This window comes from Neolamprologus brichardi, chromosome 13 (assembly GCF_056152115.1).
Source record: "Neolamprologus brichardi isolate AB-2024 chromosome 13, ASM5615211v1, whole genome shotgun sequence".
NCBI classification, from domain to species: domain Eukaryota; kingdom Metazoa; phylum Chordata; class Actinopteri; order Cichliformes; family Cichlidae; genus Neolamprologus; species Neolamprologus brichardi.
In genome coordinates this window covers 10,326,060-10,393,673 of record NC_142116.1, presented here as the reverse complement: position 1 = coordinate 10,393,673, position 67,614 = coordinate 10,326,060, and the positions used below count along the sequence as shown (strand labels likewise).

Below are 67,614 nucleotides of genomic sequence, written 5' to 3'. Positions count from 1 at the left end.
ACTGTTCATTTGTAATGCTGTCTACTTCCCCCAGTTCATAAAAATGTTTACATTGAGAATGTCTCCTGCTGGTGGTGCTTGAAGTTTCCTTTATTGCTTCCCGAATGTAAATCCATACTTCAGACTGGAGCCACAATCAGACTGCAGTCAAACCCCCCCTTTTTTCTTGAACATGTAATCTTTTCTTGACCATGTGAAAATAAATTGTAATTTGCTGCAGTTTAGCAAATATCATGCTATAAATCTGATATACAGTAATGTATAAACTGTCAGAGTAATGGATTTACTTTGTGCTCAGAGCAGCAAAGGCTGAGGAGACAATGTTTCACATGAGCTCCAACCACCTTTACTCTATGTTTGACATTAATAATTCATCTTTGAAGTTGTACTACAATGTTATATATCTCAAAACAGCTACTGTTGTGTCCAAACTGTGTATAGTGTTTTTGTATATAAAGAGTTAAACAAAAAGGTTTTTTTGTCATTGTCTTTTTTTGTCGTGAATAATTTTATCACTGAAGTAAGATCACAACTGTTTTTTGTCTGAGAACAGGGACACCCAGGTACATCTATTATTTATTTGGCACTGCCTTAATTCTTTGTGCCATGGATGTAACAAGGTGCTGGAAACATTCTTCAACTGTTGCCTCAGTTTTCTGTTCTGGTCTGACAGGAAGGGCCCTCAGTGAGGTCTGCTGCTGCTGTAGCCATTCTGCTTCAACACTGGCTTCTCCCTTCAGAGATACTCTTCTGCACATCTTGGTTGTAACCAGTGGTTATTTCAGTAACTGCTTGAAGCAGTCTGGCTGTTCTCCTCTGACCTCTGGCATCAGTAAGTAATTTCAACCCAGAGAACTGACGCTCACTGGATATTTTCTCTTTTTTCGACCATTCGCTACATCCTAGAAATACTTGTGTGGGAAAATCCCAGTAGATCAACGGCTTATGCAGTACTCATCAGGTTGGAGCTGTCATTTTGACCATGTGTACCTGCCTAAATGCACTGAGCTGCTGCCATGTGCTGTTTAAATATTTGTAGTAACAAGCAGATGGACAGCAGTTGTGTCTAATAAAATGGCAGGTGAATTTTTGTGACTCAGCAGTAGATGACAGAGAATGAGGGTAAAAAAAAAAAAGCTAATCTGAGAGAAATATGAAATTTCTTTGCCGGAAAGAAAATAAATGTCACAGGTTTGGAATTTAAGCACGTATGTGTTCATACATGCAAAAGTTTCAGAGTTTTTAATGAAGGTATAATTCATCCACCGGATATGAGTCTAAATGAGAGACAGCAAAGTGGTGCCAGTTGAAAGAATTACACCCTGTTGGTCAGTAACCGCCTCCTGCTCTCTGACCATGAGCTTTCTCGCCAGCATTAAGTGATGTCTGGACCCAGACAGCCTGCCCTACAGGGAAGGCTTTTAGATGTTGTATATTACAGGGAAATGTATGAATAAAGAAGCGTTGTGCAAACTGTGCATACAAAGTGGAACAGAGGAGCTCGGAGATGCATCAGCAATAGGCATCCTAAAGCAATGCATTTGCACATACCTCACAAATATATTAGGATAATATGTAATTTCATTGAAGCCCCTTTATTTTGCATTGTTGTCCTCTTGCCAGCTGTAGTCCCTGCAGGTGCTTTTTGGCAGCATGTTTTCAGAGCCCTCGAAGGTTGCGTCTCCTAATTAACTATTCAGAGATGCAAAACGCAAAGAGCACAACACTCAGTGGGGTTTTATTTTTGAATATGTTACCTAATTTGTGGCAGATTTCCTAAAGTAATTGAAATGCTGACGCCTCCCCCCCCCTCCGTTTCCATTAAGGCTACAAAGAGCAGCACTGAGAGAAATCTACCATCTATGATGCACCTAAAAGTGTGGCAATTAGTGCCAATTAAGCTTTTTTTGGATATAAGAAAAAAAAATATAGAAAGCTCAGCTCACCTCATTTCATCATCTTTTATATGGCTTTGTTTGGGTAAACTGTCAAAGATGTCAGCATAATTACACTGACTTAAACTACTGGGTTACAAAAAGGTCCCATCCATCTCAACGACAGTATGTGCTTTCAGGAGTTTAAATATGAAGTGGGTGTAATGAAGTTGGATGTGCAGAAGAGGACAAGAAAATGAGAACTGGTGATGGAAGGAAACTGGGGTCAAAGAGACCTGGATGACAGAAGTGATAATCATTTTCTATAGAGCACAGGAGGGCAGCAGGAAAACTGTAGCACCTGGTGCCTGTGTTTGAAAGATACTCCTGGTACACAGTGATCATAAACCTCCTCTCGTTTTATCTTAGACACACACACACACTTGTCTTACTCATGAGAACTGATGCTTGTTTCTAAAATCCCTGCTTTTATCTTAGACTTAGACTAACCATAAATCTAAACTCAGCCCTGCTTTCTGAGAGTAAAAGGTTTCCACTTTTACACACCTTTGCACCGGTGTGTAATCAAGTTTCCACTTTTTACTAGCTGTAAAACACACACACACACACACACACACACACACACACACACACACACACACACACACAACAAACAGCCCACTTTAATGAAGTTTCCCAGCCAGGACAGGAAGGCACTTTTATCCCTGGCATGCTGCCTGGAGGTCCTGACTGTAATGCAGTCTGCTCAATTGGAAGTTGGTGGATTAGTGATCGGTCTAACACTCGCTGACGTTTCAAAACATATGATTTTTTTTTTGTTTTTGCTCTGTTATACTGTTCATATTACAGTCATTCTATTTGTCAAAGTATTTCCATTCCTTTCAAAAATGAGGGAAAGGTTATAAAAGAAACATCACTACAGACTTGAAAGTAATATGAGCAATCCTTTTTGAAAGGGTAATTGACTGGTAAGAAGTGTGGGTGACAGGTGAATTGTAATTTGCTTCAAATTGCATTTAACTAAAGGATGCTTTAAGGAGAACTTTCACTCCAGAACTGTGCAGACCAGAGATCTTTAATTATTTTCTACATACAGAAACCCCTTTTTTCTTAGTAGTGCCATTTTTCTGGGTGAATTCTGTTCTGCATTTATTTTTTGAATATGATTTTGCACCACATTCGTGCCTTCTTCACACAAAATATTCATGTGTTTTTCCACTGCTCGAGAGTCATTAGTTGCTGTGTTTCCACTCCACTGGTAAGCCTATCTGAGAGGGCAAAGACGAAGAAAGAAAAAAATGGAGTGTAGTAGAGGAGAAAGGGAGGATGCGATGTGGTTTGCAGGGAGGGGTTCGAGCAGTAAAGAAGAATGGGTGAAGAGTTTAGTGAAGGAGAACAGGAGAGCACAAGGGTTAGGTGGTGGGTGGCCATGTGGACAAAGATAATTGAATTTGTGGAGAATTTCTATTTGACGAGGGTAATTGTGCTTCCTGAACCTTTGCACCGGTGTGTAATCAGAGGAGAGAGCAGATATGGACGAGTGGCCAAACGAAGAGCTCACATCAGCATGAACACAGAAAGGCCAAGTGGTTTATTAACAAATGCTATTCAATGTGTCAAGCTCCATTTGTAAATGCAAACACACGGTGCTGCCAGTTTCCAGTTTCCACTCTGACTGTGATTTGCAAAGAGTCATAGGGAGTAGAATTAATTGCCTCAACTAGACCCTGCAGGATCTCGAAAGGTTACGTAGCTGAGGCGAAAACGAGCGGCCGCACGAGATTCGATTAATTGATTAGCTGTTTAGCTGCAAAATGTTCAATTGGGCCTGCATTTATTGATCAGCTCACCATAAAGAAGAGAGTTATTGCAGCGCAACTGCCTTAAATGAAGCAATTATTTGATAATCTACACCAATCAGTAGCCCATTGTAGTAAAATCAACATAACAATGGGTTTAGACACCGGTGGTGGTGACGCTGTATGATGGAAGTCTGCATGCATATGATGTGGAACAGGACTTCTGATGAGCTGGCTCTGAGAAAAACTGGGGGTGAATGAGGTGGAGGAGGACTGCATCCATTGACACTGAAGTGACAGCTGACAGCTCGACAGAAAGAAGCCGTTTTAAGATTTGACAGCAGTGCAGTGACTTGCTCGTTGACAAAATCGAATGTGACGAGTTAGGTGTGGGAAGAGAGAAAAGGACAATAAATAGCTTTCTTTGTGTATTTTCACCAGTTACTTGATAAACAGAAATAGTTTTGCATTTCCAGGATGATTAGCTTAAATAAAATAAATCAGTCCAGTTGAAATATTATTTTAGAAATACTTTCAAAGGATTTGAATTTCAAAACTACACCCTTGAATCTTTTAACTGAAGCTTGAATAAAGTGAATATAAAGCAACACAAGGGTTCTGGTTCTTCATTAAGAACTGTTTCCAACAGTATGACTGCCCCATCTGCCCAATATACATGCAGATTAGTCTGGAGAAAAACCAGTGCTTCTAGTCTGGTAACACATATAATAGCATGAAATAAAAGAACCCTTAACTATTTAGGCAGAATGGGTTTAGCTATCACAGCCAGTTATGTGTTTGGGTGATTACACTAAAAGCATTGGTGTCTCAGTTTATGGTGTGTTCTGCCAGTTTCTTTTTCTCTTTCACTTTTAGACTTTTGGGATCAACAGAGTAATTTTCTGACAGCTGTAAAATATACTGCTAAAAATCTCTCTTCTTCCGAGTTGTGGACCAGGGCATGGCTGAGCTTCTGTGGGTGGAACCTGGTGGAGTCGGATGGACTGAAACAAAATGTACTATTGGATGCAGGTCAGACGAGGAAGGGGGCCAGTCAATGGTATCAATTCTTTCATGCTCCAGGAACCGCCTGCATACTCTAGCGGCGTGAGGCAGGCTGTTGTCATGCACCAGGAGGAACCCACAACCCACTGCACTAGCACAGGGTCTGACAATGGGTCCAAGGATTTCAAGAATACCTAACCAAAGTCATAGTGCTGTTACCTAAACTAAGGTTAGTGCAACCCTCCATAGATATTCCTCCACAGACCAATACTGACACACCACCAAACAATCATGCTGAATGATTTTAAAGACAACATAATGTTCTCCACAGCTTCTGCAGACTCTTTCACCTCTGTCACATGTGCTCAGGGCAAACAGGTATTCTGTGGAAAATACCAATCTGGCAGTGAACAAAGGCCCCACTAGAGGAGGTCAGGCTCTCAGGCCACCCACGGGAAGTGTGCTTGTGATTGTTTGGTGAGACCCATTCACAATAGCCTGCTGGAGATCATTTTGTAGGGAAGTGCTCATCTTGTTTCTCCCTGCACAAAGCAGCAGATATTAATTCTGCTGATGGGTTAAGGACTTTCTACCACTCTTTTTAGCTCTCCCAAAGTAACTACCCATCTCCTGGAATCTCCCATGTGCTTTTGAGATTGTGCTGGGGGACACAGCAAACCCTCTGGAAATTGCACGTATTGATGTGTTGGATGCTGGAAGAGTTGGACTACCAGTAGAGACAGTGACCCTAGTGCACCTGTTGTTAATTTAATGAACACAAAGGCAGTTGAAACTGATTAACAACACTCTCTGCTACTCAACTGACACTCTGATTAAAAAGTGTTCCTTTTATTTTTTTTCGAGCAGTGTATGAAATATTTCTGACTTAGGTCAGCTGGGGCATTTTTGTGTGGAGTCTGCATGTCCTGTCTGTGCCTGTGGCGATGCTGCCTGGGCACTCCAGCTTCCTCACAAAGTCCAAAAACAAGCATGTTAGCTTAACTGGTGATTCCAAATTGGCCATAGGTCTGAATTTGTGAATAAATGTTCATCTGTCTCTATGCTTTAGCTCTGTGATGGGCTCAGTGTCTAGGATGTACCCTGCCTCTCTCACTCCCTGTGATGCTAGTTGGATAAGAAGTGCTGGATGAAAGTCTGAATATTTTATTTGTCCAATAAATCATCCAAGTATTTTATTTTTTAATATTATGCTCCATTCATTAACTAGAGGATTTATATGAGATCATGCTTCTTGTTCATAATGAGTAGAAGATGAGTGTTCATTATGACCTTGTAGCTGTCATGGTGAGGATTTAAGATTGCTGGCAGGCAGGCTTGAGTATTTATGGTCACTGTGACAGACTTGGAAAAGAAAAACAGTACACAACAGCTGTATGCTGCTTTCACATTTTCTTACTGTGTGAACAGTTTTCATCTGTTTCATCAAAGCAAAAAAAAAAAAAAACTGTAGTGACGTAATGGTACAAGAAAGGCTTTCTGTTAAATAGCATGTTTTTCTCAGCACTGACAAAAAACCTTGTGATGGTGCTCAGTGCTTTAAAAGATGCTCTGATAATTTCTCATAGCTTATAATTGAAAACAGGGCCTTCTTTCAGGGTGCCTCAAATACATATTCGATATTGGCTGTTTTTGAGATCACACAATCATATGATACAATTAAACAGAAAATTGAGAAGCAGACAATTATTTATGGGCTCACGTCTTGCATAGTCAAGCATTTTATGTTTCGCATGAATGTGTGTGTGTGCGAGACAGCACACCAACAAAACCTCACGCAGCTTTCTCGCCTGACTTGGCAGCGCTGTCTCCCCGAGTCTGACAGTGAGGACAGATGGCAAGGACTTACCCCACCAAGAAAGCCTCCAACACACAATCTCAGCCATAACACACAACACAAAAACTTCCCTGGCACCTCCTGACTAGTATCACAGTCCAACAATGAGTCATGTTTAGCGTCCTCTCCCACCAACTGACTGTGTGCGCAAATTTGGATGACAGCATACTTTCACGAACAACCTAAAGTCAGCAAGTGAAGCCTCAGCCCCTGCAGTGGCTTTCTGATTGCTCCCCAAGCAAAGTACTTGTATCGACCGCAGCATCACACATAGACTCGACTTTAACAAGCCTGAGGCAATTAGTTAAATAAAAAAAACCCTGATCCCATGGGTCGTGGCATAATAAACCCACACTCCTGACCAAAGATCCAAATTCATTGACTGGAATAATTTTTCTTAATGTCTACCCTGACCACCGCTGTTGAGCTGTGCTATAGAGGTTTTTGCTGCACCTGCTGTTCTGTTTTTGTAGGCTATTTATCACCAAGAATATTCAATCAAGTCATTTTGAGCTCTCTCTGATTAGGCTTTGGTTGTGTAATACTTTGGAAAACAACTACATTGAGTGATTAAACATCAGAAAAAGGTGTTTGGAGAAACCTGGCTGAATCTGAGCACGCACAATGCTCTTGTACACTTCTCCATACAATACAATTGTTCCAATTCTACTGGCAACCATGCATGCTCGTCCCATAACGCGGTTTACAGATAAGGAGGGTGCTTTGCATAGTGAGCTGCTTGTTTTTCGCTTTACTTTGATTCTACAATTTTATTCCATTTTAATCAAAGCTGACTTTTCCTTCTTCACAGTGCAAATGCTCCCCCACAAGATCTGCTAGCTTGTTCTCTATCCCATAGTTCTCTTTGTAAACCAGCTTACCTTTTCATATCTAAAAGTTTTTTCCATGACTAGGTTTAGTCAAATATCTTCTGTGCACACATTTTTCTTTCTAATGTGAGTGCCAAAGTAAAATAAAACATAATAATCTGATTCAGTGGAAACATAAATCCTTCCACCAAGACTTTGAATGACTTGGACATGAGCTGGCTTTCACAGCAACTACTTTCTATCCAACAGAACAGCTACAGGTGGTGTGGGAGTGTAACAGAAAGCACTTTCCACCTGATGAGCAGATATTTTTTTTTGCACAAATTGTTCTCACTCCCCCTGTGGTGTCACAGGGGGAGTGAGGGGTAACCATGCCAAGAAACATTGGAACTGCTGTCCCTTTGTTGCTGCCCAACACTCTCAACAATAAATCAGTTTTTATTGGGTACAAACTTTTTTTCCTGATTTTTTTTAAACTTACTGTATAAATTACTACATTGTAAATCACAACAGGTCAATGAATCTGAACCATTGGCCAGTAAATCTAAATTAATGTAAATGCAATCAACAAGTGCTAAAATAGAAAAAGACAAATTTTAATGAAATCAAGAATACATCTCCATCCTTTAATACAAACACATGCAGATGAAAGTACACCACCTTATACCTGCTTTCTATGTCCTCTGGTACATGTTCAGCTGTTAAAGCACCTTTAAACAACTGTTTAGAAAACTGTGTTGGGCAAGAAAATATTTTGTTCTGGTCCATATAAAACCAAAAAATGAAAAAGTCTTCTCTTCTATAAGTAGACAACAAATCCAGTAATGGTGGAGTCAAACAAGGACACAGCAGCAGTTTTAGCTGGAAAACTTTTGTTTCTAACAAAAAGCATCCACTGCTCACTCCAGTGTGATCTAGGCATCATCAGGTTTATCTGCTGGTGGTCCACATGGCTGAAGCATCTTCTCCATCAGGTTGAAACGAACACGCGCTTTGCTCTCGTTCTCAGCCACAGCAAAGTAATTCAGCAGGTCAAAATGTCCCATGTAGGAACAGTAGGAATCACGATGCTGATTGACCAGCCATTCCCACTTGCTGGTGTCGGCGTGTCCTGTGCCGATATACTTTGACTGCAGATGCTCCAGCTGACTGTGGATGTTGTAACGGTCTGTCATTCTTGCTGAGATGAGTCCTGGAGGCTCTAGACAGGGGAAGAGATGAGAAAGAAGTTAGAATATAAATACAAAATAAATTAATTTAAAAAATATATGCAAAGATGGATCACACAAAGAGATAACAGGCTAAAGACTTTAAAAAGGACTATTAATCAAAGTCTGTATTCAATTAGAACTATAGCTTTTAAAGACTGGAATTAAAATAAATGACTGCGACTGCGCTTTTTGTCTTTAAACAAAGGGTGAGGGTTCATATTTTGCCCTATTCTATAAATCCAGTGGATCCCCTTCCTTTGCACTGGCACAATTTTGCCTCTCATTAAACACCCAGTGTTCCCTTCAGGTTTTGGCAGGTCAGCTCAACAAAAAATGATATAAAGAGAGACTTTTTGGTCATCAAAACGAAAACCAATTCAGCTGTTTGGAATAACTTTGATTTAAAAAAGTGACAAAGAACAAGAAATACATTTTCATCATTGTTTAAAAAGCTCAAAAGTCTTACCAAGTTAAAGAATCGCAAGCTTAATACTGAGCAAAAATAACCATAATTATTGTGTTACAGTATTTTTTATCCCTTATCCCACATATTGAGACTGTGTCCCACATTTTCACTGGCTCTGGTTTTCCAAATACAACACAGACATTTTTCTAAGGTCTGATTTTCATCCAGTGGTTGTTAAGAAATAGGAAGAGGCTGTCACCATCGATGAAGTGCAGATAAAGGTCCGGTTTAGACTTCTGTGGGCATTCTTTTTAACGTCTACGACACAACCTACGTAAGTCGCCGACCTTGTTGCCGTCATCGTGAATTTTGTTTTAGTAACAGTGTGGTCGTGTCTTGATGTTTTATATTTATTGCCAGCCATGGTAGAAACAAAGACTCGTTTTCTTTACCATCCGTTGTGCTTCTGAGTAAAGTCACAAACCAAAAGCCGATTGATTCGGAGCCAAAATAAACACAATTTTAACCCGTTTACGGGCTTGAAAGTATGGGGACCCATGAATGAAACGTTATCTAACAGCAACAGCACATGTGGACATCAGAAGAAACGTGCAGCTAAAAAGGAGACGTTCAGACGGAGAAGTTCAGTCATGTAACCTGAATATTTTTCTTGTATTTTGCATTTACGAGTGTAGCAATGCCACAACAAATGTTAACCCGATGAGTGATTATACTACTCTGAAGCGATTCAAACTTTATTTAAATTTGAAGTACAAACATTTCTATGTAAACAGAGAAATTAACCGCTTTTTGTTTTCCTGCTAATGCTAATGTGAGGCTAATTAGCCAGTGTTAGCCTATTCACCGTATCTGTCAACTGCTCTCTAAATGTTCCTTTTAAAGTTAATATAATAACAAGTAAGACATATTTTAAGTTGAAAATAGAAAGGAAACTTACATAAAATGTCAGGAATTCAAACACGAAGGTAGGAGATGTAAATAAATTACACGACCGTCTCCAACTCAACACAGCACCACGGAGCGATCACTTCCGGCTGGTTCGCCCAGTAAAATGAACCGGAAAGGAACACAGACTGTAAACTCTGCGTTTCTCGTGTACATCTTAAATCTTAATTAACAACTATATATATATATATATATATATATATATATATATATATATATATATATATATATATAGAGAGAGAGAGAGAGAGAGAGAGAGAGATACAGCTATATAGATATATAGATATTAGTAGTAAACACAAGTACGAAGGTGCAATGCATTCACTTAACAGAAAAAAACTGTTGTTCTCTTAACCCGCAGGTAATTATATAATTTAGAAAATACAGAGAATAACAATAAATTCATACATAAATAAGGAAACAAAACATCAAAATGAGCTGCTCGTTCGTGACCTGTGTGCTTCTATTGGGATTTTTGAAATTTTATACAGTATGTGAGGCAACGTTTATTTTACAACAAATAAACAGAGGGGCACTGGCTCAGGATCACATGTTGTGCAGCTACAAACAAATGAAAACATCTCCTTATCATAGGTTTAAGCCTAACATTTAGTATGTAGGGAATAGTAAATAATGCGCACATTTGCAATGTAATGCGCGCACACACACACATAATTAATATTATATAATAATAATAACAATAATCAGTTATATAATAGGGCTCAAGAGTTGGGAGTTCGCCTTGTAATCGGAAGGTTACAAGGTTGCCAGTTCGAGCCCCAGCTTGAACAGTTTCGGTCATTGTGTCCTTGGGCAAGACACTTCACCCGTTGCCTACTGGTGGTGGTCAGAGTTCGGCAGCCTCGCCTCTGTCAGTGCGCCCCAGGGTGGCTGTGGCTACAATGTAGCTTACCATCACCAGTGTGTGAATGGGTGGATGACTGGATGTGTAAAGCGCTTTGGGATCCTTAGGGACTAGTAAAGCACTATACAAATGCAGGCCATTTACCATATAAATAGCATCATTCCAGCTTTTGATCAACATCATATTCAGCCACAGCCTGATATGGAAAAAAACAGAAGCCTATTAACCACACATACTCACAGACTGACTGGATGTGTCAGTAAAGCGCTATACAAATACAGGCCATTTACCATTTCACTTTTTGGTCAGTCTGTGGAAGTCATTAATAGCTTTAAGTGTCCACAGTATCTATTGATGACAAGATTAATATTATGGTTAATGTTGACCCCATTTACAAGAAACCTAATCATTGTTTCTTATTAGGAGGTTAAGAAACTTTGGTTTTAACCACAACGTTTACGTCACCTTGATTGAAAGCATCATTATGTTCAATATTTCAATAACCTGACTGTGGCAATTTAAGAACAAACTACACATAATTTTCAGAACCAAATTATTGATTGACAACAAATTAAACTGGATTAACTGTGTCATCAGTCTGTTTAAAGCCCGGTCTATTATTGCTGACCGTGACCCCCCCTCTCTATTCTGATTTCAAATTAACGCCTTTTAAAACGACATTATGGGACACCTCCAGGTAGCAAATAGGTGTATAAGGGATGATTTGCACCAAGAGCAATCGATACTCTGAATAATGAGATGCTGTGATGTGTTTTTATCGTTGTATTGAAGTGTTGTATATGTATATGTATGAATGTGGGTTCATTTGAAGCAACTTGATTGGTTGATTTATGACTTGGTGAAACAAAGGCAATTTTCCATTGATTTGGTTAATAAAGCTATTCTATTCTATTTAATCATATAGACTGGGCTCTCGGGCACAGACACCTTTGCTAGAATGTCAGCGATGTAGTAGCTCATCCACCTCATGATCCATCATAATACAGAGGTTATTGTATTGTGTGAGGTGCAGAAAGAAAGTTTTGTTGCCACTGGCTGGCTTTATTGCAGAAACTCATAAGAATTGAAATTCAATTCAATTCAATTTCAATTCAATTTTATTTATATAGCGCCAAATCACAACAAATGTCGCCTCAAGGCGCTTCATAGATACAGAGAAAAGCCCAACAATCATATGACCCCCTATGAGCAAGCACTTTGGCGACAGTGGGAAGGAAAAACTCCCTTTTAACAGGAAGAAACCTCCGGCAGAACCAGGCTCAGGGAGGGGCGGCCATCTGCTGCGACCGGTTGGGGTGAGAGAAGGAAAATCCACTGAGAAGTCAAGCAGGCTTATAAACATGTGGATCCAGGACAAATTAATGTCATTTCACTAAAACTGGACCTCCAGGAGAAGCAGTAATTCTTGTGAAAATGGAAAAATGTCCATAAAACAACAACTGTAACCTTGACATTGACAATGAGAACAGTTTCAGTGAAGAACCATCAGGTGATCACTGTTTCACTAAAATCTGACCAATAGTTCAATTCAGTTTAATTCAATTCAATCCAATTCAGTTTATTTATGTCATGCCAAATCACAATAGTTGCCTCAAGGTGCCTTTTATTGTAAGGTAAAGACCCCCCCCCCAAATACAAAGAAAACAGCTTTATCACAAAGGAAAGTTTTAAGCCTAACCTTAAAGAGTAGAGAGGGCATCTGTCTCTCGAATAGTCGAATGGGAGGAGTGATTCTTGTGAATTGTCGGAGCGAAAGATAACAGGCGCCTTGCCATTAGCTGTTTGACCCAATTAACTCAAAATGTGTCTGTCTCTGTTTGTGTTGCCTGTTTTCTGTTAAATTGCCAAATTTGTCTGTATGATGTTCTGTGGCTAGGTGCAAAGCAGTAGCTTAACCACAGACATTAGCATTATGGCACTCATGGGTAGGATGATGGGCAATATTCTCGGCTCACCATTTAATTTTGAGCCAAAATCACCACATTTCTGAAATGTTTACTTATATTTTTGTGAATAGTTAGGCTCTATTCTCGTTATATAACATTAGATAGCACTAGTGTGCCAATACATGTGGCACAATAGTGCATGGTTTGCCTCACGGCAAGAAGGATTTCAGTTTGAATCCAGTCTGGGGCTGTTTTTGTGTAGAGTTTGCAGGTTCTCCCCACGTGGGTTCCTCCCACAGTCCCAAAATAAACATGGAGTTACTGGTGCATAGCTGCAGTGCTAATTTTTTTAACACAGTTTTGAAAATAAATCTGGGAGCTGCTGTTTATGCTGATATTTGGACAACTAAAAACTCAAGGTATGGTTTAGGGTCATATCTACAAGTTGCTGACTCTAACTGACATTCCTTGGACTTTGGTGCCAGTGTTACCGCTATTTTATTCCTGGGGAATGTTAGTGTTTAGTCACAATGGTATTGGACACTTTAACTTTTTGACCTGACAATAAATGGATACATTTTATGAATACATAACAGGCTGTAATTTATCCCAAGGGCAGTGTGAATGCCATTAGGGTCCCAACTAAAGAAACACAAAGGAAATAAGCGTCGAGACTTCTGGTATCTGTCGCATTCAAATCATTTTCTGGGAGCCATGGAGGTCTAGTAAAAACTATTACTACATCTACTATAACATTTTACTGTCTGGCTGAACATTGTAAAATGCTTCTTTGGGGAAAACAATTTCAATCCAACATTTCTACAGAAACTATGAGCACACGACTCCTCGGCTTCATTAATTTTAATAGTTTTTGTGCATCTCATAGACTGTTGTTCATCTCTAAGGCGCGATAACAGAAAGATGTGCGTTGAGGTTACCCGAAGGTAATTTTAATTTTTTGCAAACGCATTCTCCCGAGAGTTATTTTTATTTTTATTACCAAACTTATTTTCAGTCCCAACCCTTTTAAGATAACATACTGCACTTTGGATGATTACCTGAATTTTGCATGTTCTTTATATATTTTCAGTTTGGTTGGTTGTTTATAGAGCTGAATCATCTCTTTATTACTCTTCTGAGACTGCCGTGGTCATCTGGGTAGCTGCAAAAATTGGTGTTTGCTGGTTTTACCCAAGAATGTTTCTGCTTTTGATCCCAGGAGCCGTATATGCAGCAATGAGTTGGAATTCGGCAACATTTAGAAATAACTAGAAATCTGGAAGAAATCGCTGGAAAAACAGAATAGTGCCATCAAAGTTACATTCCTATGATGTGTCAGATCAGATCAGTATTTGGATACACAAAAGTGTTTTCCATGTTTTAGGACCATTTCATTAAGGTTTATTTTTACATTTGATTAAACTACAGAAGACAACATACCACATTGAATTATGTCCCATGAGGACTGCTCTTCACTATCAACAGTCTAGCTCACTCGTTCTGTAGAAAAATATATGATGAAAATAACGTGGCATGATGGATTATAGCAATAAAACAGGAAGGTGGATTTATCAAACTGAACCCCAGGGATGATATTCTCTCTCTTTTTTTCCTTTTTTTTCTGTCCCATTTGGCTCCTTTGCCATCAGAATTATTGTCTAAAGGTGAAGAAAGACGCCCAACGGATTTACTTTACCAAATGGACCATCCCAGCCGTGCCGTAATGGTCTATTTGATTCACCTTTTATTGTTTATTTTATTTTATTTTTACTTGTTAAATACGGGACAGACTGGGGAAAAGAAAGGGGAGAAAGAAAGAGGGAAAGAAAAACAGCGGGGAAGAGGGACGGGGATAAAGGGAAAAAAACAAAAAAACAACAAAATAAGCAGACAAAAAATACATATATCAATCACCTGGATCACCTGTTGAGAAAGAAAAAGGAGAAAGCAAGCAGAAGAAAAAAAAAGAGCAACATAATAAACAACATCACGATGATCTATGGGAATATAACAGTAAATACTTAATATTAGACATTATTGTGCAGCGCGTAAGATCAACAGCTTTGAGGTAGGAGCTTTGAGGTAGGAGCCAAAACGGTGTAGTTTGTGTGTGTGAGCACCCGTGTGTACACCTGTGAACATGAGCGCGCTTGTATTAAAAGGTTCCTTCATGTAATGATCTGCTAGAGGGTGTGGGGAGCCATAGCCCCGTCCCCCAGGGCATGAAGCAGGTATGGAGGAGATCAAGACTCCAGACATCCAGAGGCCCCCAGAACACAAGAGACCAAGGAAGACAAACAGAGGAGTAGCTGCACCACTATCCCAGAAAGAGCTGAGGAGAGTCCCAGATGAGGGGTCACTCAGCAGCTGCGGAGCAGAGGCCAGGGGGGGTTGCAGTGACATGCCCATGAGCTCCGCCGGCAGCCAGCTGTGCCAGAGTGACCGAGCCCCAGGCCGAGACGCCGAGGACACCCCACCCCCGAAGTGGCCCGAGCGAGCCCCAGGCTCCAGGCCCCGACAAGCAGCCACCAAGGAGTGAGCCGGTGGGTACCCGGACGCCCATCCCCGGACACAAAGAACCACCAACGCACCGATGTCTGAGGGCGTCTGCCACTGGCAGGGGAAGTGGGGGGAGATAGGCCTCCATACCTTGGAGGACCTGAGATGTCCCCAGAGAGGTGGCGTCTGATACCCAACCTGACATATAGACACAGACATACAGGCACACACGGATACAAACATCCATTCCCACCCTCATGCTCTCATATGCAATTACTCAACACTCACCCAACGTGGAGACAGACATAAAGAGACACTGTACACACAATCACACTCCCCAAGTGTACTCTAAGCCCCGGGTCTAGGCCCCTGGAGGGGGAAACTGCACCCAGACCCAGGTGGTGTTACCCTTTTCGCTGGGGTGGAAAGAAGCAGACTGCCCCGGCTCGGCAGCAGCAGGGAGGCCCCACATTCCAGACCCCAATCGGACGGCCAACTTCTCCCTCCCTCCACCCGCTGATGCATGTGTGTTCTATGGTGCATTTAAAACCCAGGAGGGCGTGGAGCTACCTGCCAGAGACCAGCAGGTAAGGGCATAGCCCCTCCTGATAGCCCTCAGGGAGGCAGCTGGAGATGGGGAGGGAAGGAAGGCAGGGGCAAGTGACCCCGCTGAACCCCAGGGATGATATTCTCAACAGCACATCCTGGCAGAAACCACTGGTATGGAAAACAAAGCCGAGTGACACCTTAGCTGTGGTGGAGATGGGATGTTGTTTACATTGCTTGTGGCTTTGCATATAACAGAGAAGCATGCAGAGTTTAGCGAAGCTGAAGGATAAAAACTCTCCAGCCTCTTGAGACTCTAATCCCTCGGTATGAGCTGAATGTAAAATAAGTGCAGCGGACTGTTAAAAGGGTTCGGCAACAATGTGAATAAAGGCATGATTATTATGCTCAGTCTTCTGGTGTCCGCTTGAAGGTGCAACAGTGAGATAGAAGGTGCAGAAAAATAGGTGCCGCCAATAAAGCCTGTTAAATTATGCTTCTGCTCTACATTTCCCAGTTAAATTTCAGTCTGTAGCACTCTGTTGTTCAGTATTCAACAATTTTCATAACGTGCACTGCATTTTAAGTGGACAACATACAACTGAATATAATATAATATTTATATAAAAAACTTTGTCTGCAAAAAAGAGCAGAATTTAATAGAAATAGTAAAGAGGTTTAAGAATTAGGTTGTTTTTTTTTTCAGTTTTTATTTCAAAGAAATTCCTTGGCAATCTTTGTTGATTGGCTGGCAGAGTGGTTTAGTGGTTAGCACTGTCACCTCACAATAACAAGGTCCTGGGTTTAAATCCATTCTGTGGTCTTTCAGTGCGGAGTTTGCATGTTGGAGAAGTGGAAGAAGATAGGTGGATAACAGGCCTGTGTTACCAGAGGATAAACTTAGACTGCAATTAGTATGAGAAATAAACAAGCTAAATCTACTAATAATAAACAAGCCTCAAAGCCCAGTGCCATAATTATAATAAACTGGGATCTGAAAAAATGAATTGACAAGCAGAGCAATCACTCATTTGACTTGTCTGATCTTGATGTGTAAGAAAATGCAACGAAGCTTTTTCTAGCCTCAGTCCAAGTCCTTCAATGTTTTTATCTCTTCGTGTGTGAATTTCAGAAGTGCTGGAATGATTTTTTGTTGGAGGGTCTGGTTAGAGAGCAAACCTGCTCAATTTATTCAGAATCTTTATGTATGCACCAGGAAGACCTTGATGTTAGAAATTGTGTCAAGTAGTGTTGAAAGTGTCTTTGTAGCTGGTATTACAACATCTGCTGAAAAGCCCTTAATAAAAGTCCCAAAGTGTGTAACTGTCTTGCAATGTGTGGAAGAAAATGTCATGCAAGTTTTAAATAATGGGTGCTGTAAATATATGAAAATTATATGAGTACAGACAGATTATATATGTGTTTCCAGTAGTTTTATGGGGATTTTTGGCTTTCCAATCAGAAACAAAAAATATGTAAATTTTTATCTCACTCTGAGAGAGTTACACCTATGTCAAAATAATAGCTGCTGGGACGTGATAATCAAACTTTGATAGCCAATCTTTTAGTGAGCTGGGACCTGGGAAGTGCAAAGCAAAGCACTAGCGGAGAACAGGGTAATGAAATCAGGTGGATTGATGGGAATATTACCTGACTGGATGGTTCCCGTGCCCCACAGTCTCGTTGAGTAACAGCATAGTAAGAAATGGAGTCAGCGATATTTCCATTGATTTAAAACTGGGCTCATTCCCAACCACCGTGCACTGGAGATAAACGGGGAAGCACAAGAAAACTACACCCTGTTGGGTACTCAGAGTCGTGGTTGGTTGGAGGACTGACAAACGGAGGCAACTTATTGGTCAGATGACAAACTGCCCACTTTTAGCTGGATGGCTGGTTTATTGGCAACTAGAGCCATAAGGTGGTGGCAGTTTTGTGGGACTCAGTGGTCTGTCACGCTGATTTGCTTAGATAAGCTCTACCAGCTGGCTTTTTTTTGCTTGCTTGCTCTGTGTCTTTCCTCCATGACTTTCATTTCCTCGCCACACCTGAGATTCTGACTGTGGCATCTGGCTCTCACCCTCCCTATGTGCTGTGAGCCATTGCAGTAAAATGCTATATTCCTCTCCATCAAATGAGGAGAGCCAGCTAGCCATTTATCTAAGTGTGAAATAGCCTGAGGAAAGCACTGCTCTATGAAAGCGCAGAGGAGCGCTGGGGTATCAAGGCCTGAAGGACTTAAATTGGATTCGACACAGCCCCGAACACACAAACTCACTCCTTTTTGACCCTCCTTGTTTGAGATTTCATAACGGATTTATGTTTTTTGCTGCTATAAAACAAATGAAAAATAAACTAATTAGTCTTTCTATTTCTTACATGCTTCAATCATGCAGGAGTTTGTTATTAGAAAGCAGCACATGGTTTTCCCACCAGGTAAGCAGGTAAGATTGCATGACTCTGAAACAAATAGAAGCTGTATTTAAGTAAGTAAAAAATAGTTTATTTCACTAATGAAGCCAAGACTATTGGAGATGATGTGATGCAAGTCTTTAGTCTAAACAAAGAGTCGTTAGTCTAAACTCATTTATTAATGAGACCATAAATCTCAGTGAAGTTATTAAAGAGTAAATGTTTGTTTTGCATTTATTTTGTCTTTCATAAATCTTCTATTTCTCATAATAACAACTCATAAAAATGTCCCCTTGTTTATGTTTTTTGCTCACTATTAATACAAAAGCAACCATTTTCATGGGTGGATCACACATGAGACATATTTCTTTTGGATAATCTACAAACATAAACATTTAGTATTCAAGAGAAAGAGAAAGCTTTCTGTTTGTTTTACTAAATTGAAATGTTCGCGTGCATCACGAATATCTCATCAAATTTGTCCATTTTTGAAAAAAGATTATCAGAAAGAGCGCATTTGCATACATAACTTATCAGCTCTCCCCTGCATGCACAAGCGCATATTAAGTTTCCAGACTGGAGCATGAAATAGGTCACAGTATTGTGTTTCTGTATTGTTTTATACAACAAATCTCCTCACACAGACCCTGGATTTTGTCCCCAAGACAAAGGTTTAACCTTTTAAATATCAAGTTATTAAACTTGGATTTTGGGGGATTAGGTTTGTTTTGGTTGATTGGCTTTCCATATGGAAAAGGGCAGATTCACAACATCGGGTCTGGGTGAGGTCTCGGTCTCTGCAGGAAGACGGGACAATCACTGTCACTTCGTAATAATTGCTATGACAGGATAAATCATGCTGCCAAGTCCAATAAGGCAATGTCTGGCTCCCGAGCAGCCGCTTACATGACAAGATGGGGTTTGAAGCATCTATGCAGCAAATACATGCTGTGAACACTTCCATGCACTTCTGAAACCACGATGATGTGTACAACCCTCGTGCACATTACACAGACATGCTCAGACTGAATGGAGTCTATATTCATAAACATTATAAGTTTTGAGCGTAGCTGTATTTTAGACAAAAAAAAGTGAAGTGGCAATCTGGGACATCTTTCCAATATGTTTGGAAATAGCCTCTCTAAATCATTTCTTTTTTTCGTTTTTTTATGCAGCTATCCAGACAATCAATCCCCGAGTGAGCAAAATGAAATGCTGCTGAAACAGTTTTCGGTCCTTTTAAAATGCCCTGTTTTACTTTCCCTTGACACTTGGTAACACATATTACGCCATACTGCACCATATGTCAAGCGAGTGCCCCCTTGCTGAGTGAGAGCGCTGCAAACGAAATGCACCTGGCCGTAATCAGGCCCAACCGCTGAGAAAACTATCATTTCAAATATACAAGGGAGACACAATAGATTTTAGATGGTTTTCATTTGCATGTGAATCCTTGAACATTGAATAACATTTAAGAGAATTACAAGCAGAATTGCTAAAAAGAAAAAAAAGATTAAAAAAAACACGTGCTCGCTGAGTGTTATTAACATGTCAAGCTTACAGGGCACTTGTGGTGTTATTACACCAGACTGAAGGAACATACCAAAGAAAAAGAAATGCACTACATAGTTTTTAGCCACTGCTGCAGTGCACAGGTGCTTATAGGGGACTCATTACCCATTCCTCACATACAGGTACACATTTGGCAGCGGTTCCAGACTTTTGAAAAATGATGACGCATGATGACGCCCACGTTTGCTTCCTGACTACATGTGCTTTCATCTGACTCATCCCCATTTTCTACAACCAGCCAATCCTCTGCCTTCTGCTTCCACTGGCACGTGCATGCCCAGCATCCGCGAGTGGTCCTGGCATAAGTGTTTTCAGGCATGTCAGTGAATGTAAATTTCTTCTGAATGTGTGGATGTATAGCCTTATGTTGAAATCTTGTCATTTTTAAAAGTCAACATCACTCTGAGGTGATGCAGCACCCAAAGGCTGACATGTGAAATTTCCAAATGTCGCAGCAATATGTTTATAGATTATCTGGTGATAAATTATAGTAGTAGGAGGTAATGCGTGATTAATGGGAGAAATCAGCTGCTGAATGTGAGTAAAGTCTGCCTGAAGGCAACAAAATGTATTTTGTATAGTTCATTTTTCCTCATGATCTGTTTCTGTTGTCAGTATTTGTATTTGTCTCTGGGTTCACAGACAAGCTGCACTGTGTTTAATTTGAGCGTGGAAAACATTCTTGTTTTTGAATACAAGGAAGACTGGAATGTAGATAATGTGTTATTTAAATGCAAGAATAAAGGTAGTTCGGTTAGATTTATAATGACACTTTATTCCATAGACAACAACCAGATAACTGCAATATTACATGTACAGTGTTACAGAGAGCCATCCATAACTCATAAATTCTTGTTTTTAACATTAAATTACAAGAAATGTCACTTTAAGACCAGAATACATTTTTTTATAATTCTCATAAGTAACAAAATAAAGAAGAGAGAGTTTCATGGCAGCACATGTACAGCTCAAGGACGGTAACGACTCAGTTCTAGGTGCACTCGGAGCCAGATGTTGCATCTTGCACATGTTAAATGTACCTTGCTGAGCTTCAGGATGGATAGAGTATTGTTTTTCTTTATTTGAATGGAATTAGAGTATCATCCCCTTATTGTATCTGCACACATGCAGTTACAAAACGTAAAGGTGAAAGATGTTTCACCTCGCTATTTTTTGTTTTTCGAGTTGTTCAGGCAAGAGTCAATTTAAAATTGCAGGATAGGTTATTGGTCTTGGCGAATGGTGTGCTCTCCAGAGAGGCTCTGTAGTTAATACTGAATCAATGGATCCTTGATTTTTAGCAGAAGTAGATCAAAGCAGGCTTCTTGTTTGTAGCAGCAACCTTTAGTTTTATGGACTGAAACCATTTCACCTACAGTTAGCTGGTTAAAGTAAGCTAAAGAATATTGAAAACAGGGTCTTAAATATGAACTTTACTGCTACATATATGATCAAATATCTACTGAGCTTCTAGTGCTTGAATTCTGAGACCAGCCTGAGTCTTTTTTATCTCTATAAGTGGGTTGAGGCTTTTAAGTTGGTAGCAGATTACAAATGTTGTGCTATTTTAGGTAATATTAGTTTGATTTGCTTCCTCTTTCTTTTTTCCAAGCCTGTTTGTCTTCCTCTGATTGCTCCTGTAAAATCATTGCAACAATTACTTCATACAAACACAAACAAATGCATGAAAGACAACTTTCAAATACAACAATGCCATGCATATAGCTTCAGCATTGGAGACATTTAAACAGATTGCCTGGCTCGCTGATATTTAATTATTTGCAACACTAGAGCAAACCTAAACTTTTCTAGCATGTATGCTTTTTCGGCATAACAAATTTTCTTGTTATACAATGTGCAGAAGGACATCATTCACCCCAAGGAGATTATTAATCTACGACACAGTTAACAAATGTGGCAAACTCTCAGCTCTCACACTCAGCTATAGCCACTCTAAAGTTCAAGTTATTTAAACAGAAATTTCTCTAGACTTCAGGTGGAAACATAGTCCGATTAAAACCCTTCCTCCCTTTGTTTACTGCTGCAACTGTTCATTCCTTCTCTTCATTCCTGGCCTGAAACGCTGCACAAAAGGTGACATTTGACTCCTTTGTTTACATGATGTGTTTTGTGAAATGAAACATAATGTTCTCGTTGCCGATGAAGAACACATTGCGCATGAGATACAACATTTGACAGCTCATGCACCACAGAGCAAATTTTGCTGCTAATTTGAAGCTTGATGGGCTGCGAAGAATCATCTACAGTTTAGTCTTTCACACTGAAGCAGTATGCACAGTGTGCCATCCTCGCATAGCACTTTTCATCAAAAACAATTTGCAAAGTTAAACTCTCTGTGTACAACAATTTACATACACAGTATTCTGATTTACACACGTCCCGATTAAAGGCAGATTTAATAAGACTATATATATATATATATATATATATATATATATATATTGTGTAGGACCACACTGATTTTAATGATTTCACATTCATTAAAAAAAGCGACAGAATACTTACAGTATTTTACATGGCAGATTAATACAATCATTTACTTTTACAGATCCTTAGAAAAAAATACCAGTACATTGAATATCGCGTAGAGCTACTATGAAAAAAGGCGCTCAAGTTTGGCATATGGCACAACACGTAGGCACAAGCCATTCTAGTGATTACAACAGGTGTTACAGTCCCGCTTGGCTAAACTTTTTCAGAGAAGTGACTCCACTTCAACCCATACCTGTTGTAATGGCTGCTTAACTATACACTGGTAAAAGCATACGTCTGCACTATTTGCGGCAACAACACACACTGAAGGTTGTGCAGGACAGGCTGATGAAAGTTTTTTGCTGGTTTAGAGCATCCACAAGGATGCACTGTGGTAAACAAATAGACATTCGTACATATGTCAGAGTTTGCAGAGAAAGTACAACACTGTACTACATCTGTGCTTCATGGTGAAATCGTTACTGAGTGCAGTGCAACTCACAACTCATCTTCTTGAAGTGGCCAAAGTTTGAACGGCACTACGTAGATGACTCAACGGAAAATTCTGCTGATCAGGTGTAAAAGTGAAAAGCTGCTGATCTGATATAGAAGCAGTGTGAGGCGCTGTAATTAGCTATGAAAGACATTTTCTCTGCGATCATGTCTTCATGCAGTGACAGAGGAAAAGAACCAACGATAAGCAGATCCTGTGCCGCGCAGCAACACGGTGATCTGTTCTTTTTAGACATCTGGAAAAAAAGTGGCAGACTGGTGTGAAGCAATATGAGCTTGACAAATACAATTACCTGATTTATTTTTTTACACTATAATGAATTAGTTAAGAGAGACTTTGATGAATGGGGCAGCTCTGTACAAAGCAGAAAGAACAAAACAAGACACATATACGTATCGGTGGCTTGTGAAAGTGGCTTTTATAGTTCTGTCAGTATATTTTTATGTTTACCACACATATTGAATCTGCGTAGTCCATACAATACTAATGTAACACAAATAGTTTTACCTCTCAACTTAGTGCAGAAACTTCAATTCAGACACCCTGATGTGGTAATGACTGGTTTTCTTTGAGTATAACTTGTATGACTTGAGTATGACTACACGGTGGAGGTCCCCCCCTGCAAATGTTAAAAACAGGACCGTTCTTCTATATACATTTGTATGTGAGGTATGTGCATTCCTTTTAATCAGATGTGGTGGTGGGGGGGTTGTTTTGTTTTGTCTTAAAATAACACAGTGAAGACTCCTGTACTGTCAACAGTTCACATTAAAACAAAACCTGTTGCCATTTTAGGTTTCCAGCTACCTCGAGGCCACCTGGGCTGTAAAAAGGGGATTCAGCATTATAGCATTGTTATCTCCTTTGACAAATTTTGTTGCATCTTAGTTGAATATTTTACAAATCTCCTTTTGGCACAGTGATAGGCTAAAGACGGCTTATTCTCCCATGTGTCTCCTAATCATAGATCCTGAGGCCTATTATTTTTTGGCCCTGCAGGTGTGGAGCTGTTAACAGATTGAATTTAGGGATTGTTTTGGCTTAGACTCACACAGAGCTACATTTGAAGCATGTGCATCCAGCGAAAAAAACATGCCACAAATCCACTTCACAAACAGTCCGGTTGTGCTGCCCAATCAATGTAACCAATGTGTAAAAAAGCTTGCACAGCCATGTAGTTAGGTACACTAGCTGGCAGAGTAGTGGCCTGATGCAGTTACGCATTCTGGCTAAAATGTTCTGTGCTGTTGTGTCTTAGCCGTGTCCTGAATGGTTGTGCGAATGTGGCTTATGTGTACGTGGATAATCAGAGCCCCGTGGTGACCTGGGTGACTTCTGAGTTGAGATCGTCATTGGGAACACTGCCACAACAGCGAGAGTCCACTGACGACCCCTCCAAGGCTAGTCATACCTGCAGAGAAAGAAAGGATGTTTATCTTATTACACACTTTGTGAACAAATGGCCATGAGTTCACTAGAAATTCTTGGATAACTTTGAGGTTTGGCGATAAATTCATTATTGCTTTGTTGCTGAGAGTTTGATGCTGCTTTCATCTTTGTAAAGCAAACATGACTGTTTCATTTAATGGTAGGTCCGGACATAGACACAAATTAAATGTAAACAAGAAGCACTGCAGTGAAGTGCAAGAAGTGCAGTCAGAGCTCAGGTAGCTAAATATTATGGAAACAAATTTACTTTTGTGGAAATGTTGTACATGCTTTCAAAAAGTGCATTTTACTTTGTTGTTATTAATGTGTTTAATAAAGAACCAAAAAAAAGAATTATAAGAATTATAACAAATACATTTGAACTGAAACTGGCATATTTTTGAGTAAGGACTTGATCCTAATAGGTCCATCTGATAGGAGGATAAACTGAGATAGATGAAGAATCTTAACAAAGTGTACCCTACCATTGTAATTTCGAGACCCTTCAGTAGTCATATTAGTAGCAGTTATACACGTCAGAGTGGGAGCATAGAGGGCTGGGCTGGAACTGGGTTTAAAAGCCCACCAGTGAGAGGAGCATAATAAGAAACAGGTGAACTCAATCAGACGTTAATGAAGATAGCGAGAGAACAATGGGGGGAAATAAAAGCACCGAACGCCACATGAGAACGTATTCTTCAAAATGTCTCACACAAAATGAACAGAAAACACTGAGAGAACGCAAAAGGCACAGGAATAAAGGAAGGGAAGGGAAGACATAAAACAAGGAGCTGCAACAGAAATCAGGTATTTTCAAATGTCATTTCCTCTAACTACATAATGCTGTGTTCAATTTGAGACAACACTGTGCTGTTGAAATTCACCCTGTTATGCAGTCGACATAGTTCACGGTATGAAATGATGCTACAGCCTTAGCTTAAGTTAGCCTATTGCTACAAGCAGGAATAGACATTTTTAACTTGGTTCTGTTCAAAATTAAGACTTGAGCCTCCCCTCATTTTTTTTAGAACTGGGTGATGCAAATTTATTGAAAAAAAGTTTAACATACGCGGAAACACAGTATTTAAGGCAAAACAGTGTGTTTAGGAAAAGAAAATGAAGCTATCACCAGATGCTAACTTTAGATGCTTTGTGGTATTACAAAATCTGACAGTACTTTTCTACATTCATAAAACCATCAGTTTGATAATATCCCCCACTGGGTGAAATAAGCCTCAAACCATAGCAGAGCCTTCACCATGTTTATGCTTTGATTTTCACACTGCAGCCAGTGAGAAATGACTCTTTCCCTCCCTTAAGAAAGGCTTCTCTATTGCCACCCTTCTATAGAGACCTTTACTGATGATGCTACAGTGAAGGGGCAGATGCATCTCTCAGGTCCTGTGTCACGTCTTTGCTAGATTTTTTTTTTGTTTCTGAAGAACATGACTTTCACATGTTGTTCATCTCCTTTTGTCCAGTTTCCTCAATTTTTTAAGGACACACCATACATGCAATAGCATTTTGAGAATCACCTTCTTGGTGAAAAACCAGAGCTATTTTCTGACTATCAAACTGTGTCATCTTCCTTTTGAAACTCGCTGCTAATGACAAAGTGCCTAATGATACTATTTAAAAGGTTGTCTATGACTTGTATTCATGGCACTAGTTTGTCCTTTGAGTTAGGTGTCTTTCTAATGCTCAAGTGATTCATAGGTCAGTGTTAACAAGCTTACCAAAAAAAAACCCCACCAACACTAACAAATAAACCGCCTTGAAAATTGTCAGGCATAAGAACTGGACTGAGAAGCAGCATATCCAGAGAAAATCTAAGAAAGACCTTAAAAACAAACAGGAGAACTGTTGTTAATAAAAATGTCAAGAAAGTCTGGCTCCTTGGAAGCAAGATATGAAAAAATGAAGGCAGGCTCAAGACTTCTGCACAGTACTGCATGTCAGTTTAGATTGCACATACTTTTGAGGGGGCACAGTGACTTTCATTATCTCTGCTTCTGGCAACAAAAATTATGCAAGCCAAGCTTACCAGCTGTGCCACCAACTGTACAGATATTTGGAAGCTGTTGATGTTCTCCTTTAACATTGAAACACAGAGCGAAAGACTCTTCCACTAAATGCTCCTACCTAACTACTCCTTTAAAAACATTCAAGTAATACAGACACTGGTGACCTGTTGATTGGACCTTTCTCCTGTGTTTGCGCTGATGTGTTCACGCTGTGGGATCTTGCGGCTACTGGCTCCAGTCCTGGATGAATTCTGTATCTCCAACACTGAAGGACTTGGGGTGCAGAACTCACGGAAACAACGCTTGAAGTTCTCATCCAGGTAGCCATAAAGGATGGGGTTCAGACTACTGCAGGAGACAAAAAAACAGGATCAAAGCTTATAACAAGCACAAAAATCAGCCTAAAGCTAAATTCAACTTTACTATATAATGTGGTTTCCTGATAACATCCTCCTATTATCCCCTCCTACACCATTTTCCTTTTAAATGAATAATTCTAAAAACAATTATCCAGAATTTTGACGAAAAACAAAAACAGTGCATATTTTTCTCTGCTAGGCACCTGTTTGTGTAGCCGAGAGCGATGCAGAAATGCCAGGTGATAGTCTGGAAGGTGGAGTTGGGGATGGTGATCAGAGCTGAGATGATGACAAAGATGTGGATAGGAGTCCAGCAGACAATGAAGACGGCAACCACTACGAGGACCATGCGGGTGATTCGACGCAGATTCCTGTCCTTCTCCTGTGTGTGAAAAAGTTAGGCAGATTAGTGATGGGTATAAGACTGGTGTAGAGATGAAAAAGATGAAAAAGGTGCTGTATTTATTATGTTGCTCTTTTATTGTTTGCTTTCTCTTCTGTTTTTTTTCTCCATACAGGTGATCCAAGTGTTTTGTTTGTTTTTCTTTCTTCCTTCCCCCCTTTTCTCACCGTCTCTTCTCCCCTCTGTTTTTCTTTATCTCCCTCTCTTTCTTTCATTCTTTCTCCCTGTCCTATCCCCCAGTCATGTCTGTCCCGTTTGTAGCAACCAAAAATAAAATAAATACATAATTATAATAAAGGTCAATCAAATGGACCAATATGGCAAGACCATGATGAGCCACTTGGTAAAATAAATCCGCTTGGCATCTTTCTTGGCCTTAGGACAACAATTCTGATGGCTAAAGATCTAAACGGGACAACAAAAATAAAAGAAAAAAAGAAAAGAGACGAAAAAGAGTAAAAACTAGAGAAGGCAGGATGGCAGGGAAAGATAAATAATAACGAAAGAATGACAGAGCAGAGAGGCTAGTGTGTGAAAAGGATGGAGATTAGAGAACGTAATCCTGAAAGGGAGGATGAGAGAGTAAGAGGAGAAAATTAAGAGCTATAGGCAGTAACAAATCCTGTGTACAAGAATGTTTACGCTTCCTTTTATTTCTGCTTTAGGATGTTTTCATTATGCAACAACTCAAATACTTAGTGAAAGGTTACTGTGCATTCCAGTGTGATGTTACCTTACCATTTATCTCCCCCCTTTGACTAAAAAAAGACAACTAGCTTTGAGGCATTTTGGTCATTAGACTCTTGTGCTGAAAAAATTGTGATTTGCCTTTTGTATGTTTAAATGTTTTTCATTAAATCGTTATTCATTCACAGTAAGCTGATGCTTTTTAAAACATGGCAGCAGAATTTTCATCCTACCCATATTCATGCTAGTGAGCACTAAGAGGTTAATTAAAACTAAGCCACAACCCCAGGCTTAAGTTGATTTTCCCTAATTACTTGGACTTGAGAGCGATGAGAGCACCATATTTGCAAGCATGCTCTGGGCAGGTTGCTATAGTGCCTCATTATTCTGAAAAATAAAATCAATTAGGTTTAAACCCAAGGTTTAATAATGTTAGAAAATGCACAATTTGCATCTAATTAAATCCCCTTGACAAAATGCAAAAAAAAAAAGTAATTATATATGCAATTTTGGGGCTTTTGAAAGAAAATGCATTTTTCCAACCTGGGAGCCTGACAGCATTCGCACACTCTTTAGCCGCAGGATCATGAGGCCATAGCAGACAGTGATGATGAGGACGGGCATGATGAAGGCAAAGATGAACACACAGATCTTGAGCAGGGTGTCCCAGTACCAGGCGGGGTGGGGGAAATTCAGCTTGCAGTCCACTATGCCTGTGTCTGTGCAGGTTGAGAAGACACAGGATAGAGTCATCATAAACATATGCATGTGTATGTATTTAACATAAACTCTATTTTTGCTTACTGCCTATTTTTATTTTTTTTAATCGTCATTGAAAACTATTTTAAAAATTACTGATTAGAAAATGATCTGTGGAAATTACTTTCATAAGAGTCCAAATTTTCCATTCTTTACTTTATGAAAAGGGGCTGGTTATAATCACTTTCAGTTGTAATATTTTATTATTGGACTCTAATGGTTAGATTGCAGTTCAAAATAATACCTATTATAACTTATTATACTAAATAAACCCAGGTTGGGTCTTGGTGCAGCTCCACAGTTAATCGGCTGCCTAAAATATGGTGTTTTACGACCCTCCCCCCTCACATTGAGGTAGCTTTCTTCTGATTGGCTTTCTCTTGTAAACAGAAGCGTTGAACAGAAGGTGTGCTCGCAGACAGAGCGGCATGCTCGAAACGACCATATAAAGAATCTCCACTTTCACTGACATCATACAGAGACAAGAGCATATATATATATATATATATATATATATATATATGTGTGTGTGTGTGTGTGTGTGTGTGTGTGTGTGTGTGTGTGTGTGTGTGTACACAAAGACAGCAATGTCTCCCTGAAGCTGCTCGAGAAAAACCTTTTCACTGAAAACTGTTATGTCAAGGTAAAGCAATCACATCTTAAAGAACCTTGCCTCCACAGCCCACAGCTTTGCAGTAAATCTCCTTTTACTCTCTCTTCTTAAACAGATTGAAAGAATGCTTGAGTTTCATTTTTATTCAGTTACCGTCTTTACCACTGCATTTGCTCCTGGATATGCTTCCTTTTTTCCTTGCAAGCAGCTTTTTGGCTGTGAAGACAGCTGTATTTGACAGCAGCCAGAACTAGTTATTTGTGCAGTTACACAATAAATATTGTAGTTTCTCTTCATTTACATGTGCTGGAGTTGTGTAACTGCTTTTTCAATCAAAAATGAAGAGACTGAACTGAATGAGTTCATTATTGTTTTGTAGTTTTTGTGCCATTGTTGAAATGCTGTTTGTAAAAAGAAAAACTGCATAGGGTGTGTGTACATTTTACCACATAAAATTATTTAATATTTAATTCCAAATTTGGGTAACTCCTAACAACTTGACTAGTTTACTAAACGTATGATGAATTTTGAGGTGTAAAATACAGCGAAAGAAAAAAAATGGCCACATATACTTGCAAGGGTTCATTTTGACTTCCCATTGAAAAACTAACAGCTTTGGCTGGTAGCTTACTTACAAGGGATCATCACAGCGTTTTGGCTTTGGTAGATTTTTATGCTGGGTGCCTTTCCTGACACAACACTCAAGGGGTTTGTGTCTCCTCTCAGGATCAAGCCAGGGATCTTTTGCTTATTAGGGAAATGTGTAAACCACTACAATACACTTATGGAAATTAATGAGATAGCATACTTGACAATAACAGTACACTTGATTGTCTCGCGACACATGTTGTTTACACACTTTTTGATGTGAGGACTTCCGTATCATGAGCCAGAGTGAGCTAACAGGCAAACATATGGGGGACTGGAGTTAGATAAGTGGTGAATAATTATTAGACAGAAGAATTCGGGTAGGGGTAGAGTATTGAGCCAAGGTAGAGTGAGGCAAAGTAGATGTGTGCAGAAGTGGACAAGTTGATAGCTGTGCAGATCAGTGAAGGAACCTTAATTGAACCGAGCAAAGAATCCAGATTGTGGCAAACTGAGCTGAGCAAGTAACTAGAGACAGCAAGGGAGCAGAGAATGTAAATTGGACAGGTTTCAGCAGAGCTGAGGAAGTGAAGGGCTGCAAATAGGATGGAGTTTGAAGGGATGAAGGCTGACTGCAAGTGGAGTAGAAGTGGGTGGTGTGACAAACTTCCACTCTTCTACTTTTAGAATATGAAATTTGCTGCAAAGTGTTCCTTATTTTGTTGTTACTGTGGCCAACTGTGTGGTGAATTTTGGAATTAAGACAAACGCTGGATGAGTACGCGCTGGCCAGCATTCTGTTCTTTATTTTGGCGCACCCAACATCACTTTATTGTCGAAAATTCATTTTTAAATTTGTAATTTAATGTTCTTCTTCTAAAATAAGTAAGTTGTTTAAGTGTGTTGTTTTTTATTGGTGGATTCTAGAGCTTTTTTCCCCCTTTTGCCAGTTCCAAACATGGATAAATGGGAGGTTTGTACCATCAACTTTGCTAAATCAAATATGCAGATTCATCTGCTGTGGCAACCGCTTGGGAAATAAGGGAGCAGCTGAAAATAAAGCTAATTCAATAATCTAAGTAATTTGTAAAACTGAATCTCTACCGTTTATTTTGCCACATCTTATTTATAAACATGGATGAAAACAGACAATTTCTTCAAGAAATTAAATGACCTTTGCTATTTGCACGAGGGAACACAAAAACAGTTTTAGGGTCAAGGAAGCTTTTAGCGGAGCTTTTTCATTTAACTTTAAAGTTGTTCAAAAAGCAGCACATCATCATACCTAAGGGGCAGAACAGGCTGATTGCAAATGAATCAAAAAATGACATAATTGTCTGCAGAGAGAACTAGCTGTTTTAAAATTTACTCACTAGATGCTAGCATTTCTTGGGCTAATGTTTTACTCACTGTCTATGCAGCAAAACGTTAATCATCAAGATTATTGTGATGAGGTCAGGCTGCTAAAACAATATGTAGTGTATTTACTTCCGTTACAATTTCCCCATTCATGCTAAAATTGAAGTGCTGCAAATCAGGATCAGCATTAGTGGTACATGTGTTCATACTTAAAGTGACGGTAGTGGAGGCCATGAACATGACAGGCAACCCAATTGCAGAGGAAAGAATCCAGTTGCAGACATTGACAATCTTGGCATTGCGTGGCGTCCTGAAGTCCAGTGCTTTGACGGGGTGGCACACAGCGACGTAGCGGTCGATGCTCATGGTGGTGAGTGTGAAGATAGAGGTGAACATGTTGTAGTAGTCGATGGACATCACCATCTTGCACAAGACGTCCCCAAAAGGCCAGGTCCCCATTAGGTAGTTAACACTCTGGAACGGTAGTGTGCTCGTCACCAAGGCGTCAGCCAGAGCAAGGTTGAAGATGTAGATGTTGGTGGCTGTCTTCATTTTGGTGTATCTGCACAGAAGACACATACTGAATATGTAAAAGGTCACACACGTTGCATTCTTATGGGGGGGTTTTTGTATTTATTTGATTCCTTTTTAGCTGTTCTGAGTGTCTTTATAGGTTTCTTGTCTTTTTATTTGCAGTAGAGAACATGACCAAGAACCTCTGATCCACTACTGAGGTTTGACTCTGCAGGACAAACTGGTAACAGTCACTTCTAACAGTGGCTCTAAACCATTAACTGACTCTTTGGGCTCAGAAGGTCTGCTCAGTAATTACAACTTGACATTTTAAACACAAACGGAGAATTTTTCTCATTTTGTGAAATGAAAACTAAAACATATGTGAAATTCCCAAAACTGACAAAGGCCCTTAGGACAAGATTTTTTTTTTCAGTCTTTACTTAGAAAGAGCACTACTTCAACTAGTGTAAGAATAAAGAAAGCATCAGAAGGATACACATAAATAAAATGCTATATTTACAGATGGAACCACACAGGCGTGACCATTTGCTAAATATACCCAGCTTGCATTGTTTCCTTGTGACGCAAGAATACTGTATGATCTAGGCCAAGTATCTTGAAATGATTTCTGAATAATTCAGGCCTCTTTTGTGATAGAAAACATTCAGCTCCATTTATTGAAAAGATTACCAGATATTACAGAATACAAATTAACCACAAAATGTAATCCCAAAATATTTAAAGAAATGTGCAATTAAAAAATTCCAGTTTCTTACAGGCAGATAGGAAAAATCGTTTCTTGTATGTTCTATATTATATTCATAGTGTAGAAATAATGATAACAGAGGGCCGTTAATCAGGACTCAGTAGAAAGGTCAAGTGAACAATATTGACTAAAAAGACATTGCTGAAATAAACCTTTCCCGTAGGCAGCAGTAGCTTTTCTGTGATCTGAATGAAGAGTGATCGAAGCATTTCAAGGATGGTCCTTGTAATAGTATTTCACACAAATGTCCCTTCAGCCAGTATGGTGGAAAATCGAGCAGAGGGGGGTAGTTCAAAGAGAATGGAAAATGGTGGAGTGTTTATAGAAAACAGAAGAAAGCGTGGATCCATTTCCACAGAATGAACAGGCCTGAAAACAAGTGACTGAAATGGCTCCACTGTTTACAGCTCTTGTCAGCAAAGACATATTCTGTGTTTATCGCTTCCTACCGTTGCGATGAGCCGAGGTTAAGGCTGGATCCCATCAAAAAGATCTAAAATCACATATCTTTTATCTCATAACCTCAGCACGCAAGACCCAAATGAATTATTAAAAACCCTGTCATATTTGTCATCCTTTCTAGGTGACATCTGGTTTTCATGGTAAAATTATAATGAAATTATATAAAGTTCATGGGTGAAAATACTGTGAAAAATTCAGCTCCAACCTGCAACTTCAGACCATGTTTAAGGCTTTAAAGAGTGAAGCCTGGCATATTTAATCACGCTGCTTTAGTCTCTCATAATGTTAAACATTAGAGGGTTCCCTGGTGATGTCGCTATGCCTGAGAGGTATTACAGAGTTCAATAGAGTGGTATTAGACAGTAAAGAGGCAATTGACTCAAATAATGACGCTATAATGAATCTGTCTAGGAGTTAGATTTTCTCTGTGAAATACACTTTAGTTCTTGTCACTCCTCAATTTTACTATTCCAGCTTATTATTATTATCTTCATTTAGATAACAGATGATTCAGATGACTCCCAATGGTGGTTTAATCTATTTTTAATTGTTCATTATTATTCTTATTAGATAAACCAGCAGCATTACCGTAAAGGCTAGACACAGGGGTAAACAGCTTACCCGTTCATGTAATCTGTTTAACAAGAGAATAAAACTAGAGCTCAACTGATATTGGTGCTGTTTAAAAGAATAGTCTTGTTTTATTGTCACAACAAGATTACAAATCTCCCGACTCTTCTTAGATCAGCTGGTGGTTTTTGCGCCCAGGGAAGCTGCATAGTTTCCTCTGGCGGACAAACTATGGAGCGTAATGTTGGCTGAAGCTATACGTTGCTTCTCCCGCTAATATCGGCCAATATACCAGTCCCCTTGATGTATTGGTCAGGCTTTAAAGGTTACCTTTTTTAACCTAAATTATACCAAAACAAGTAAAAAATGACAACAATAGTTGTGAGTTAGATATGAGGCTTGTGTTTCTTAGGCTCAACAGGTGCATTAGATGCACTGCCAGCTGTATCAGCCAGACAGGAAGGAGAAATCAATCTTTCATGCCTAATTCTCTTGCCATAAAGGGAGCAAGAACATCTCTAAAAAAATGTCTTAATATCCAAAGCACAAGAGGAATTGTGCTGTTCTGACACTATTCCGTGTAAAGACTACTTAGACACATCCCTGCTGGGAGGTTATTAAATTAATAAATGAATACACAAAGTGACAATGATACATTGCACCCACTGGTCTTAGCTGTATTAAATCTCAACTGTCACATTAAGCCAAGGTAATTTGCATCGTTTTTGTTCTAGCACCGTCCTCAGTAATCCCAAATCCTCTTAACAACCAGAGATGACAGTTAGTTCATTAAATTCTGATTAACTGTAACTCAGACAGCTTAGTGTGTTTGTTATTTCAGACTTTATTTGCACTGGGACCGACGAGACACCTTGTGATGCAGTAAAAGCTGTCATAGTAGCTTGATAGAGCTCGAGGTAATGTCAGCATCCTTTTATTGAATTGGAGACTCCTCCAGCTAATAGCGTTCTCTTCCTGAGCGACCTGACCGTTTGCCACAGTCACTTTGAAATAGCCTCCACAAATCCTCACACATTTGAATTTTTCCGTCCACTACTGCCAGAGCTACAGAGCACTTGGCTGCTCTGGAGTAACTTTTAAATTATTGGTAGGACAAGAATGTAAGAGTAAAGTTGAATCTGTGTCCAGGCCGGCAACAGCTACCCAGTGGTCCAATAACAACACTAAATCTTTCCAAGCACCTGCAAAGGCAGTAAATTATTAACACAAAGCTAGAAGCAAAAGACCTGTACAGCCAGAGTGCATGCTGATACACCCAAGGAGCCAGAGCGTGATGTTCAAACACAGAGATGGACGGGCTTGTGAGTTACATATCAATAAAAATGTTCTAGGTTTCTAGAGCAGACAACTTGTCAGATTTATTGTAATATTAAAATACTAAAAGAAAGCATGTATATTCTTATGACAAGGTTAGGGATTTACATTGACATGGGCAGATATAACTTAATGTTTGCATCTCAGACCATGCTCTTTTAAGGGGTTGGAAGCAATATGTTATACATCACTTTTGTTTGAAATTCCAAGACTTTTTTTTTTTTATTGTACCATCACTTAAGTTTGCGAACAATCTCTGGTCGACTTTAGCTTTGTGCTTTAATTTTTTCCTGCCCTAGGCACAGCATAATGTGGTCACTGTAAGATCCTTCTATGGCAGTAGTGCCCTGAAGTTATTTAGTATAAATCATACTGTCCTTGTGGACAAGTTGTGGTCAGAATGACTGACCTATTGATCTCGGTAGTCTGTCTGCATTTATAAATTAGATGGCGATTATCTACAAACCATCACTCCACCAGGCAACCTGTGTAATTGTCTTGTGGTCAAGAAGTTGATGGTGCTGCATGCTCAGCTTTTGGGAGGACAACGCCCATCAATAAATAAACAAATCAATAAATGCAATCACTGGGCAACCACTGTTTTTTCCTAGTTGAAAAAGGATTACTATTTTTGCTCTAGTGTGACCTAGCCATTAATAGCCTAATAATCAAGTAACAGTATAAATGCATTTCTTGAGCAAATAAAACAATATTAAGTCTTAGTGTTTTCCTGTATCCCTTTTGGAACTTTTTTTAAACAACTTTTTTGAACCTTTTTTTAAAATTAGTTGCTAAAATGAGTAATGGGAACCGTAGGATAATAAGATACACTAGCTAACTTGGTTGCTTTCGTCTTAAAATAAATCGTTGTACCCCACCAAAGGTCACTTTAAGAAGGCCACTGGGCTTATAAACAAGCCTCCTAACTCAACTGATGCCAAGCTGCTGCTGTTTTCTCCTGGCATGACTCTTGTTGACCAGGATTTCCAAATATTCTGGTGTGGCACTTAACGAATAACAAAAGACTCAAGTCTGATTTGCCCATTACTCAATCCCAATGGACAATAACAATTGTGTGGATTTTACTTCAATCCTCCCAAATTTTCATCCCGTTCTCACTCCCGAGGTGTAATATAATAATGATTTGTCAACTCCCGCGGTGTTGCTGAGGAACGCGAAAGGGGACCTTCCACATTCTTATGCTACTCACCGGGTTATGGATGATGCTCCCGCGGTAATACAGCCATGTATTCCAGCCCTAACCCTAACCTTATCCCTAACCCTAACCAGCACTTTAATGATGTTAGATAGTGTTTTCCAAAGTGATTTAAGTAAAACAAACGTACATGTGTAGATTCATTCCAAACGGTTCCTTATGTTTCCTCATTTTTCCGATCTCATGATCTAGGGACATGTTGGGTGCCTGGAAGCGTAATATATTGACGATTTGTCACATAGCGTAAAATGTTATGCTTTGGGAATGAGAACGTTTCGCAGAACGTGTTCCAAGTTTTCTAAACTTTACCACTATCCTATCAAACTGTCAAGCTTCTCACCTTGAATGAGTGTAGGCCAAATTTGTTTTACCAAATACACAAATAAACATTCAGCTAAATGTTGCTTACATTACCTTGTGTAAAAAAGAAAACATAATCTTGAATACTGTTAGTCACGCTTACATTATAGTGGTTGTATATCAGAAGAAAATGAATTAATCTGTTGTTTCTGTCAGTTTTGCAACCCTTTGTATTAAATTGTCTCACTGCCCCACAGTAGACTTGCAACCTGTCACAGGTGTACCCAGCCGTTTGCCCTATGACAGCTAGGATAATGGCTCATGTCTCATTAGCAAGGTTATATTATCAAGTGGCATTACACTTCATTAAATACATATTTATCTGCAGTTGCAAGTTTATCAGTATTTACAGGCTGGGTGTGATACTGAAAATACCAGCAGGTATTAATCAAAATGAAAACCCTTTAGGCTTTGTGCAATGCTTGAATGACTTTTGTGTTATAATAATTGGCAACACAGAGCTACAAAATGGGTATCTAAGGAGAACATTACACACTGTTACTTTCTAAAGTTTAGAATTCATTTTCATGCCAGCAGCAATTATTTGATAAATATCTTTCATAAAGAGGATACAGATCTCCCACAGAGTTCTCATTTTGAAAGTAAAATTTGACAACTCGCATAAACAGAAGATAAGAACATCATCTTGTTGTATGCCAGTAAACAGACTGCAGATAATGGAATAAATAATCAGTCCTTTATTGACAGAAAGTGACATTAGAGTCACAGAGAGACAAAGCAGAAGTAATCATCGGAAAAGTAAAAACCTTTATTATGCTTCTTGTGTGAATAAACAGCACTCAATAATAATAATAATAAAAAACGAACAGAAACTGCTTCATCTAACTGTAAAAAAACATTTAAATTGAATTCTCCTGGACCACTAAACCACACGGACAGCAGATAGAAAGATAGATGTACAGTAATGGGTCTTAAACCCATCCACAGCAGTTCTATCTGTGAAAAATGTATTATTCATAGCCTTCCATCAACTCAATAGCTGTGGTTCCCTCCTACGGGGAAGAGACTCTGTCATTCTTGTTTCTCATCCATCTTCACCTCTCCTTAAATGAGAAAAATCGATTGTGTAATGATAGCAGATTAGCCCTGAAACAATTTTGACATAAATTACATTCTACAAACTCATCACACCTGATATAGTCAAAGCAAAGGAACAAGCTGTCCTTGAGGATTCATTATTTAAACATTCAGATCGTTTGACAAATGTGTAGATGTCTTACTGTGCCATTCGTTTGAATAGTTTTCCAGAAAGGGTTCTTAAACGGGTGGCAGCTGAGGATTGGTTGGTTTAATATACACTAATTCAGCAAGTCATTTTAATATGCCAACATTTGAAATTTTTTTATTATGATAAAGCTCTCTTTTTTTATTCATACGTGACAGCCTAATATAACATAATGTTGGTTGACAGATTAATAAAAAGAAAATTAGACTAACTTCAAGCTTGGCTTCCTAATTAGTCCCATTTGTTGTTGCAATGTAGAGCAATTATTTATTGTTTGTTTTGGGCTTTTGTGATACGGTAAAGTTAATCTGGTTATACATTTAGACATTCAAGTTTCATGGCACAACATTGAATGGATTAGAGGAAATTGGCGGTAGAGTATACATCAGGCATAATAGCACTGCCTATCCCTTCACCATGGCACCTGTTAGTGGATCGTATATATTGTATATAAATTTTGTCGTCAAAGTTGATGTGTCGTATCCAGGAAGAATAAATGTAAGGATTTGAGTGAATTTTACACGGGTTAAATTATGATTGGTATATGACTGGGTCAATTCAAACTCTTTTTGGGGTTAGCAACAGTCATGAACAGGATCATGAGTAGACAAGCCAAGGCTGGCCCATGTGGTCTAACAAGGACGAGATACAGTAGCTCTAATTGCTGAAAACTTATTGATTGATTGATTGATTGTTAATTTATTTCAAACATGTAAACAATATACAGGTACATTTAGAAAAGAAAATAAGAGAGAAAAAATACTATTCAAAAGTCAATACATTTCAATATTGCTACCGTTCTGATTCTTTTACATGTTGAAAGGTAGTGGGAAGAAGTAAACACTTATTTAATTGACATAATGCTAGTTCTGATAGAAAGAAGTCAGAACATACAGTCCTTTGTACTTATGACCAATATGAAGGTCAGCTGAAAGCACCAGCACATGAGCATCAGACCTTGATCACGGTGGTCTGATGAATCATGTTTTCTTTTACATCATGTGGATGGCAGAGTGTGTGTGTCGCTTACCTGGGAAACACCCGGCACCAGGATGCGCTATGTGACACGTACCAACTACCTAAGCATTGCTGCAGACCTTTCAATCAAACGGTATTCCCTGATGTCTGTGGACTCTTTCTGCAGGATAATGCGCCTTGCCACAAAGCAGAATGGGTTCAGGAATGGTTTAAGGAGATCACCAATGAATTTAGCGACCTTTCCCAGATCTCATTCCAACTAAGCACTGGTGGGATATGCTCGAGAAGTCTAATCCATGGAGCCCCATATATATAGCATATATATGCTATATCGATACAATATGCATGACTGTGGGATCATTTTTTCCTTACCAAAAAGAAAAAAAAAATCATCATAAACAAACCTGCTTTAAATTACATCATGAGTCAGAGTGCATAATTATTATTATTATTAGTAATAATAAAAACCATGCACTGAGAGCACACTCACGGCAAAAAGTAGCCACAGTAATAAAAGTGAGAACGTACGTGTCATTGATGGCATTTAGTGTACAAAGCAGGAGCGACATTTTTTCTATACAGATTGACAAACTCTCCACACACACTCCGAGACAGCTGCGGTAACCAAGTGTGAATCCAGAACATCTACAACACATTTCAATGTGTTTTTGTAATTTTCTACTGTCATTATCTATGAGCTGATGATTGACATCTTTTTAGTTCCAAAGTATCTGGGTAGACCCATACATTACAAATTCTTCCTCGGTCATGGCCATGATGCTGCAGATTCACTGCATCATTGAGTTATTATTATCCAAATATTAAACGTGAGTCTGTTCGCTGGTCAACCTTTTCCTTACCAAACTGCCTCATTAGCAGACCAGCCAATGATGTCCCAGGTTAGGTGCTGAGAAAAGCCATGAACTAAACAATTGATGATGCTGTCTCTGACACTAGATGCTAAAGTGACAAAAAGAATGAAATTGAAAATCTGCAAAGTCCGGAGGTTTAATGTGAATGTTAAAAGCTGCCCCAGAATCAGTGAAGTAAAAGTTCTCTCATATTAAATTATTTAATCTATCCATCAATTTTTTGTTTGGAAATCTTTGTCTAGGACAGAGAGACTGAACACCATTTATATCCACGCCTACTGTATATTCAGAAGTACCCATGAACCTAACATGCATGCTTCTGGACTGTGGGAGGAAACCCCCAAAAAAGGCACAGGGAGAACAGCAGACTCCATACCCTCCACGCCCCAGCTGGCCAGGAAGCTCAAACCCTGATCTTTCTTGCTGGGAGGAAAGAATACTGACCCCTGCACCACTGTGGATAAAATGGGCCTGAAAACTAACGGCATATGCACAAATACAAAAACTCTCCATTGTTGCGAGTAAATTTTTTTGCATGTGCTGCCTGCGTGATTGCGCTGAAGCTAACCCCAGGTGTTCAATAACAAAGGATGAAAATTGGACCATTATTTCAGGCTACCAATAATCTACAAGCCTTCTTTTCCCTCTGGTTCAACAGAAAACTAAACACTGAAACTGTAACAGACGTGAACACATATGAGCTGTACAGGCAGGAGAGAAAAAACATTCTGCCCTCACAGCATGTCCCTATGAAAGTAAACAGCATGGAGCCATTAAAATGTCCCTGAATGTTAATTAGTCAATAACTGTGCATTTTCACATGTGAGGGTCGCTCTTCACCATGGCAACAACTGTGACCAGGGATAAGACACTATTATATCAGGCACGATTAAATTTAACGTAACATGCTGTAACATTCATTTGCTTTAATGTTTCTGTGTGGGTTGAAAAATAGATTGAAAAGAGAAACAATTTACTTGCCAAAAATGGCATTATCTAGAAACTAGAAAACTAATGCAGCATGTATATTTTTCTTCTCATTGCCATTAGCTGAAGATATGTAATGGGTTCGGCACCAGAACATTATCACTCTTGTATAATTCACAGGAAGTAGGAATGATTGAAAATAATTCACTTTAGCTTCATTCATTTAATACCGCAGTAACAACAGAAAAACAGACACTGAAAAAAAGCTGCGGAGATTACCTTGTTAAGATACAAAAATACCCCATAAAACAATAATAATCATTCAATGTTATCATAAAATTTATGTTTTGAAAATATAAGAAGGGTTCATTCCAAGAACAAAGCAGCCAAACAAAAGCAAAAGAACATCATGTGTGCTATGCAGTGCAGTGCATGTAATGTGTCCTCAGATATTTATATACAAGAAACAAAACATCCATTCCACAAATGCATGGGACAAGGAGATCTACGTCAACAGAACAAGACTCAGCTGTACACTTGCTTTAAAGGAGAAAAGACAGTCTTTTGAGGATGCCAGGGTTCACATTTTGGAGGAAAGACGGCTTGAGAAAACAGTAAAGGAGGGCATCTACATCCGCTGTGAATGGGATCAACATCAACCTCGACTCACACCTTTCTTCAAGAGATCTTAATAGCTCACATGATAGTGGGGAGAGAGATTTCACACCTTGGACCAGGTGTGAAATCTCCAACGGGACAACCAGAACTGGGGATTAAATACTCTGGACTTTCCGACAGTTGTGTTACGTTCCCCTGAGGGGTCTAGGCGGTGAGGGCGAAGTAACAAAAAGTGTCCGGGTCAGAAAAAGGAGTCAAGGAGGCAAAAGGGTCAACTAAAGAGTTTTATTGAAGTAGCTCAACTAAAAGAGACGGACAAGCCGCTATCACCATTTAAGAAAACAAACAAAACTCAGGCGTTGGTCAATAAAGTAAAACGTAAGCCAAAAAGAAAGAGAGCAGCTCACTAGCTGCAAAACCACAATAACACAGCTCACTAGCCGCAAACACCACAGACACTCAGCTCACGAGCTGTAACCACTCACATGGCACTCTGGCCCAGAGCTCACCTTTTCCTGGGCTTAAATCTCCCTGATTACTGACGAGAGTCAGCTGCACAAAAGGCAGTAGAGGTAATAGGACACGCCCACACAGGCACCTTCAGGAGGATGCCCTGCTAGGGCCATAACAGTTGTTTTGAAACTGAACAAACCTCTTGGAAGAGAGACACAACATGCACATGAACCTAAAGGAGTCCAGTTGCCTTCTTTTCAAGGCAAGCACTCAAGACTACCATGACCTGGATGACTAACAGGCTATATTGACACAAAGTAAACATTTCCTCAATGTTTTGGTTGCCTGTTATCTTTGATGTGTAAAATGGATTAATCTTGGAAAGATATCAGACATTAGGAGACTAATAGCTAAGCAGATATTAAATAATTTGGGCACAACTATAAGCTTTGATTTGGCTGTAGTGAATCAACTGTCTTGTCATCGTATTTCAGTAAACGTCAAAGTAAAAAGCCACACACTCAACTGTTTGGAACAGATTCTGATTACTTTTTATGGCTTTTGTTACACAGCAACCTAAACATAATCCATCATTAGAAGACGAAGCTCGAATGCATGTTTGCCGGCCTGTGTAAGATTCATTAGCTGCTCATGGCTACAGATAAACCATTAAGTCCTGGTTGCTGAAACAGAGGCTGCTCATGTGGACAGACATCTGGATGCCTCTGGCTCTGACCAGTAACACAGTCCATGCACAGTGTGAGGAACATGATGGATATGGGTGCACAGGGTGTGACTCTGTGCATGTCTGACTCACAGGCATGTGTTAATGTGGTGAGCAGTAATAGGATGTTGAGACTGGAAGTTAGAAGAAATTGATGGGTTTTTTTCTTTTTAGTATACCAGGACTGTTACAATATCAGGTTTTCACTATAAGTTACACAACTACTACAGCCACAAGGACTCGCATTAATGACACTGTGACGTCCACCGAATGTATGAAATTTACCTTTGGTTACTGTGTTTTGTTTATTTGTTGTTGCATTCTTTAAAAAAGAAAAAAGAAAAAAGAAATGGTTTTGCTATTTTTGTAGTGGATGTGACTGCTCTGATTGACAGGTGTCCTACACATAGACCTGAAGCTGATGTCTGCATGGCCTCCCCTTCGCTAACGGGGTGGCTGTGGCTCAGGTAGTAGAGCCGATCAGCTACTGATTGGAAGATTGATGAGTCGATCCTTGGCTTCCCCAGTCTGCATGCAAAATATCCTTGGGCAAGATACTAACCACACGTAGCTCTTTGATGTATTCATTGGAGTGTGAATGTTGGTTAGATTGCACTTAAGTATAGAAAGAAGTGCTTGTACGAGTGGGTGTGAATGAGGTATGTTGTATACAGTGCTTTGAGTACTCTGGAAGAGTAGAAAAGTGCTATATAAGAATCAGTCCATTTACCATTTACTAACTGGATTCACTGAACTGGAGCTCCTGATCATGTCTGTGTTTTTTGATGCATTCAGGGCAATTTAATGGATGTATCTGACATGTAATGGCTTACTCTGTAGTAAAGCCCATACGCAGTGTTGGGGAGTAACGGAATACATGTACCGCTGTTACGTATTTAAAATACAAAATATGAGTAACTGTATTCCGTTACAGTTACCGTTTAAAAAGGTGGTATTTAGAATACAGTTACTTTGTTGAAATAAATGGATTACGCGGCGGTACTTCCCTGTTTCATATTGTAGCGGGTCAGGCCTGTTTGGGTTTTGTTTGACAGCTACGTTCTGTTGTTCCAGGTGGCAGCGTTACGGTTGCCATGGTTACAGGGTGACACTCTCTCCCTCTGTGTGTTTCCTGGGTGAGAGAGCGCTTTTTTGTTGTTGTTGTGCTAAGCTAATAGGCAGAATGCTACAGGTATAGCTCTAAAGAATGTAGCATTATAGGCAGTGTAGTCCGTGCTGCAGGGAGAATGGACTGCCATACCCGTTAAGTGTCTGTGAGCGAGGGAGGGAGAAAAAGGAAAAGTACGAGCTGTCATCGAGCAGAAACAGGAGCTGGAAGCATGTAAATATAATAATAACCACTGCAGCCAAGAAGAGTGCCTGACGAGCCCAGTTGTAAGTAAGCTATTAAGACTGGACTGTACACCGTGTTCGTGTTTTCTTCCGAAACAATAAGTTCCGTTGGAGCAGCCTTTCAACGCCTCTCTCTGTCTCTCGCAAGCAAAGTTGACCCAGACAACAAAGTAAAGCTATTTTTCGGCTACGAGCCCGACACGGAATCCGACGTATTAGCCAGAGGTCCCTTTACTACGGTTCGGAGCCGCGAACCTTCAGTAACAGTAATAAATCACAGCAATAAATTCACGTAGTTGTAAACAGCATGATAATATATTAAGTAATCCAAAGTATTCAGAATACGTTACTCTCATTGAGTAACGTAACACTTTGGGGCATGTATTCTGTATTCTGTAATGGAATACATTTTAAAAGTAACCTTCCCAACACTGCCCGTACGAGAGGTTTCTGCTTTAGCTTTGGTGACTTAAATTCTTGTGTTTCATGAGTCCCTTCGCATGTAGATTACATAGTACAGTTTGTGGATGCAACATGCTAACAAAGCTTGCTAGCATTAAGGGGTAACTCCATTCCAATTCCAATGTCTCATTCATATGAGGTAACTCCTGACTTAAACCAACATTGAGGATTCAAAATATCCAAAATTAATGGGTGACATTAGAGTATGTGCATGAATCTTTTATACTAAAAAGCTACTTTGAGCTTCTCCCTTTGGACATTTCACTCTGCATATTTGATTTGGCAGCTTTTTACGTTTGATGCCCTTCTTGACACAACCCCAAAGGGATTTGTGTTTCCTTCCAGGGCGGAACCAGGGAGCTTTTACTTGTTAAGCAGTTGTATAAACCACTACACCAGGGAACTATCAAATCCATCTTTCACACTAAGGGAACCAAAGTGTACCAATAACATACCCCACTTCCCCAACATCATTACACCACCAAGACTACTGATGTTGCAGCACAAATTGAGACTCATCCAAAAATGCAGCATTTTTCCAGCATTATATTGTCCAGCTTTGGTGACTGTGTCTGTGAAGGTTCTCAGTCATCCAGGTCATCGTAGTCTAAGGAGCTTGGAAAGAAAAGCATCTGGACTTCTTTGAGTTGCTTGAAGTTGCTTGAAGACGTTTCAACTCTCATCCGAGAAGCTTCTTAATTGGGCGTTCATAAAGTCAGCAAAGAGGCACAGAAAAGAAGATCAGACACCAGCGAGGGAGGATAAGAAAGACAGATGCAACAACATTGTCATGCCCTATGTAGCCGGTGTATCAGAGAAACTCAGGAGAGTTTTCTCCAAGCATGACATCCCAGTGTACTTCAGACCCAGCAACACACTCAGACAAAAACTGGTTCACCCAAAAGACAAAACTCCTAAACACAAACTTAACAATGTGGTGTATGCTGTACAGTGTAGTGAGGAATGCCCAGACCTCTACACTGGAGAGACCAAACAGCCACTTCACAAGCGCATGGCACAACATAGAAGAGCCACCTCCACGGGACAAGACTCAGCAGTTCATCTGCATCTAAAGGACAAAGGTCACTCTTTCGAGGATGCCAATGTTCACATTTTGGACAGAGAGGACAGATGGTTTGAAAGAGGAGTGAAAGAAGCCATCTATGTCCACTGTGAGCGACCATCTTTGAACAGAGGCGGTGGTTTACGACACCAACTATCTGCCATCTATAATCCAGTTTTGAGATCCCTTCCCAGACGCCTTAACGCCCACTCACATCCTGGGCCATCTGACCTCAGGAAATCACATGATAGGGTGGGGCCAGGTTTCACAATAAGCTCACCCAAAACCCTGGCTGATTGGGACCCACACCCGCTTTCACACCTTGGCTCATGTGATTAGGTAGAGGATCATCAGGATCCTTTTGTCCCTCTTTGGGGGGATACTCCCACTGGGTTTAAATCTGGGACTCTCCACCATTTGACCCTTAGAACTGAAGAAGCTTCACGGATGAGAGGTGAAACGTCTTCAAGTAACTCAATGAAGTCCAGATCCTTTTCTTTCCAAGCTCCTTAGACTTTGGTCACTGTGTTTAAATTGTTTCCTGATCTTAACTTATAGGACTGGCATCCAGTATGATCTTCTGCTACTGTGGCACATCTCCTTCAAGATTCAGAAATGCCCATATGCATACCTTGGTTGTAACAAGTGGTTGTTTGAGTTACTGTTGCCTTTCTATCAGCTTCAAGTAGTCTGGCCATTCTCCTATGACCTCTGGCTATTGAGTTACTGCTGTATGATTTACTGATCAGACATTTATGTGAACAAAGAGTTGAAAAAGTACCTAATGTAGCGGCGTGTGAGTGCATATGCAGAGTGAAACTGCATCCAGTAGGTATGCTTAATATAGTTGCCAGCTGCCTGCACGAGAGGGAATTTTCCCTGAAGCTTTTTACTGAAAGCTGCAGGCAAGTTGCTCTGATATATGCCATGTTGACTCTTTGTTTCTATAGCAGGGGCAGAGAATGCAGTGATGGCTGGATATAATGGCCTAATAACCACATTAATGGGAAATAAATTGGAATTATCCTTTAAATTACTCACAGCACTTCATCACAGCATTCATCAATTACACGTCAGCTCAAATAAGCTTCTGAAATAGCTCAAGTAATTGCATTAGCATACTGGTTAGTACTGTTCTTCCCCTCTTTAATACAACCAGGACTTAAAGTTTTTGCCATATAAATTCTCCAGAGCTAACATTTCTTCTGGGATCAAGCGTTTAAGGTTAAGTGTTCTTTTTAATTTGGCTTGCAGGAGAATCATGCATGTTTTATTTAATGTGACTATAAAAAGAAACCAGTGTCATGTAAGGTGTATCATTAAAGATTAAGTTAGTTATGATCTATGAAACTCCTGATGTAGTAACCTTGATGAAAAATGTATTAAAACTGCTGAATCCCCAGCTTGCACAGAGTTTCACTATGCAATAATTCATCTTCAGAGTCACAAAGCCCAAGGAAGTGTTAAAGATCACCTCAGTGTTAGCCATATAATTTTTTTTATGCGTGAGCTGCCTGGAAGATCCCAACGGTAACAGCTATAAGATATGTATATATAAAAGCAGGAACATGGCATTGAAAAAGGAAAAAATTACAGAAATGTATTTTTCCTGCGTCCCTTTAATGAACACTGGGGTTAGCAGCTGCTCCCTTTTCACATTTCACTTACAAATGCCTTTTGTGTGCATTTAGATGACTGCACAAAAAAGAGAAAATTTGACTTATTCAGACTGGATAAGTGTGAATGAAAGGCTGCAAATAAAGCCAAGGTGATCCAGACTAAAGTTGTGGAGCTACCAGAAGGTTGAGTAGTAGGTGTATAGGACAGCTGGTAATCCCACAAGTCAGAGGGAACCATGATAAAGATGTGCAAGTTAGGTTGTGAGAAGCCAACTGGATGGAATACGATCCAAGCCATCAATACATAAATTGTACTGGTTATCAGAAAACAAGCTGGAAAAATAAGATGGCCACAGGATGAGACAGATGCCAGTGATGTAAAAACACAGAATCTCACAATGGACAGAGGTCTCCACCTTAAGTCCTGCACTCTGAGCATGCATTAGTGGGTGTCAGAGCCACAATCCAGGATGAAACGCATCCATAAATTTATCAGGAACCTGCCAGAGGAAGTGGCTGATGTCAAGAAAGTGTCTAGAAAATACCTTGATCATTGAAGCACAAGAACAGGCCTAAAGCACCAGATCCATACAGGCAGGACCCAAGTTGCAAACTGTGCAAAGATGTCCCGAAGACCATCCAAGTAGAGAGATGTAAGATGCATGCTGGGACAGTGTACACTGAGAAGCACAACCAAGTGGCTGGGATAGTGCATAGGAACGTTTGTGCTGCATATGGACCAGAAGTCTCCGGGTCCTGATGGTTAAGAACAACAGACTTAAGTCTTTGTAGGTTTTCTAGTTCCAGACAGACAAGCAGCTGTTGGCCAACTAACCAGACAAAGTGGTAGCTGAAAAAAACCCAGAAGACCGCATTATGATAGATGTAGCAATTTCAGTAAATAGCAACATTAAGAGGAAGGCGCATGAGAAAATAGAGAGTACCAGGGGCCAAAGAAACAACTGGAGCAGAGGTGGAAAGTGTAATCCAAAGTATTCCCAGTGGTAACGGGAACATTGGAAGCTAGAAAGTAGAATAGTTGCTCCACCAGATTGCAGACACAGCCTCTGAAGTCTCTGTGCAGATACCACACAGAACCCCAGCAGAAGTTAATTGGCAAGCGGTCTCTATAAATTCTATGGCTGCCATTCAAAAATGCACAAATCTACTCATCAGTGCTTAATAATACACAAATAAAATACTATAATTTCACTCACCAAAACTGAAGCAGAAATTTCTTAGACACCCTAAGCCAAAATACTGATAATATTCATCACATAATTGTATTAAACATGTTCCAAAAGGCACCAACAACACAAACACAGCTGTTCTGTGACTTTTAATAATTGCCTCCAGAGGAACTGGAGTTTTTGGAACTTCTGCATTGGTTGGCGATTGCATGTTGACAAACAGTCATTTCTGTTTTAGAAATTACACAAAGAAATCAAATACAGAACAGCTAACAGCCTCAAAATGAGAAAATGGTGAAATATGTTATTAAATGTTCAGTGTGCATGACCTTGTAAAACTAGCAGGAGAACAATGATCTCAAAATGTAATATGTTTGGTTGGATATACTGAGGATTAGTAATAAGGAAGGAAGCAGCAGTTGTACAGTAGGCGGTAGAAACACAGAGGTAACTGAAAATGAAGGTGTTAGTGTCACGGTTCTGGGTCAGTTTCGACCCAGTGTTTTGAGTTTTGGATTGTTAGTTTATTTTTGGATAATTGTCATGGTTTTGGGCACTATGAGGTTTATTATTATTATTAGAATTCTGTTTCTGTTTATTCATGTTAAGGATTTGTTCTCAGTTGTATCTCACGTTTAGTTTAGTTCAGGTTCCATGTGTCATTCTCCGTCTGTCTCTCAGTGTCAGGTCTGCGTCTTCCTGTAGTGTTCTCATTTCCTGTTTTATTGTGAAGGTTTGAGTCTCATGTGAGTGTGTTCAGTTTTCCCTCTGTCTCGTCTTGTTGATTATTCCCAGCTGTGTCCACCACCTGTGTGTAATTCCCGTGTTTCTCTGTGTGTATTTAAGTCGTGTCCTCTGTCATTGTAGTTGCTGGTCCGTCTGCGTTCCCACCATGTTTCATCTGTGTGTTCCCTGCTGTCAATCCGTTTCTGCTCGCTCTCGTTCATGTTCAGGTTCGTGTTCTGTATTCAGTTTGTTCCCAGTATAGTTTAGTCTTTGTTCGGTTCGCCTTTTGTCCATTTTTAGTTTGTGTTTAATAAACCACCATCACACCTTTACAAGTGCCTGCATTTGGATCCTCCTTTATTTTCCACACGGCTCCTCTCACTCGCCGTGACAGTTAGTGGCTGGGAGTGAAACGACAAATCAAAAGTACTTAAGGAAAATGAGAATTTAAAAAATCTAAATACCCAAAGCACCTTCTCATTGATCCTTTCCATCTATACAGATTTAATTCATAGCCCAAATATGACACTTGATGACACTAAATATGAGTCTTGATAAATAGAATAAATATGCATCAACAAATCCTGACAACAGTGTAACCTTGACTAAAAAGGAGAATAAGAAAAGCATGGAATGAAAGCACATAAAGAAATATGAAGCACTCCCAAGGAAGCACTTTGAATAGCTGATAACACATTCTCGTCGCAGCCTGAAACAGTGGGATTCAACACAAACATGCAGTGAGAGATTCATGAATTTTCTGCCATCAAACAGCGCTTCTGTGTGTGAGCCGGCCGCTTAATTAAACACTTTCACCTTTCACCATTAGTCGTCATAGAAACTCCCAATGGGTGATAAATTGATGATAATACTGAAGCGACTATCTGAAATGATTTTACTGGGGTTTTGTGTGTGTGTTTATAAGAAAGAAAAATGGCATTTAATCATTAATAGGTTTATTACACAGGGCTCTATTTTCCCAGAGTCATCACAAAGACAAGCACAAAGTAGGGGGTCGTGTCTGAAATTCGGTGACGGTGCCAAGTAGCAGTCATGTGCACAAAAGGACAGGGTGACGAGAGTAAAATAGGAGGGTGCTGCTCTCACAGCCAAAAATACCAATATAACAGGTAATAATAATAATGGATTGCATTTATATAGCGCTTTTCGGGGCCCTCAAAGCGCTTTACAATTCCACTATTCATTCACACACTGGTGGAGGCAAGCTACAGTTGTAGCCACAGCTGCCCGGGGCAGACTGACAGAAGCGAGGCTGCCATATCGCGCCATCGGCCCCTCTGGCCATCACCAGTAGGCGGCAGGTGAAGTGTCTTGCCCAAGGACACAACGAGCGAGACTGTCCGAGCCGGGGCACGAACCGGCAACCTTCCGGTTACAAGACAAACTGCCAACTCTTTGAGCCACGATCGCCCACAGTATGCTTTAGTATCAGTAAAGTACACAAATGGAGCTTAAATGAATTAATGCCCCTTAATCCTGTTCTTCAGCTAAAACTTTCCTATCCCCACTGCTTTAAACTTACCAGTGATATGTAAACTTTGAAACTACTGTTAACGCTCATAAACTTTGTGTATGTGTGTGGATTGTTATACAAAATAGAGGCACAGTTCTCCCTGAAATGGACTGAAGAGGCCATGATTTAGCATGAAGATTTCCCCGAGCTGTCAAACAATGTATGCAGGTACTCACATGTACACAGGGAAACAGACGTGTAAACACAAACATACACACACACACACATACACAAAAGTGGCAGACAAATAGAAAAGATGAATAATTACACATTTACTGAGGGAGTAAACAGCTCAGCAAGAGTGCCATGGTGGTCACACTGTGACAGATGGACATTGTTGTGACAGATGTGCCTCTGCTCAAGCTGAGGGTCAATGCTCACAGGTTGCCAGTGACACATACACATGACAAAACATCTTTCCTATATCCTAAAATGATAACTGCTGCTCCACTTAAGCACTTATGATTTTACAAGCTGCAGGAGTTATGTGCGATTTATTTTTTAATGACTGAAATAATAGAAGTATTCCATTTTTGTGTATTTTCTGCTTTTCCAATTCCACCCCACACAAGCCCTTTGAGAAGTCTTTTGCTTTTCATAGTTGTTTTGTAAATATTGCTAAACAGTCTCGCAGCTAAAACCTTCCTCTCAAGAGTGTCGAGAGGAAGGTTTTTATTTTGTTATAATACTGCGCAGCCTGTAAAGTTAAGACTACAAAAGACTACAAAATCAGCATTTTAAATAATATTCAACTAAATTACCAAGCTGGAGTTTCAGGCTTTTCTACATCAAACACACCACTGTAGGTGTTAAACGTCCTAAGAGATTTTTTTTCCTTCAAAAAGTATAATTCTGTATTTTCATATTTTAATGTTCTGGCACATATTTTTATCTTACCACACTGATGGCAACAGTTTCTCTTCTGTACACATGCTCAGTTATGGAAACATTTAATAAAAGCACCTATCAACAGAATGCTTCTGACCTGACTGCAGTGATATGAGGAGATCGATATCCATGAACAATCAGAGAAAAATGGTGACGGGGATAGAACTGCTGTGCCTTTTATCTTCTTTTAGACATGCACTCCTTTCCATTAATGTGACGGCATGTGAACATGTGTAGGCTTCATGTCTGAATAAGCACCCTGGTCACTTTTTTTTATGTCACCTTAAGTACAGTTTCAACCGGGCATGTCCCTCCTGCCAGTTGTTCAATTCAATAAAAAAAAAATATGATTGTTTGGGCGAATGCTTTGAACAGTAATAAGAGACACATTATAGCATTTTATCACCTCAACCACACAACTAATTTGCATAAAGATTAAGACATCCATCTATACTCCATTGTTACTGTTCCCATTATACAGCAGTCTTTCTTGAAGCCAGTGTGCAAAGGGAAATGGTATCACATGCACACACACACACACACACACACACAGGGATTTTGCTCTTAGTAATAACGGTGATTAAGATCAATAAGTTTAATTATATGGTTATTCACAGCAAGTGTTTTGCACAAAAAGAAAGCTAACAGCAAAGATTAGCAAACAATGACTATCTCCCTCACTAGAGACATCACTAGATGTCATACTGAAGGACACCTTTCTAACACCGTTTGATAGTGAAATCCTGAAACACAAAGGTACTTGTGTTATTCAGTATCCTAGATGAGGTACTGTGTGTGTACTGATCAGTGTTGGTTAAGTTATTTAAAAAAAGTAATCTATAATTAATTACTGATTACTTCCCCAAAAAAGTAATCCCGTTACTTTACTGATTGCTTATTTATCAAAAGTAATTAATTACTTAGCTACTTAGTTACTTTTTAAAAACACGATTTACAACCTGAATAGGTGATAAAGCGATAGATCTTTCAGCCCAATTCTACATTTTCTGCATGATCCATCATACAAAATGTAATCAAATGGAAAAGTCTCTTTTTAAAACTTGTTTTATTAGTTTTAATCTTTTAACTTTATGCATCAAGCAAACATTAAATTATATGCAACATTCACTCACCCGAAGAAATTTGTTTAACATTTAAACCTATTTTCTGCACATTCCAGTACATAAAACAAGTAAAACACAGCAGAAAATAAATAAAATCAAAGACTAGCGGTCCTGTTGCTCTATTTTCACCTGTAAACCAGGAGTGGGGTAGGCGGAGGTTTGCCCTGGTGCAGGTGTGCCGCGGCGGTCAGTGGAAGAATCCGCGAGTTTCTCTGTGAATTTCCCATTACGTGTTAGCGCACTCGGTGCTTGCTTGGAAGTTAAGGGGTTTTTTGCTGTAAAAAGAAGTTTTCTTCCCACGCACAGTGAACAGCGGACACTAATGTTTTTGTCACTTTTTATGGAATCAAACTCAAAGTAAGGTCAGTACTTCCACGCTTTAAACGCTGCACGCTCATACTCTCTCTGCACTCTATATATTATCCATTGTTGATCTGAACACAGCTGTTGTCACGAATGTCGCACTCGCTTACGTCATTGTCATGAGACACTCTCGCAAAAAAATCACAGTTTTAGTAACGCAGTAACCGTTTTTGCAATAGTAATCCCTTACTTTACTCGTTATTTGGAAAAAAGTAACTGCCCATCTCTGGTACTGAGTCTACAATTCGTCCAGATCTGAGGGGGCTGTATACACCTACAAGTGTTCTCGTCTATGCTTACATGTTGAACAAGAAGAAGAGCTACTAGCACTACTGGCACTTGTCTGACTGATGTGTTCCAAGTGTAAAGTTTGGTGGAGGGGAGATTATGGTGTGGGTTTGCTTTTCAGGAGTCAGGCTTGCCCCTCATTTCCAGTGACAGGAGCATATCGATACATTTTGGACAATTTTGTGCTTGCAGCTTTCTGGGAACAGTTTGGGGATTGCTCTTTCTTGTTTCAACATGACTGCACGCCAGAACAAAAAGCAAGTTCGATAAGGATATAGAAGAGGGGTATTGGTGTGGAAGAACTTGAGCAGCCTGCACAGAGTCCTGACCTCAACCTGAGAGAACACCTTTGGGATGAATGAGTGCAGAAACTGTGTGCCTGTCTGACCTCACAAATGAACTTCTGGAAAGTCATTCCATCCCAGAAGAGCTAAAGCTCCTATAGCTGCAAAGGGTGGGCAAACATCATGTTAAAACCTATGGATTAAGAATGGGATGCCACTCGAGTTCACATGTGTGCGAAGGAAGATGAGTGAATACTTTGGGCAATATATGTTAGGGCTGCAGCTATTTTAGTAATCGAGTAATCTATTGATTGTTCCATCAATCAATAATTGAATAAGAGATAGTGTTGCTTTCTTAATGAGTAGTAACAAATATTCAGAAGAGGAAAACCACTCACTGGTTTCCATTTTAGAACTTGCGGGGTTTTTAAGTTTAACTTCATGCAACAGCTGTCAAAAAACAAACAAATAAGCCCTTTGATTGTATGTACGTGCCATATTGAAATGTAATAAAATGCAATGCAAAAATATATAATTAATCTCAAGGTAAAATAAAATGCGCAACCTAAACTAAGTCATAAAACATGTACCTTTACTCTGTCTTCTTGGAAGGTTTTCTGACATAAGAGGAGACAAGTTTTTGTGCTGCTGAAATAAGATGTTATGCTGGTGTAGACATCAATTCATATTAATGATAATTCACTGTCCAACCTAACAACTCTTAGGTCAATGACTCACTGAAAAGATAAGTAAACGAAAACTATTGTAAAATCATGAACATGTGCAACACTTGCAAAATAATGTAATTAATGTTATACTTTATCATTAGCTTGAAATCTGTAAGCACTTCAGTCTTTGTCCTGTCCGCAAAATATAATGTTAACATTTTAAATAATGTGCCACTAGCATGTCATTAAAACTACTTTTATTAAATTAGTTTGTTTTTTAAAGCATTAAAGCCAAGAATTTAATTAAACTAATTTAATGCAAACACTTAATTAGCCTGTAAAATATGGCATCAGGAATGGAAACTATCCAATATGGGTGCAACAGAAAACGAAAGTAGTTTATTAAAACAGTTAAAGCTGTTATCAAATTATAGCTGAGCTGAAATTTGGCAGCTCTGACAGGTATTTGCAGACATTAAATTCATGTGTTAGGAAATATTGTCCATCTTGTGATGAAAACCACAATGAGAACTTGGCCTAGTTGGGTATGCTTGCATTTAGTTTGCAAAACACTTCAGACAATCTCCAAATATGGTTATCTGGACCACAATGACATAAATCACACAAACTGCGTGTATTCAAAAATGTCTGTATTGTGCCCTGCTCATGGTTTTTACAATTTCTATGCATTTCAATGTGATTCACTCTGGTAATGAGTTTCCATCCTGAGAAATAACAAATATGGAAATAGATAAAAATAAAATCCAAAGTCTGTCCTTTAGAAACAACCTTTTAAAGGTAAAGCAGACCTTGTTAAGTTCTGCTGCTTGTGGTCTGCTTTACCTTTTTAAGGTCCGCTTTATGCGAAGTACTTGACCTCTATCAGGAAGTGCAACAGAGCTGTGAAAATATTTGTCAACTGTCAACCTGTGATGAATTTCACTTCAGGTGAGGTCATCGCATGCCCTCTTTGCTTTGTTTACTTGCTTATCTTTTTGTGAGTTGTGGCAATAAATGAATTTAAAGGCACGTCATACTTTTTAAAAAATAAAAAGATAAAGAGCTACAGAAGAACAGATCCTTCCAATCTCATTAAAAAGTCAGCCTTGATGAAAAGAGATGTGTTTTACAGCACCTGTCATAGAGTATAAAGAGCAGAGTTAGGGTAAGAGAGTGAGTCACTTTAGAAATGACAGATGGATAAAAGAGCCAAGAGCTCCCATCAATCATCGAGTACAGAAAGACGCAAAATCGGTCTTTTGTTTCCTCTTAATTAATCATCATTCCTTCATCCTCTCAGTGTTTACAGTAAGAGCCTGTCATTACGTTACTCAACAAAACCCCATTTTGCTTTCTCCACAGTCTGGTTAAGCGCTCGCCGTTGTCGTCTAACTTCTTCGTTTCGTTCGGTCTTTAAATTCAACAGAACACCTGCTCCTGGAAGCAGACTGACAGAGCTCTAATTCTCCAGCAGTGTCCAGTGGTGTTTGGGAACTCATCACTCACAGACGCACACACAGGAAGGACAGGCTAATTAGTTCTCTGCATGCTCTACCCACAATTGTCTCCTTAGCAAGATATTAGACTCTGTACCACCCTGTTGTGCGCACATGCACAAATTTAGCATGACGCAGCACGCTGAATTTGTGTCTCTATGAGGTTCATGCTGTGCCGTCAGTCTCCTGCTCACTGATCATAGCAATGATCACTGAGGTTCAGACGGCGTCTCGTAAATGCACAAGTCAAACAATCACTCTTCATTTGCAGCTGATAGTTTTATTGTTGCCAAGGATGAATGTTGCTCCATAAATAAATTTGTCTTCACTCATTTTGTTCTAGGTGAGTTTGTACTCAAAGGCAAACAAGGTAACTGCATGCAAGAGGCAATTATCAAGATGTTCCGTTGTCATTGGTTATCAGCAATCAAAGCCATATAACATGATTGCTGCATGTCCAGCTGTTACAAAAAAGAGGTAGAAACACCATTTCTCAGATGCTGGCTGAAGAAGAGAAGTATGTGCCAAGTACAATCACGGAGGAATACAAATGTACTGGTAGCTTTGGGAGTTACAAGTGTCTGCTGTTGATTTAGTCAGTTTACGATCTCATGGCTGTAGCTGGAAAAATCCATGCACTGCAGAGCAACTCTAGAAGGGGTTGTTTATAGATTTAGAATGGCTCCCATTTGATTCCAAAAAGATTAGCGAAACAAAAACCAAGTCTATAAATATTGTAAGTTGTGCAGTTTTAATCTGTAAATCTTAAATCCACCTCAACTGACAGCATCTGAATTATGATTTGTTCTTATATAACATCAGCCCAAATATAACCTTAAACTAAAACGAGAAGAAGAAAAAGCCAGGCAACACATACCATTTAGTGGGAGAAAAAATATTTGGTTCGATAAACGAAGCTAAATATCAAGCTCATTAGAGTGTCCCTGAGTACAGTTCACCACAGGCTGGGACGCATATGCAATACCCCTACGGAGATTTTCAGATCAAAGTGCTTAAAGTTTTATATGTGGTTTTTGTGCTTAAGTTACAGAAAGATCAAACTTTCTCACAAATCTGTTTTATAAAGAGGCCTTAGAAGTCACATCTATCATGCATGAGGATGCTCAAAAATTCACATGAAAGGTGTCTGCTTTCCAAGCCACCACAACCTACCGACACTCATCAGAGAGAACATTTAAGATCTAGAGAAAAACAAGTCAATCTTGAGGGCTCCTGCAGTTTTTCACCTTTTTCAGTATGCATACCCAGCAACCAACTTTGTATTAATGAGGTACAGGTCATTCTCCTCCCACACAATCCACTTCCTGCTAATTGTTGGTTACTATCTGTAACACAATGTCAGATTTTTATTCTGCACAAAATGCAACTGTTTTAAAGGAGCTGCTGTGTCCACAAACATAGTGCATAACACATTTATTTGGCCACCATCAGGTGCAATGGTAGCTCTACCAGTATGAACAAGCTCGTTAACAGAAAGGATTTTTAAAAATCTAAAATATCATTATTATAATAATAATCTCTGAATTTTCAAACTCATAGTTTCACAAAAAAGAACACATAATAAAGCACACGTTTTTGATGATTTAAAAATTTTCAGTTATTTATTTGCATTCCTGAACAGAAAAATTTGTTGTAGTGGTTGAATGCATTGCTTGACTAACTTCTGACTTCTAAGAAGCTGAAATTTGATGATAAAAATGTAAACTCAGTTTGTTATTTATATAATAAATAAGAATGAAATGATTCGTTTTAAACATGCTTTTCCTAGATTTCTAAAATATTTGTGTTTTCCAGTTTTATGACAGATGGTCTAACAAATTTGTTAAGCACTGTACATTTAAAGCTTAATGTATCTAACTATTCCACCTCTCCATACTACAGTAGACTTGAAGTAAAGGCCCCCAGGATCTGTTTAGTTCAGATAAAGTCAATATGAAGCTAGTGCACTCTGTCTTGGTTATACACATCAAGTAGTTATTTTGAACTGTAGTTGTTTTGGGACCATTACCCTCTTGGCCCTTCCCTACAGTGCTTCTTGCTGAGAGAAGATTAACACAAAGGGGATTTTTATTACTTACTTGTCTAACTCATTCTGAAACAGACATTTAATCTCTCTGGAATAACCAAAGTGAAATCTTACATAAGGCCTGTGAGGCCATAATGCATTTTATAGACTGAATTTAAAAGGTAATACCATTTAGATTTTGAAAATATGCTTGTTAAGCATATCTTATTGACTGTTGCTTGCTCAGCAATAAAGCATATACCAAGGTGTGTGTTTCTTATCTTGTTTTAGCTTTTCAGGTAGCTATGAAAAACCCATTAGCGGGGACCCGAGCAATTAGTTTTTTATAGATTCTTCATGTTTCATGTCACTGGAGAGAAGCTCTTGTATGAACGGGAATATGCAGAACTTAGAGTGTTAGAGTACCATCAGAATTCTGCCATCTGTTGTGGAGCTATATGCAGTACAGAGGAAGCAGCAGTGGTTGGATGCATGCAGGTCAGCCTGTCAGCCTGCAGATGTTCAATCGATTACAGTTTAGGAAAAACTGAAAGCTGATAAATGTGCCCAACTAGGTCTAGCTCCTCATGAGGATAGATGGGGTTCAGTTTGGTGGTGATGGAGTCACTTTGCACTCATCACGCTCAAAACACCTCCTTGCGTTTCCATGGTAACAGGAAGCACTCAGCGCCGGCAGCACACTTCTTGTGGAGCCCAGCAGTTTCTGTTCATCCGCAATCGATTTTCCCGATTGAGCGTGCGGATCTCTGTTAATGTCTGTTTGCTTGCGAGAAGTTTGCGGATGTTTGCAGAGTTTTGTGAAGGGCCATAAGAGTCAGCAAAAGGACAGAGAGATAAAGAGTGAAAGGCGTTAAGGTTATCATTATTCAGACTGCAAGCGGGAGAAAATATCCCTCAGCAGCTGATGTCTCTTTTTTTAATTTCAACAAACTACTTTCAACTATGGCTCGATGGGGACAGAGAATTCAAGACTACATTTCTGTTTGTAAGTAAATATCCACAGTGTATCATTAGCTAAATGGCAGTTCACTCTCAATTTGCTGACAGAAAGAAAAGAGCATAAGACATGCAGAGAAGGGGAGAAAGACAAAGAGAATAATGAATGCTAATGACCCTGGTGGACTGTGGTTTTTGTGAAAATTAAACATATTTTCTAGTGTCCTTGCAATTCCCACAAAGTCTCATTTGCTCAAAAAGTTGCACAAATCCTTAAAACTTTTTTGGTTACAGAAGTGCCTGTGCAGGCTCCAGGCTGCCTGTCAGGATTAGGATTTACAGCCTTCTGATTACTATGGAGAGAAGCCAGGGATCATTGGGTGGGTTCCTTTTTATTATGCTTTGGTAAAACAGCCGAGGATGAGAAAGTGATGCCCTTCACCATATACAGTCTGTGTTGATGGCTTTAACACACCAACTGATAAATGCCAGACATCAGAAGACATTTTACAGTTTTGCATTGTTCTTCCTTTGTTTTTCACTCAGGTTTGTTGCTATGGAGGCAGAAGGGAGAAGATTCGCTGCAAGTGATTTGGTGCAGGAAACATCCGGCACAGATGTGGGGAAAAAAAAGGGAGAGAGGAAAAAACATCCGGCGTAGATGTGCGCATTCTTTAGGAAAACAGATGTATTTCAGGAAGCACTCAGACTGCAATTAGTGTGGGGATGATGTGTGCATGAGCATTCACCTGCCCTTGAATTAGTGGACAAGTGAGGAGAATTATAAGTGTTATATATTCTATTAGCGGTGAGCCAGAGAAGTCACCTCGGCAATCACTTGCATGAAGGCAAATTCTCTGCACTGTCACACTTCAGTGACTCTACTGGACCAATTAAGCAGGCAATCACTAAGTGGAAAAAATTGAAGGCTCACCATCCTCACTTTTACCATCCTCCTCCTAACTTTCACCACTGGCTGCCAAGCAGTTTTTGTTCCCTCAGCCCTTAAGGTATTCTTGCTTTTTACATCCTCATCCTGCTCCACCAGTCCAGCTTCTTTTTATTACCTAAACAAGCCTCGTTTGGAATAAGATAGCATTCCAGTGGCTAGTGTTGAGTTGCAAATTTTAAAAGATGGCATCTGACCCATCTTTTCATAGGGTCAGTGACCGAATTAAATTTAAACTAATAAGTATTTTCTAACTCTACACAACACCCCCAATTATTGATGTAATATATTTGTCAATACTTTTCCCCAATCAGTTGTCAATTTGCACTTTGTCCCTTCTTTAATCTCCAACACTTGCGTTACACAACTTTCTGGCACTACTCCATAACTTTCCGAGCACTGTTCCCAGCATCTATCATTTTAGGGTCCCTTTGACAGTTTTATGGCCAGATCGAGTCCAAAAGTCAGCAAAACTACAGATATCAAACCGATTGCAGAGACAAAACAATGAATCCTCCTGACAACTTTGTCAGGTTTGCTGCCAGGGGTATGCCACTATATCCGTTAAGGAAAGGTTTTTCACAGCTTTGAGCAACGGAGAAGGGCAAAAAGTGTCCCAGGTGCACTCTCAGCCGAGCCAAGTTTGTTTACCATATTGGTTAAAAATGGGCGGTTCACCACCTTCTGGCAACAAAGACAGGCAGAGAGGCTCCCAGGTGCATCTTAGCAGGGCCAAGTTTATTTAACCCTGTTTGGACTTGTCACCGTTGGCCATAACACAATGAAAGGTTACTTGTTGATCCTAATTACTTCATTTCAGACAGTATTGATCACATATGCTCATACAACAAGTGGCACAAACTTCATTAATATAATTGTGGATAATATTTGACCCAGATGTGTGTGTCTTGTGATTTTAAACATGTAGGTTAAATGCTTATCACAGTGATTCCATTATATAAAAACTGCAGTGCAGGTATATATATATAAAGTGCATACAAGTATATATTTTAATATATATGTGAGTATATGTCTGGTCTATACAGGTATATATATATATATATATATATATATATATATATATATCATAAACAAATCCACAACACCAGGGAGCGTTTAACTGACATAAATGTCAGGGGTTCGTGTGTAATTAAAGACCAGTGAAATCCTGCTTCTGACAGTGAGGTCCACTGAAGTAGGTAGAAGTTTTTTTTTAATCAGTGGTGAACCATTTTGATTATGAACAATGAAACTAAGACTATTTCTATTATTCCAGTTGGTCTACGCTGACAATAAAAAGGCAAGTGGCCTCGGATTTTAAGTCTGTAGGACTAAACATGTATGATCACCCTGTGCTTCTTGTACCAAGTGATTGAAATGATAAAAGCTGACCCTGTGAAGGGAAGGCATTTTAGATAGATGTGTCAGTGAGATGTGAACATGATATATGAAATTTGGCAAGAAGGTTGGCTATCTATACGTAAGAAGCAACAGAGAACATGCTTGAACATATAGCTTATGTCTGTTTTTAGAAAGCAAATATCCACAAATCTGCTCATCTAATATGTGGATTCAGAGCCGGGGAACCTGTGTAACTTTTAGCACTTGCAGGCTTTATATTAGCCTCAACTATTTCTAGACTTTCGTTGAATTTGCTCGAACACAAGACACTGACGCCTTTGCGCGCAAGAAGGTAGCAGCATTGGACGTGGAGTGTGCGTTCGCACGAGACTTACATGGCGCGTGCTGTCATCACGTCACAGCATCACATCATTTTTGCTCGTGGTTAAAAGAAGAGATGTCAGCTGCCACTGTTTTAAAGTGAAAAGTAGTGTGTTTTGTGCACACCTCCTCTTCCCTTCACTCTTTCTCTTTCCCTCCTTTTCCTTCGCTCAGCTCGGGTTTCGGCGCTGTAGCAATTTGCTGCGTTGTTGGAGGCATTTTTACGCACGAACGGCAGCTGTGCTCGCAGCGCTGTCACCACCGAAAGCACATGGTTTCCCTCGGCCTCATAAAAACACACGACGAAAACACACACCCGCGAATTAATGTTGGGAGTCATTTCTGATTGTGTGCAACAAGTCTGAGAACAAACATCCACTCATATCAGTGTAAGAGTTTTTTCTTTTCATTCTTTTTTTTTAATCGCCTTACCTGACAATGATATACATGACCAGCACGTTTCCAACCAGCCCCACGACGCACACTATGGAGTAAAGAGCGGTGATGGCAATCGCTATGATAACCGGATTGGCGTCGATTTCCATGTTGTTCCCTCTACTCCCCTCGGCGAAGCTTGTGTTGTCGGTGAAGTTCCCACACAAGCTGCTGCCGTTATAAAACGAGCACAGCTGGCTCCTTTGATCCGCTTCTGAGTAGTTGCCGGCGCTGTCCATGGTCCTCGACCGGTACGTACCGCAGGCGCGTTTTTCACCTCCCCTCAGGTGCCCGTCGAGCGCACTCGGTGCCTGTGATGCCCCGCTGGGTGCTTCTCTGTCGTGTGCTCGGGGCAGCTCTGCCTGTAAGGCGCGGGATGGGCCGCCGGTGGCGTTAAACCTCAGCGTGTTGAAGATAGTGCCGCGCGTATTGACGGTTTGAGGGTTAACGGCAGCCTGAACGAGTTTTCTGACGATCTTCGCGCAGCACAGCGAGCCTGCACGGGACAGAAGAGACGACGTGAAAATGAATTAGTTCGCTCCCTTTCTTCTTTCACTCTAGGGTCTTTCCTCTCTTTTTTTCTTACTGCCTCTTTCCTATCCTTTCATTCCTCCTTTTTGTTCACACATGTCTACTCATTCGTTCCTTCCCACCCCTTTTCGCATGCCTTGTTGTGCTTCCTTCAGTCCCCCCTTGCTCCGTCCTTCTTTCCTTTTAGTCTCCTTACTTTCGTTCCTTCCTTCTTTCTTTCTTTCTTTTTTCTCATTTTCCACCTTTAACCCCCCAGTTGTGTTTTCCCTTCTTCCCTTGCTCCATCTGTTCTTCCTTCTTTTCTTTTCCCCTGCTCACTCTTTTGACCATTTTGGGTTTAAAACGCATTTTTTATAATTTTTTAAAATATTTTATATATTTTCTTTCATTTCGTATATACGTTTTGATCACTTTCCCTTCCTTTTAACTTTCCTGCTCCTTTATTATTATTATTTTCATTCTACACGTTAACATCTCCTTTCTCTCACCTCACTTTCCCCCCTCTTATTTTAGTTTTTCTGTCACTGGGATTTTTTTATTGCTTATCTTTGTTCCTTCAGTACTTCAGTATTTTTTCTTTACGTTCCTTTCTTTCTGTTTTCTCTGCATTTTACGCATTACATTTTTCTTTCCCTAATTTTTATTTTCTTTCCTTCTTCATTCCCATCCCTCTTCCCTTATTTCTCTTCTTCCTTCCTTTTTCAGCTCTTCTTGGTTCTTTCTTTCTTCATTCTGACTGGACATTTTTAAAAAACCAGCTAAGAAACAGGCTATTGTTACCACCAGAAAATGCTTCAGCTGTGGTATCAGTTTCTATGAGCAGTAGTTTGCAGGACATTTACTGTGTCTGTCACCACATTTGTTTTAAAGTGAAGCATTACAGTGATAGTCTTTGCTTCTGTAGTACCTGCAGGATAATACAATGCTCACAGCATTGTCTGAGGACACAAAGAGAACACTCGTGATTATCTGTCAAGTCACCCATGCCTGCACATGTACCGCTTTGATGAGGCTTCTCACTTCTGATTTCTGTTTCTGTGCTTTATTCTAATTATGTGAGCCCAGCAGGGGAATGTAGCATTGCATAATCCAATAGGAATTGATTTTAATCGAGATAATGTCCCCACTTGTCTCATTACAGTTTCACATAGCTTCAAAAATGACAAAAGATCATTGAACAAATGTGCCAAAGACTCCAGAGTAAAGCTTTTCAACATGATCATTACTGGTACTCAAAGTCACTGCTGTAAAATTGTTACTTGCAAACACTTTAATCAACACAAATTGCACAGTAAGAAGAACTTGAAAGCTTAATTCATCTGTGTGTTAAGTGATTAAAAAAGGGAGCATTAATGCTATTTTTGTAAAATAACAGTTTTATCACTTCAGCTAAGTCTGATAAGCTCAACCCAGTATCCTTCAGTTATCCTGCTAAAGTGTTTTGTTGATTGTGATTAAAAATTCCATTGATGGCTGAACAGTGGGAATTTCTTGGAAAACTTGGAGAAGAACATGTTTTTTTTTATAATACAAGTATTTCCGCAGTTTTGATAGAATGAAGTGTCACAGTGATGTTTAGGGTGAATGGACGTAATCACCGTAGTCCATGGTTCAGATGCAGAATCCTGTTCATATACATATATATGTTTATGTCTAGACAGCAAAAGCACTCTGACTAAGACCAGTTAAAGACTGCTTTGGTTTGTAAGTGTTTAAACATAATCATTAATGCACTGAATTATTCTGCAGTTGATTTAAATTCATATGCATGGGCAGATATGTTTGGTGCATTAGCACATTTGCAAGTTTAAATAAGTTAACGAGCATCAAGTCCTATTTACATATTTGAAAATAATTTATGATGCTACAAATGTTATAGTTATATATGAAGACTCTTGATGATGTTACATTTCTTTGTTTCCACACTGTTTGGTTGTGACATTATAAAAACTGTTTCCTTTCAGCTCTGATTTTAATAGTAGAAACAGGTTTACTTCTGTGGCCAGAAGGCTTTTGTGAGCTTATGGCTGAGTGCCCTTTTCAAAAAGGTCAGCTTCCTTTCTAAATGTGTTTTGCAGTGATATGTTCATGATTCAGCGGCGCAAGACTGAGAAGTGTTGCACCAAGAGATGCTACACTCATTGCTATGACAGAGCACAGATGGCAGCTAAATTTCATGGACAACTTGTTATGTCAATCTTAATGATAGTAATTCATTTAAAGAAAAGGATAAAGAAAGCGACTGTTAGCCTATTCATATGTCTAATTCAGGACTCTTTTTTTTTTGGTCTTCAGATTTTGTTCCCTGATATTCATGTGGGAATCAATTTAGGAATGGCTCACTTAATTCCAGAGCTGTACTTCTGAAAGAACACGACTTCATGTATTGAGTAATGTTTCTGGGGATTTGGGGGGTTCAGCAACCTGACTAGAGTTCAGGTTCTAAATACAAAGTCAACCTTTAAGGAAACGTTCAGCTTTTTAAACCCAGTATTTTTCCACCATCATCCAGCAGAAAGCTTAGAATAAAGAAATATTGAGGGTTTTATGTAAAACAACATAAACATTTAGAACATTTAGTTCTATTTATTAACCAGACATAAGAGCAACGAGCCAAGCAGAGCCATGCTCTGCCACCTGTAGTTCAGGTGGCAGAGCAGGTCAGCCACTAATCAGAAGATCGGTGGTTCGAGCCCACGCTGCTTCCTGGCTGCATGCCAAATACTAACCCCATGTTTGCCTACTGGTGGTGGTCAGAGGGCCCGGTGGCGCCAGTGTTCGGCAGCCTCGCCTCTGTCGCCTCAGGGCAGCTGTGGCTACAACGTAGCTTGCCATTGCCAGTATGTGAATGTGTGTGTAAATGGGTGAATGACTGAATGTAGTGTAAAGCACTTTGGGGTCCTTAGGGACTGAGTAAAGCGCTATACAAATGCAGGCCATTTACCAATCAACATTACTAATAGGTAACTACATGTGGCTGCCATGCAGTAGGCTATTTATGATTGTTTACTTTCTTATAAAACAGTTCCGAAGTGGAGGAAAAAATATATTAACACGTTTAAACCTATTTTAAAACAAAGTTGATGTCAAGCTATGCCAACCACTGCTGATTCAGTTTAATTTTATTTATATAGCACCAAATCACAACAACACTCGCTTCAAGAAGCTAAATCCTTCTTAATCCCACCTGTGTTTGTGATGAATCTAATTAAAGGAGCCTACTCTGATAATAAATAAAACTCATGGCTGGCTAATATTGTTTAAAAAAAAACAAATTAATTTGTCCTGTTTATGACTTTATGAGCTTCTCTGACTTCTCGTTAGATTTTAATTCTTATTAGTTTGGGCAGTGCAGCCAACCAGTGATGGGGAACCGTATCACTTTCTTTCTGTCCTTCACAGATTACAATTATCTGATCATAAGTCGGATCAGTCGATTTCTGGTTTTAGAGGGATTTCTGCAGACACTGAGAAAAGCGTTAGAGGAGCCTATCCCAGCTGTCAGCTCTGTGATAGACTGATACCCTGGATAGGCTGCCAGTCAGAAAACTGTAAAAGGTGCAGGTACTACAGAAACTATTAGCTCTTGTAATATGGATCCCAGTATTGTTTCCACAATGTGTTATAAAAACTTCTTAGCTCATTTTGAATTTGCTGGCAGGAACGTGTGTCAAAAAGTTGGGATGGGGCCATGTTTACCAGTCTGTAATACTCCTTCTTTAAACAACAGTCCATAAACAGAATTTGCTGGACGTTTGTAAGAGGAATCTTGTCCCGCAGCTACTCAGTAGTCCTGGGTGCTCTTTATTGCATTTTTCATTTTGTGATGCTCTAAATGTTTTCAATTGCTGAGAGGTCTGGACTGCAGGAAGGCCAGCTGAGCACCCGGACTCTTCTACTTGGAAGCTGTGGGGGATTTTTCTTTTGGCAAAAAGCAGTCCCCGAGAACAAACTCAGACAGCAGCTGGCAGGTTTGGAGTGTTTATTGTTAAGGAGTGATTGGTTTACGGATAGAGGGCATTTGGCTTGGAGATTCAACAGCACTACATGCTTGAACATGGGAGTTCCATCAGAGACGAGACAAAGAGCTTAACTGGAGTCTTAAACAGGAATATGATTCATGTGAGAAATCCAGGTGGTTATTAACAGTTTTACTTGAGTTAGGAGTGAATAGAGGTCATTTGTGGGCAGCTGGTGGGTATCTAAGAGTTAGCGGAGATGGCAGATGCAAGCAGGAGGAGCTGGAGGTTTCCACAGACGACAGTTGAGCTAGTTTCCAGGTGAGTGTGTTTTCTGTGGGTGCACAGAGCAGGTGACAAGGAGAAGTGAAAAGAGACTGAGTAAGAATGAGCAGGTGATTACAAGCAACAAGAAAACAAGCTGGATGGTCCCCCACCTTTTTAGTACAGGGGATGGAGCATCCGTGTTTTTCAAAAATAATTTTGACTTTTGATTTTTCTGACCAGAGTTTTCCACTTTCCTTCAATCCATTTTTAATGAGCTTTTTTAAGAGATGGTGACATTTCTGGATAGTGTTCACGCATGGCTGCTTCTTTGGATGATCAAGCTTTAACCTGCATTTGTGTGTAGTACATTTCTGGAATGGCAGTGCAGTGATTTCTATGACAAAATAATGCCTTTTTTAATGCAGTGGTGCCTAAAACCTGAAGATCATTAGTCTCACTTTTCCATCCTTTCTTTGTGTCCTTCAAAATTTTTGATATATTACTACCATCAAATTCAATATGACCTAATATCTTTCTTAAAGTATCATATGTTCTCAGTTTAAACATCTGATATATTTTCTATGCCTATATATACCTCCTCCCTCACAGAGAGAATTATGACCTTGTGTTCTGCTTGGCCGTCACCTAAGGATTTCCATCCCTGATAAGCAGAAGGAGCCTCACTATCTGTTTAATGTCTCCCATTACAATGGCTTCACTGTGTTAACTTTCCACATGCATGTAAAGTAGTGGCAGGAGTGCTCTTACTATGGTAAAGTGAGGAAGTGATATTACTATAACTAATGTGATATAATTAAATATGTGATTAATACATGAGAAAAGAAATCTGCCACCACAAATGCTTTTAGAAATTCTTACACTGTGTAATATTGTAATTCCTCTGAAGCAGTGCTGCCTCATTTACGCATCTTGGGTGAAGTGGTTGGTGGTAGGGGCTCTGTCCTGTTGCCATGGTGAGAATTACTTTGCATCTCACAGAGAAAATACCCTCATATGCTACACAGGTGGTTGTTGATCCTGTAGTGCAAGTACATAATATTCACAGCACATCACCTGCTTGTTTAAACAGGATATAACCACATGGTGCGGTGTCAAGCAATCGAAACTATTTTATTTTATTTTTATTTTTACAACTCCTCCCAGCCTCATTAAAACCCCTCAAATCCCAGGTTCTTTTCACAAGTTTATTTTTCTTAAAAAAGACACTTAGCAGAAATATATACTGAGAATCTCTGATGTTAAAACACATATGTTTCAGCTAACTAATAAAAGTCATGCTTAGACACTAGTATAGCTCAATTGGTGCTGTCTATCTATCTGTCTGTCTGTCCTGAAGTCGTTTAAAGGCTGGAGAATTAGCACCACCATCTGTTCATCCCAATTGAACAAGATGCTAATTCCCGGAGTGGGTGATGGATGCATTCATCATCTTTGTGCAGATTTTCTGTTTAAATTTGGCCAAAATTTGAATGGAAATTTGACCACAGGCATCAAACACAGTCAAACAGACCAGCTGCATTTCTTTCTTGTACCTTACAGAATCAAATCTCAGCTCAATAACAAATTTGTATGGTGCATGTTTTTTTCAGGGTCTTTTTTTTTCTTACTCCACTTGAATGCATCGTTCAGTCCAGTTTATAGAGCAGAACTC

At 39.6% G+C, this 67,614-nt stretch overlaps 2 protein-coding genes across 3 annotated transcripts; both read right to left on the bottom strand.

Annotated features, from left to right (window-relative positions):
• Positions 1-7,989: 7,989 nt before the first annotated feature.
• Positions 7,990-10,069, bottom strand: sf3b5 (splicing factor 3b, subunit 5). Its single transcript, XM_006783659.3, has 2 exons — positions 9,960-10,069; positions 7,990-8,585 (listed from the first exon to the last, which is right to left on the bottom strand). Exon 2 carries the CDS (start codon positions 8,557-8,559, stop codon positions 8,299-8,301), a length of 261 nt encoding a protein of 86 aa, XP_006783722.1. The 5' UTR covers positions 8,560-8,585; positions 9,960-10,069; the 3' UTR covers positions 7,990-8,298.
• A 12,171-nt stretch (positions 10,070-22,240) lies between these two features.
• On the bottom strand, positions 22,241-61,824 carry oprm1 (opioid receptor, mu 1). Of its 2 annotated transcripts, XM_087850119.1 has the most exons (6): positions 61,183-61,824; positions 31,205-31,557; positions 28,220-28,395; positions 26,790-26,968; positions 26,392-26,575; positions 22,241-24,186 (listed from the first exon to the last, which is right to left on the bottom strand). In XM_087850119.1, exons 1-6 carry the CDS (start codon positions 61,422-61,424, stop codon positions 24,181-24,183), a joined length of 1,140 nt encoding a protein of 379 aa, XP_087706245.1. In that variant the 5' UTR covers positions 61,425-61,824; the 3' UTR covers positions 22,241-24,180. The 2 variants fall into 2 exon arrangements, with proteins under 2 accessions (XP_087706245.1, XP_006783721.1); XM_006783658.2 differs by having other exon boundaries at positions 22,241-26,575.
• Positions 61,825-67,614: the final 5,790 nt, after the last annotated feature.

Excerpts from the sequence above, each read along its gene's own strand:
- sf3b5 (XM_006783659.3), bottom strand. The coding sequence starts at position 8,559 with ATGACAGACCGTTACAACATCCACAGTCAGCTGGAGCATCTGCAGTCA.
- oprm1 (XM_006783658.2), bottom strand. The coding sequence starts at position 61,424 with ATGGACAGCGCCGGCAACTACTCAGAAGCGGATCAAAGGAGCCAGCTG. Across the intron at positions 26,969-28,219 it reads GAATGCTGTCAGGCTCCCAG|GAGAAGGACAGGAATCTGCG; the intron begins GTTGGAAAAATG and ends TTTCACACACAG. Across the intron at positions 26,576-26,789 it reads GCTCTCGGCTACACAAACAG|TAGTCTGAACCCCATCCTTT; the intron begins GTGCCTAGCAGA and ends TGTCTCCTGCAG.